This window comes from Lactuca virosa, chromosome 6 (genome assembly GCF_052849685.1).
Source record: "Lactuca virosa cultivar CGN04683 chromosome 6, Lactuca_virosa_CGN04683_v6, whole genome shotgun sequence".
NCBI classification, from domain to species: domain Eukaryota; kingdom Viridiplantae; phylum Streptophyta; class Magnoliopsida; order Asterales; family Asteraceae; genus Lactuca; species Lactuca virosa.
This window is the reverse complement of record NC_136431.1, coordinates 152,327,067-152,399,155: the sequence shown is the minus strand read 5'-3', so window position 1 is coordinate 152,399,155 and position 72,089 is coordinate 152,327,067. Positions and strand designations below refer to the sequence as shown.

Below are 72,089 nucleotides of genomic sequence, written 5' to 3'. Positions count from 1 at the left end.
TAAATGAACATTGGCCCATTCTCTCTCTCTCTCTCTATATATATATATATATATATATATATATACATATATATATATATATATATATATATATATGTATATATATATATATATATATATATATATATATATATATATATATATATATAAGAGTCCATATTTAATTACTCTCTTTTGATCACCAAATTAATTCTTGATCAATACTAATTAAATAATATGATTTCATATTAATATATTATAACTTATAATATATTAATAAATCATAAATATACTATTCTCAATAGACTATCCATACAAATTGTTCCGGTGAAGTGCAACCCAAATGGACCATGCTACTCTCGGGTCGAGTACATACCAATAATAGTTATGGGCTTAGACATCTAATCCAACACCTTTTTGGTCAATGGTATGTCAGATCATGTTTTTTTTATTCGGGTGCTACCCGATTGTTCGTGTCTCTTGCGCTCAACTAGAAGTTTCGGGATGCGCCGGGGACTTTGGATTCCCCGCTCGAGGTAAAGATTGCGAATGACCGCACTGTGAGTGTTGCGAGGGTGTATCAGGACTGTGTCCTGAATGTGTTGGGAGAGAGATTTCGTGTTGATTTAGTTCCGATGCAATTGCGAGGGTTGAAGGTGATTGTCGGGATGGATTGGTTGGGGGCCAATGGGGCCATAATCGACTGCGAGTGCCAGTTAGTGAGGGTTCAAACCCCAAGTGAGAGGGATAGGAGATTTCTACAGCAGGGATGCACGGGATTTCTGGCTTATATTTTAGATACGAGGGTTGAGACCACGACAGATGTGGGCAATGTGCCGGTTGTACCGGAGTTTCGGGATGTCTTTCTCGATGAGTTACCAGGAGTGCCTCCAGAGAGGCAAGTCGAGTTTCGCATTGATTTAGTGTCGGGTGCCGCTCCGATAGCGAAGGCACCGTGTGACATCCCCATTTTCACGGCCAGAAAAGACCGATTTTGTTTATGCTTTGTTTGAAAACCAGAGTAGCATTTTAAATACAAGTGTTGCAGAATTTGTTCCCAGAAAACACGATAAATATGTTATCAAAGCATTTCCGAAGAAATGTATTTTTTTTTAACTTTGGGATGTCATCATCAATACAGAAACATAAGCATAAACAGAACTTACTTTCGTTTACACTAGTGATCTACATCTCTATAATCTCTCGGTGTAGTGTAGCTTTATATCGACACCTGTGATACAATTAAACTGAGTGGGTCAGGTTGGGAAACCTGGTGAGTACATAGGGTTTTCAACCCACAATAATATAGTTATTATGTTTAAACATCAAACAATCAACCCAATTACCCATCTCCATTATCTTCTTTACTCTTAAGGATCTACCCTAAGAAACAGCTACTCTTTATTCATTCATTCCTAAGGATTGTCCTGAGGGATAGGCGCGAAGTCCATCGTCGCCAGGGTTTATATATCAGGCGCTAAATCCATAGTTGTCAGGGTTCATCCAACGGGTGGTAAGTCCATAGCTGCCAGGGTTTATCTCATTTATCGACAATATTATTTTCGGGAGTCCACCCGCAATACATGTCAATGGGTTTTTAGAGTACATCGGGTGAACACATCGTTCACAACACCTATAGGTTGCGAGCCTGCTAGTGTTCCACTGGACTGTCTAGAATAGTCCGTGGTTGTCATCTATACTCTACTAGATGACGGGGCCATCACTTGGGTCATCGCTTCTCACTATCTTTTACCACTCATATATCATCGCTCATCATTCATCTCATTTTTCATCTGTAACATCCATAAAATTCCAGCCAATTTTAAAACTTTTTAAATCATTTAAAACCATTCAGTTATTACAATTTTCTTTCAAAATAGTTTAAACATCAGAGTTCCCAGAAATCATAATCATCAATCACGGAAGTGTACGGTCACGCCTTCTCCTTCCCGCGGTAATCCGCTGAACCTGAAACAATAAACTGAAACTATAAGCTCGAAGGCTTAGTGTGTAATCCCCAAAATACCCATACATACAACAATACACATACAATACTAATAACATATTATGGGTCCAATCATCCCTCGGGATGGAATACCCTAGGCCCTCAACCATCAGGTTGGAATGCCACATACTGATACACTTCACGTATCACTTGTACAAATAACCGCATATACTGGGTCCACAGCTTTACAGACTGGTTTACCATTGGGCCCACAGTGTGAGTCTGGATCGCCTTCCGGGCCCACAGCTCACATCTGGATTGCCACCAAGCCCACAGTACGAGTCTCCCCCAGCCCGTATCTGGAATGCTCCCGGGTTTGTTGGTTACCGCACGGAGCAGTATCACCTCAACCCACCCCACATAATATGTACACATATAACATAACTAATGCGCATACAAATAATCACATAACAACACAGGTAGTCCTACAGATCTACCTAACTGGCATAGCAACTAGCATGCAGACAGTCAGACCAACTATAGGTCACTAAGCATAACCACATCCGATCTACCAGGATACCGATCTAACAGATCATACTAGCATATAACCATCCTATCTACCAGGATACCGAGATAACAGATCACACTATCATATAACCATCCTATCTACCAGGATATCGAGCTAACAGATCATACAGTAATAATTCCAATAACAAATCAAAGGGTCGGCCTTGGTGCCTTAGACCCTTGAGTACAGTGAGGATAACTCACCTCGCAACTGACGCGCTGAAATGATAAGCTCCACTCTCGGATCACTGTCACAAACTCCACCACCTATATTCATCATAGGACCATACTCAAAATTTCCAAATTCCCACAATGCTCCCAGAAGTCAAATAGTCTACCCTTGGTCAAAGTCCAAGTCAAAGGTCAAGGTCAACAGTCCATGTTGACTTCAACTCGTCGAGTGCAACCAGCCACTCGTCGAGTTCCTTGCATAACTCGTCAACTCGCCTAGTCACATGGGTGACTCGTCGAGTTCCTAATGTTTGCGGCCATAAACTCCTTGGCCAACCCGTCGAGTTTCCCCTACAACTCGTCGAGTTCAAGCGTGCCAAAAGGTCGGGAAAACCCTAGCTTACTCGCCGAGTCACACTACTGACTCGCCGAGCCCACGATAATCTTCATCAGACTCGCCGAGTTGACCATGCAACTCGCCGATTCCCTTCAGTCCAAATCCATACAGATGCTTATTAAGCCGTCTTAAGGTTCCATATTGCAGATCCAACTTCCCAAGGCATGTTTATCATGTAAAGTTGCAAACTTTACGTGCATGCAAGGCTCTAAGGTCTTATAATGACAAAACCAAGCTTGAAATGGAGTTTTACACTTGAGGAAAGGTTCACACTTGCTAAAGCTGAAAGCTTTATGGACTTAGAGGCCAAAGAGAGTTCAGATCTGAAGTTACAAACTCAGATCTTAGCTCATAACCAAGAATAGCTTCTTATAATGCTAGAAAAGCCCTAATCTTTAATCAATTGAGATCTAGAAGGAAAAGAGATCAAGGCAACGACTTGATACCTTCCAAGAGATGCCAACTGAGGTAGATATTAGATCCCCACACGTTCTTTGCTCCTAGCCACTTGCTCTCCAAGTTCTTCTTACAAAGATCCACATCCCAAAGCTTGAAACACACAAGAATGAAGCACACACACATATTAGGGTCTGCTGAACTCTCAAGAGGCTGTAAGGGGGCTGAAGGAGGCTTATGATCCTTTAAATAGGGTGCAAAACCCCGAAATTTAGGGTTTCATCCTCCAGCTCCTACTCGTCGAGTCCCTACTTGGACTCGACGAGTAGGTCACTTAAACACATGGACCAACCCGCTGCTACTCGACGAGTCAGGGCAATCACTCGTCGAGTAGACCTTAAAATCATGAAAATTAAAACCATAAATTAATACTTTGAGAATCGGGACGTTACAATTCTCCCCCACTTGAACTAGACTTCGTCCTCGAAGTCTGCTACGGTGAACAACCCTGGATAGTGTTCCCGCATTTCCGCCTCCGACTCCCACATCCACTCGGACCCTCTTCGGTGCTCCCACTGTACCTTTAACAAAGGTATCTCTTTGTTCCGCAGAACCTTCACCTTCCTCTCTAGAATGGCCACGGGCCTCTCAACATAATTCAGCCGCTCATCGACCTGAATGTCATCCAATGATACTACTGCCTCCTCATCCAGAATGCACTTCCACGATTACGAAACGTGAAAGGCGATGTGAATCCAACCGACCATTTTCAAAAGGTCTATCCTACTTGCCACTGTGCCAACCTGGCAAAATCCTGATGATCCAAAGTATCGAAAACCCAACTTTCCCTCTTCCTGAAGCGAATCCCTTTGTGCTGACAGGATAATGCATCCTTCAGTTCCTAAAATATCATACAAAAATCAATACACTAATAAACACGAACACTCATGTCTGGCCCAATCAGCCTCGGGCTGGAATACCAGGCATGCCTACGACGGGTCCAGACATCCCTAGGATGGAATACCCTCGTATCCCCACTTCATGATCTATCAAGTAAGGAACAACCAGGTAGGATCATATCGGAGGTAGGGTTTGTTTGGTATACGAAGTATATTGTTTGGAAATCCCACTTTAAACACCTCACTAAAATCACAGCCTAGACATCATCCCCGTAAGTAGATCAATCAGTATAACGACTTTGAATCACTGATAAATCTTATTTATAGGTTCATAATAATGATATTATATTTAAATAGAAGCTATATTTAAAGTAGGGTAGGCGTATCTCACTTACAGCGGGTTTTGCTAAAAACCGGGTTCCGCTGGAGCAGAGCTTCTGAGCCGAAAAGCTCTTTTTCTCGGAGCCTTCAGGCGCTCCAGATTTTTCCTCTAGCAACTTTAGGATACTAGGGATTTAGAGGGGTTTTGGGAGTCTAGAGAGAAGTTAGATAGAGAAAGAAAGGATTATGGTGTGAAGAAAATATAAATGATTCACCCTTTATTTATAGGGGTTTTATCGTAGAGTAGGCCCTAAGTTTCGTCCGTATCTTCCGTGTACAAGCTCCGTTTTCTACGTTTTTTATATCCACACGTTGGTATTTACGAGTACTACAACTTTCATTTAGACCCCGTCGGCTAATTTTCATTCTATCTCCGATTTGCAAAACTGTATTGAATTGATCGCGCTCGAAGAGTAGGGGCTAAGTTTCGTCCATATCTTTAACATACGAGCTCTATTATCGGCGTTCTTTATATCCATGCATTGGTATTTACGAGTACTAAAACTTTCATTTAGATTCCGTCGGCTAATTCTCATTCTATCTCAGATTTATAAAACTATATCGAATTCGCCGCGCTCCAAGAGTAGGGACTAAGTTTCGTCCATATCTTTCGCATACGAGCTCCGTTTTTTACTGTCTTTTTATTTTTGAACTCCTGTTAACGATATATTCATTTCTTGTTTAGATTATTTTGGCTAAAAACGACCGATCTAAAATTCGAATTCCGGACTGTGCACTACTATGCCAAATCTTAGAAAAATCATAACTTCCTCATACGAAGTCAGATTTGGGCGTTCTTTTTATGTATGTTCTCGGTTTAACGTATAATAAAAATTTCATTTAGATATATAAGGCTAAAAAGTAGTTTATCAAAAATTCACTTTTTACGTTACGCGGTGCCGTGCTGGTTTAGCCTTAAAATTTCGACATGTCATAACTTCTTCGTTATAACTCGGATTTCGGCGTTCTTTATATGTATAAAACCCTTGTGACATATACTATAACTTGGTTGAGATTATTTATTACAAATAATATTCCATCAAAAACTCATTTTTGACGCTCATTGTCTCTAAATTGACTAACCCGAATCTGCGGGCGTTACACACCGTACCGGCTAGCACCGCCCTAGATGCAGGAGCTATCTGCACAGCTCCAGGATCTGTTAGACCGAGGGTTCATCCGTCCAAGCAGCTCCCTGTGGGGAGTTCCGATCTTGTTTGCGAAAAAGAAGGATGGATCGCACAGGATGTGCATTGATTATCGAGAGTTGAACAAACTAACAGTGAAGAACCGTTACCCATTACCGAGGATCGATGATTTGTTCGATCAGTTGTAGGGTGCGTCTTGGTTTTCCAAGATTGATCTTTGGTCGGGATACCATCAGATAAGGATTCGGGATGAGGATATACCGAAGACAGCTTTCCGGACTCGGTATGGACATTACGAGTTTGTGGTGATGCCATTTGGGCTCACCAATGCCCCATCAACATTCATGGATCTCATGAACAGGGTGTGTAGACCGATGTTGGATCGTTCGATGATCGTTTTTATTGATGATATTCTGGTCTATTCTAAGACCAAGGAGCAGCACGAGCAACATCTGAGGGAAGTATTAGAGACCCTGAGGGTGGAGAGGCTGTATGCCAAGTTCTCCAAGTGTGATTTTTGGCTACTAAGGTGGAGGAAAAGATGCGGTGGGAAGTACTGAAGAATGCTTCCAAGATCTATAGTTTCTTGGGTCTAGCGGGCTATTATCGGAGATTCATCCAGGATTTCTCCAAGATTTTTGTGCCCTTGACCCGCTTGACCAAGAAGAATGTGACATTTTGATGGGGTGCGGATCAACAGATGGCTTTTTAGACCCTGAGACGGAGGTTATGTGAGGCTCCGATCCTAGTATTACCCGAGGGGTTAGATGATTTGGTGGTGTATTGTGACACATCAATTTCAGGGTTAGGTGCGGTGCTGATGCAGAGGGGGCATGTGATAGCTTACGCCTCGAGGCAGTTGAAGCCTTATGAGGCGAATTACCCCACTCACGACCTGTAATTGGGGGCAGTGGTGTTTGCCATCAAGATTTGGAGGCACTACTTGTATGGAGTGAGGTGTACCATCTATACTGATCACAAGAGTTTGAAGTATTTGATGGATCAACAGAACCTCAACATACGACAGAGGAGGTGGTTAGACGTGTTGAAGGACTATGATTGTGAGATCCTATACCATCCCGGGAAGGCCAATGTGGTGGCCGACGCTTTGAGCCGCAAGGCGGAAGGTTCCCCGATTGGGAACGTTTGTTTTAGAATGACTGTGATCTCTCCATTGTTGGATATGATCAAGGAGGCTCAGGTCAAGGGGGGTGAAGAAGGAGAATTGGAAGATAGAGTGGATTCGGGGGCAGTATCCTTTGTTTGTTAAGGATAGTCGTGGCCTTTTGACACAGTGTGGCCGGGTATAGGTACCGGTGACTGGGGGAGTGAGGCAGAAGATATTGGAGGAGGCGCACAAGTCCAGGTTCTCTATACATCCAGGGGCTACAAAAATGTATAGAGATTTGAGACTGAGTTATTGCTGGCCCTGCATGAAGCGGGAGATCGCCTAGTTTGTAGAGCGGTGCTTGACCTGCAGGAAGGTCAAGGCCGAGCATCAGCGGCCTCATGGCAAGGTTCAGCCGCTACCCATTCCCATGTGGAAGTGGGAAGAGATCACTATGGACTTCATTACGAAGTTACCGAGGACGGAGAGGGGTGTGGACGCCATATGGGTGATCGTAGACAGACTGACGAAGAGTGCCCACTTTATTCCGATCTCTGAGAGTATATCCGCCGAGAAGTTTGCGGATATTTATGTACGAGAGGTGGTGGCTAGACACGGGGTGCCAGTGTCGGTAGTCTCTGACAGGGATGTTCGGTTTACATCTAGGTTCTGGAAGAAGTTCCACGGGGAACTGGGCACTCAGCTGCATTTTAGCATGACGTATCACCCCCAGACGGATGGCCAGAGCGAGAGGACGATCCATATACTTGAGGATATGCTGCGAGCATGTGTGTTGGATTTTGGAGGGAGTTGGGATACGTGCCTTCCACTGGCAGAGTTTTCATACAATAACAGTTACCATGCCAGTATCTACCGACCTCCATTCGAGATGTTGTATGGTAGGAGATGCAGGATTTCGGTTTGTTGGGACGAGGTTGGACACCGAGTCATGGGGAGCACTGAGGTAGTGCTCAAGACTACCGGACTGATTCAACAGGTGCGTGACCGGCTGCGGGTCGCACAGAGTCGTTAGAAAAGTTATACCGACAGGCGGCGATCGGATCTTGAGTTCTAGGTGGGGGACTTTGTGCTACTAAAGGTGTCGCCATGGAAAGGAGTCATCAGGTTTCGGAAGAGGGGCAAGCTAGGGCCCTGATATATTGGACCGTTCAGGATCATGACCCGGGTGGGCAAGGTGGCTTATCGCTTGGATCTGCCGGATGAGCTCAACCAGATTCACAACACCTTCCATGTATCACAGCTTAGGAAGTGTGTCACGGACGAGGCCGCAGTCGTCTCTCTGGACGACATCCAGGTAGATGAGAGCCTAAATTACATTGAGAGGCCTGTGGCGATTCTAGATAGGAAGACCAAGGTTCTTCGGAACAAGGAAGTTAAGCTGGTAAAGGTGCAATGGCAGTACCGAAGGGGCTCCGAATGGACTTGGGAGTCGGAGGATGAAATGCGAGACCACTACCCGGATTCATTTGGGTCGGCAGACTTCCAGGACGAAGTCTAGTTCAAGTGGGGGGAGATTTGTAACACCTGTTCCAGGTATTACTTAATTTATTTAAGTTTTAAGGTTTTGGTGCACAGACTCGGTGAGTTGGGAGTCAAACTCGTCGAGTAAAGAGATTTTGGGGGACGCGGACCGGGACCTACTCGACGAGTCAGAAGGCCAGACTCGGCGAGTAGGATCTGTAAAGAGAAACCCTAATTTTTTAGGGTTTGCACCCTATTTTAAGGAACATAAACCGCCCCATGTGGCCTCCTTTATCACCCTACTAGGCAGAGAAAACCCTAATTCGACCTTACACCTTCTTTAGAGAGAGTAAGAGCCTTGTGAGTGATTTTTGGGGGATTTGTGAAGGAATCTAGAGCTTGAAGAGGAATGGGCAAGGGGAGGAGCAGTAGATCCAACATCTACATCATATTGTCCAGCATCCCAAGGTATAAAGTCGTGAACTTGATCTCTAGTTGCTTAGATCTCTTTGCTTGGAAGTAAATGTCCATTCTTGGTGCAAAATGGAGTCAAACTTGGATCTGGACTTATCACAAGGATAGGGTTCCAGATCTGGACCTCTTTAGGTCCCAAATGCCATAAAGTTCCTTCCTTTATTTAGTTTAGTCACTTCCCATGCGCAAAAACGTTGTAAGAAGCCTAGTTTTGAAGTTATAGCCTTGAAGGACCTTGCATGCACGTAAAGTTTGCAACTTTACGTGGTATCTGCACTAGGAGAGCTTGGATATGGAGTTTGGGACCTTAGATTCCACCGAAAAGGGCTGAACTCGAAGAAGACTGAAGAAACTCGCCGAGTCCCTTAGCTTACTCGACGAGTCAAGTAGGGTTTGCCTGTTTTCGGGTATCCCAAGTTATTTCGATTCCTTGGGTTTTCGATTCCATGAGTTTTCGGTTTCATGGGTTTTCGGAGGGAATCGGCGAGTTACATAGGTAACTCGGCGAGTGGATGAATTACGCAGATTACTCGACGAGTTGCTGGATGCACTCGACGAGTTGAGGTCAACATGGACTGTTGACCTTGACCGGTAACCTTGACTTTGACCAGGGTTGACTAGGGTTGACTTTAAGGGCAATTATGGGATTATGACAAGTTAGTCACATAATGATTATAGGCAGCTGAGTGGGAGTAGCACGTGGGACATATCTGATTCTAACTTGTCAGTTCAACATCCGAGTGGTGAGTCTTCTCACCATACCAATGGGTCTAAGGCACCAAGGCCAACCCATTCTATGATATGTGGTATACATGTTGTGTAGAGATATGTGGTATGATTGCTAGATATTCTTGGTATTATGCTAGTTATATGTGTGATGCTTGCAGGGAAGACCATGGGGGGAGCCCATGGCGCTTGGATGTAAGACCATGTGGGGGAGCCCATGGATTTTCAAGTAAAGACCATGGGAGGAGCCCATGGCACTTGGATGTAAGACCATGTGGAGGAGCCGATGGCTTTCCAGCTAAAGACCATGGGGGGAGCCCATGGCACTTAGGTGTAAGACCATGTGGGGGAGCCCATGACATCCTGGAGTAAGACCTTGGGAGGAGCCCATGACATCCTTATATGTTTGTATGCATGGCTTATGTGGTAGAGATAACTTTTATAGCTAATCTGATATATGTTATGTGGATTATGTGTGGGGTATGCTTTGGGGGACTCACTAAGCGTTAGCTTACAATTTGTGGATTTGTTTCAGGTACATCTGAGCCCAAGGGCAAGGGCAAGGCGCGATGACACGACGTGCACTCTCTCATACACTTTTATGGGACCTTCTGATGTTTTGAAATAAAATTGTAAATGATATTAGTTTTGAAAACAATTGTATCTGGATTTCACGGTTTATGGGAGTGTGTTTTGATTAATTAAAAATGAAAAATTTCTTTTGAAAATTGGGTTGTTACAAATTGTCACAACTAGCATTTTAGCTAGGAAATTCTATTCTCGTGTAATCATTCAACTATTGTAAAACATATACTCTAAGCAAATATCACTCAGTTCTCATTTAAATTCACCTTTCATGTTCAACAAAGAGTCTGAAAACCCTAAGAATCCCGGTTTAAGTCTATATTTGACTAGGATTTCCTTTTTAGGCCTAATGGACCAATAAGTATTCAATTCAACTATTTTGGGCTTGGAAACCCTATTTGGATTCTAAATGGACCCAATTCACAAATCTATAACATTTTGGACCATTTGGGCCTAGAATGATTCCTTCTAACCCTAATGAGCCTTATTGGGCCATAGTTAATCCAATTAACCTTAGTGAGCCATAAACCCATTCTTTTATTCTATTTGGGCCGTAAGTGTTTATAGGGGTCCAATGGGCTGAAAATTTTATGATTAGGTTCCAAAAATTCTAACTAAAGTTTATTGGGCTCAAACTATTCCATTCCTACCTTTTTGGCCCAAACCCTCGGCCCAACACCATTTAACAAAAAAAATGAAAAATGAAATTGAGGGGGGGTTAACTTTGGAGGTGTCACCTCCATATTGTTCACCATGTAACAATGCATGGTCTCCCATGTTTCCATGCAAAGTCACCTCATCCTTCTCTCCCCTCTCTTCTTGATATCTCGGCCGAGAGCTAAGCACACACACACACACACACACACACACTCTTCCAAACACTTTCCAAGCAATCTCCAAACACTCTCAAAGAATCTTCTCCTTTCTCCAAGATCTCGAAAATTGGCTAGAGTTCTAAGGATCTTCATCAAGTCATTCCAATCTTTGGTAAGTTATTGTTAAACACAAGTATCTTCTTTCATCTTAACATGAAAAACTCCTTACATAGTTTTATTCCATGATCACACCTTGGAAGCTTCATAAGCTCGAGATCCACTTCAAGGTGTTGCTAGGACCAAAATCCTTTCCATTCTTTCTTCAAAAACCGAAACATCTGATTTTTGGGGGAGAATACAAGTAAAATCTGTAAATCTATGTGTTATATTCATGTCTTGTGTGAATTCTTAGTTTATTTTGTAAAAATGTGTTAGATCTAAACAAATATCGACATTCTAAGTGACATGGAGTAAAGATCCATGAACTAAGACACTATATACATCATACTATCAAGCCAAAAGTGATTACATGTTTAAGAAATAAAAGTTAAAACAAAAACCTTGTCAAGGGTCAAAATTGTCAAGAAAACAAAAGATAAGGGCAAAAAGTGACATTTATGTTTCTATAGGGACCAAACAGGTCCTACGTGTATAAAAAGCGATTTTTATGTTAAACATACTTTCCAAAGGGCCAAAAATGTAAATTTGAGCTTAATGAGACAAACATTTGGGCCTCATGGTTTTGGGCCCAAATTTGCGAAAAAATGAAGTTTTGGGATTAAAAATGTTATTTGGCCAAAGTTTGAGTCAAAATGTAAATAAACCAAATTTAGGGGTGAAAATAACAATTATTCCTAAATTGGACCAAAAATGTAACTTTTATCAAAATTGGGCCGAAAGTGTAATTTTTTACAAACAAGGGACTGAAAATGCCATTTTCTGTAAAACTGGGCCTTAAATGTCAAAATATATATTTTTGGACTAAAACCGTGAATTTCTAGACATTGGGACAAGATTACAAATTTTTACAAATTATGGACTAAAGTGTCATTTTTACAAAACTTTGGGCCTTAACTGAAAATTTGAGGCTTACTGGCAAAGAACGTGGTTTTTACAAAAAGAGGACTTTTTATATTCAATTAGGTAAACCTCGAACTAAAACAATCAACGAAATAATAACAATAGGTGAAATACATCGATAACAATTTTATTGGGCCTAATATTCACGTTGCATGGCCAATGGGCCTTAAGGGCCCATTCAAGTGTATATCGAGCCCAATAATTTCCACGACATATTTATTGGGCCATGCGACCCAATTACATGATTTGGGTCTAAATTATGTGTCACATGTTTGTGGGGCCTTTGTGGTCCATTTTACATGTCTACTGGGCCCAAATTACCCACTTACATGTTATTGAGCCTTTGTGATCCATTTACATGCTAATTGGGCTTGGACTGAAATTTACATGATTAGTAGATCGTAACTATACCTTCACATAACTATTGAACTTTGTATACGTATAAATGTACCTTTGGATGGATAACGCACAACATACACGTAAACATTAAACATAGTACGAAAGGTTGAGAATCTAGTGAGATGTGTCGGTTGGCACCTTTGAGTGTACAATCGTAGCTTGTAGTTATAATCATATTCTCCTGGAGGGAGAGCGAGAGTTTGTGTATAGATCTATACGGGGTGACCCCCCACGACTTAGCTGTTCGCTACAGCTAGACTAGGCCAGTCTAGGGCGACAAAACCTTGAGCAATACCGGCATTTGGAAAAAATGCCAAGACAGGCAACCTAGTCATTATCATGTATGGTTATAACGGCTCATAAAGAGATTCCAATACCAATTTAACATTTCGGAGATTAACCCTTCGATCGTGTCAATACAAAACAACTTATTAAACGATACAAGAACCTCAACATTATAACAAATCAGAAAATATCGGATTTTCTGGGGAAATATTAATATTCAATTATCACTTACTTACAATACAAAGAAATCTAAACTACTTTTATATATGTTACTACTGTGAAATTCACACATGCATTTATACTTGATTTTCACATCATTTTCAAACATTTTACAGAAAATATCGGATTTTCTGGGTTTTTACGAAAGATACAAAGACTTTTACTCAAACATACTTATGAACTCACCAACATTATATATGTTGACCATTTTCAAAATAACTTGTATTCTCAGGTAATCATTAAGCTGGAAGATTTTTAAGTATGTATGAATTATTTTGTGTAACATCACTCATCGTACTTTTAGTAATTTGAACTTATGTATTTATAACAATGTACTTGATGTGAACAATGTTGGTTGTAATATGAAATGTTGGTGATAAATGTGTTATGTTTCATGTGTATTCATTGTGATGATAATTCAATTGTTAGTCACACGAGCCCCCGGACGTTTCCGCCGTCTAGTTCGGGGGTGTAACACAAATCATTCGTTTTTTTCCACAAACAAAAACATGGCTCAAGACACATATGCTAATTGTAGCAACTCTTCGTCCTCCATCATCTACTCTGAAAATGACGATTTCCTTCGTAAGTTTGATTTCCATGCTATGTCTGACCGCCAACAAGTAGATGCAGTTTATATATTTAACTTTCATTTATGAAATATACATTATGTCAAATAGTTTTTGGATTATTTTTACCCTCATATTTCATTTTCCTTTTTTTATTATATAATTTAAACTTACATTAATATTTTTCAGAAAAAAACATTGATTGTTGTCGATATGATTAAGCATGTGTAAACTGATGTGGAATGATACTATTAGGCTTGTACTAAATGTCAAAAGAAAGCCATAAAAGTCGTTTTAATGCATGATGACCAAAAGCAAGATAAAGAAATTTTTTATTGTTACATTTCAAATTGCATAAACAAAGACATATTTGTTGTTCCAGGGTTTTCAATAATTCCTTTATACATATTATTATAATATTTTGTTAAATTTTCTACTTTTATATTACTTAATTTGTTTATATCAATAGTTTTATTTTCAAAATCATCACTAGAGTACAAAACTTTATCGGTGTGGTGTCACTTATGTTATTTGATCGTGACACAAAGAAACTTCTGGAAAAAACCCTACAAGAGTTGCTTCAAAAGTATAATGAGGTTATCGATATTAACTTCATTTACATAAATTATTTTTTACTTTTTGTCTATTTTTTTATATCCGTTCATTTTTTTATTTTTAGGAGGGTAATATGGAGATTTATCCATCTGTTGTGAATGTACTTTTGGATAAAAAGTTGGCATTCGAAATTCAAATTTCACATGATAATTTAAAGAACAAAGTTGATTGTTATGCAATCTCAAAGGACAATTATGGTGCATAGTATGAATCTTTTTAAACTCTGCCCACATGTTTGCATTCAATAAGTAGAAACAAACTTTGCTTCTCAAAACTCAAAATCCTATTGTATACTTCAATCATACCTCACCCACTATAGTCCCCACCTCTACCCATTTCTGCATTTGATTAACAAATAATTCATAATCACATTTCCAAATGTGCCCTTAACTATTTTCTTCCCTGTAAAATGTAAAAGTGAACAATTACATATGAAAATTAAATGATATAATTACACAAAGAGATAAAAGTACATTATCATAGGTTACATCTTGGCCGATGAAGGTTAAATGCAAGATATAACAACATACTTCCATTTTGTTTGTAAAATATAGCATCAAAATTTTATTTATAATTCTTATTTAAAAAAAAGTTATGTTTTTTTCTTATTAAATCATTATATTTTCAAACGATACATAAAACTTTTTCTTAATTGAAGAGCTGAAACTTTGAATGTCCAGGGTCGCCTTCTTCATCTTTGAATTGGCCATTTAGTCATCCTCACTGTTATTGATATTTTTCAACCACAAATCCAATCTTTGTTCTACGGCCTAAAACTTAGGTTGATGGTTTTGTTCTGTTATCTGAGCCATCAAAACCAGGTTTTGTTTAACATTGTCATACTGTAAAGACACAGTAAAAACAAACACTTTACAAAGTTTACAATGATTTAGAAACTTTCACCTTTTATATCAAAGTCACTATCATTACTATATTGATTTTGATAGATACAGTTGGTATATGTTAACAGATTCTACATTTGTACAAATTTTTTGACAACTACTTTGTTCTCATTATTGATCTTTTACCCGTGGTTTACATAGGTTGTAAGTTGTAACCTAAATAATCAGACATTTTATTATACTTTTTAGACATTTCAATATAATCAATAATACGAAGTCTTTTTATGTTACTTTTACCTTATTTTTTTATTGGGAAATTTCCATCTATGTCCTTACAAATTTTAAATATTACTTCGATATCCTTGCAAACTTAAAAATTACATATATATCCTTATGAAACTATAAAACTCACATTTATATCCAAACTCATAATTTAATTTGGATTTTATCAATTTAATATTAAAAAATGTATCTAAACTTCAAAAATTCCATAAGACTTTACCAAACTACCCTTTTCAATATTAAATCATAAATTTAATATTAGGTATTTCTACGTATCGTTGGGCGATGGTTTTTTTGTTTCTTTTTGTGTTCTATAGTTTGCCATGGACAAATAAATTATGATTTAATATATTGGATGTTTTCTTGCTTATACAAATAAATTTGTGCATTATCGACGTACAAGTTTGCTTAATTTATGTTTGTAAGTTGGAATATACATGGTTCATTTTTTAGCTTGTGTAATCGTAAGTCAACAACAAGTATGTCTTTAGAAAAATTGTTTACTTTAATAAAGAATTGAGGCCATATACAATGCCACGTTAGTGATTTGTGAGTTTGACATGTGCAAGGGACTTTGTATTATTAAGAATCATCAATTCAATTTGGCTGTTGCGGGTTTGAGGAACCTATACTTCCGGCAACAGTTTGGGTGCAAGGAGACGAAGGGGAAGAGGGTGTGGGTATTGGCTAATCTTTAATTTGGGAAGGGCATTTTGGTAAATTTGTATGAAATTTTGAATTTTAGATAAGTTTTTTAATATTAACTTATATAATCTAAATTAAATTATAAGTTTGGATATAAATGTGAGTTTTATAGATTGAAAATGATATATGTGTAATTGTATTATTTGTAAGGATATAGAAGTAATATTTAAAGTTTGTAAGTTCTCTAATTTTTATTGTATCTATTTTTTTATAATTTTATATGTAGTTTTTTTATACGCTTGATTCATTTTACGTTTCCATCCGGCCTACCAAATGGCAAATGCTATCGACTCAGCTACCATCAGAATTCAGAACCCACTGCCAATTTTCGAGACCCTCAGAGAGCAAACGTATGCATTCCATCGAAGTAGTAGCTTGGTTGCTTCGAATGGAGATGCCCATATATGGAAAGCACTACATTCTTCTTCTACAACTGCATTATTTCTTTCAGGTAAATAGCATTTCAACTAAGCATATTTAATCCCTATTTTCGTTTCACTACTATTCTAACTATGTTTTTGCCGTCAATTGATTCGTTTCAAGTTCCAGTCTCGCAAACAATATCATAGAACTTGTCATATCGTTTTTTTCTTAGTCTTAATTTTGTTTCTTTCTTCATGGGTTTATTAGCACCGAAACGATTTATATATTCGCTTCAAGCTAAATTTTCTATTTTGAATCGAAAACACAAATACCAAAGCCTGCAGCAACTAATCTGTCGATTCTAACTAGGGTTTTGAACTCTAATTTTGAGCCATTTGTTGTGGAAGCAATGATACTGACTGCAAACAGCTTTTGGGTTCCACTTCCACCTCTTTTAGCTCTTAATGCTGGTTGTAAATCCAGATCACAAGTTCTTGTAAGGAGTATATCTGGTGAGGATCCTGTAGTATTATCGGATTCTTTTAGAGTTGATAAATTAGCTTCTGTTGGTGAGAGGACTAGGCTAAGTTATGAAGTTGTAGGAAAGAAAAGAAAGGAAGATGTTTCTGAAAAATTAGAAGTTTTGTGGGATGATGGGTTTGGGTCTCAGAGTGGTAAAGATTTCTTTAAATTGGCCACTGATATTATTAAACCAGATGGAGGACCACCACGGTGGTTTTGCCCTATCTCATGTGGTACACCATTGAAGGATTCACCTGTTCTTTTGTATTTACCTGGTAATTATTCAAATTTTCAAGAGTCTTCAATTCAATCAACACAGATAACATTTTGTTTGTAATTCTTGTGTAAGTGGTAATCTTGTAGTATGATGATGAATCCAATGATCTTATAGACTATAGTAATGTCTGGTTCATGTTCATATGCATTCTTTGATTGGTTTTGTAAAGCTGTTAATAACCCTTTGTGATATTTTGTAATTTGAGCTTCAATTTATTTTTAATGTTTGGTTGTGTTAATTCATTCAGGATTGGATGGAACTGGATTGGGGCTCATTTTGCACGAGAAAGCTCTTGGGAAGTGAGTCACAACTCATATTGTAATTATTTTTTTATTAATAATAGTGTAAACTCTGTGTTTTTGAAGAATATGAAATCATTGTCATTCTTGTAACCATGAATCTTTGCTTGATTGCAGAGTTTTTGAAGTTCGAGCTTTGCATATTCCTGTTCAAGATAGAACACCACTTGAAGGTATTTAATTTCACTTGCATATCTATGCTGACATTCACTTATTTTCTTGCTTTATTTTTCATGTTCATTATGAACAAAATGAAAAATTGGAGTACATTCCATCATTCCCAAAGGTTTTCTATAAAGTTATATGCCTGCTTTAGAATCTCTCTCCACCCTCAGAGCATTCACTTTCTGCATTTGTATACTTGTAAATCTATCTAATTTGCAATTATTACAAAAATATTTAGAGAGATTATGATATATTTTCAATTGGTACCATTTCCTTAAGTCCAAGGCTCCAAGCAATTTGTATAGTCACACATTATTAGAACCTAATTCTATTCACACATTATTAGAACCTAATTATTTATAGAGATTATAGACACACACACACACACATGTGTAGAAACTGATTTAATTCATGAATTTTGTTGTATGAAGATTTGATTAAATTTGTTGAAGAAAGCGTGAGGCTGGAGCATGCTTCATCTCCAAAGAAGCCAATTTATCTGGTTGGAGATTCCTTTGGTGGATGTTTAGCTCTTGCAGTTGCTGCTCATAATCCTACAATTGACTTAGTAATTATACTTGTGAATCCAGGTCAGTATTTCTATTTTATTTTATTTTTTTATCCAATCACCCATATTTCTTCTATCTGTTTCAGCAACTTGTTTCGAGAAATCACGACTTCCAACTTTTCTTTTTCTACTCGAGGCTCTTCCTAATCTATTTTATGGTGCCTTGAGTTCAATTTTCTTATCTACAATACGTGTATGTGACCTCTTTCTTTGAGCTTATACTCAACTTATGTTCATCTGATAAGAGTATGTTTATTTGTTAGCAGGGTTTAGTTGATATATTACCAAAAGATGCTCTTATTTGGCGATTGAAACTACTTAAATCAGCTGCTGCATATGCTAATTCTCATCTTCCTTCCATTACTGCTGAAGTTTTGGTTTTGGCCAGGTTACTTAAATCATATTATTCATATTCCAGCATCATTGTTACTCTTATAAAAAAAATAGTTATTATTATCATCTCTTTTATTAGTGTCCTAATAATATCAATTACTATTGGTAATGTTACTATGATTTGGTCCTTAATTTTGAAAAAGCTTCAAAATATAATGCTCTCAGAGGAAGAAATAAAAGTAGGATGCTATAATAAACAATCAATGGAAGTACGTTGCTATGTCTTGCATTTAACTCATTCGGAAAGAGGCTTGTTGTGTTTACAATATATAAACATGCATGTAGTTTTTGTTCTACTGTACGTTTCCAAAAAAGTGAAACAAAAGAAAGTGATTTGTAATTGAAGCATTGAAAAAGTTGTTGAAATAAGTCGATCCTCATGGATACAATTTATTAATTTGGTGGAATAACTTTTCAGTTATAAGGATAAGCTACTCCCTAGTGAAGATGAGGCACTAAGGCTTACAGAATTGTTAAAAAATTGCAGCTTACACTTCTTAAAAGGCAAAGGTCACATGATCCTATTGGTAATGCCAACTCTTATACTTTTGGTTCTTTTATATTGATCAATGTATAATCTATTTCTTTTTCTTGTCATCCTCATTAAATGCCCTTTTATGCACAAAAACTTGAGATTCTTATCAACACATGACTACTTTTTGATTTACACACCTTTGTCTACATTAATATATTCATACATCGACTCAACACATCTTTGCTTACAACAAAATATTTGTCCATTCCTCATCCATAGTATTAGGTGATTTATTTATATTTTTAGTGCAGGAAAATGATAGGAATTTGTTGACAATTATAAAAGGTTCTTCAAAATACAGACACACCTCATACCATGATGAGGTCAAGGACCATCTCCCTCCCAGTATGTCAGAGTATAAAAAGGAATCCAAAGGCCATTGGTAATTATCTCAACATATGCATATTTCATTTTATTCATTTCTTTTTTCTTTTTCTTTTAAAACTTTTTATTTCATCTTGACAAAGTTGCTTTGTAGTCTAACTAGGTCCTATCATTTTCTTAAAAGTTGTCTGAATCTGAATGATATTTAAAAAAAACATATGAGAAAATGATTGGACATTATATCTACTTTCATTTATTTTTTTTATCATAACATCATACTTTCATTGCTTTGTATTAAAGCATTCTACTTTCAGTTTTTTCTTATTAAGACATTGTATTTATTGGACATACATTATCGTTTAAAAAATCTACCCTTTTATAGCTCTGATACTTCAATGACATTGCTTTAGTTGCATAAACTACAAAGTTGTAAAATTGTAATAAGAAGAAATGAAAGTAGGATGCTTCAATAGCCTTATATTAACTCATCTCTTTCTAGTTTCTACATTAACTAAAAAAGAAACACTCATATATATATATATATATATATATATATATATATATATATATATATATACAAGTAAAAAAAAAAACGAAAAATCATCTAATCTCACTTCTAACTAAATACAGGTTGTATCACCTTGCTACAAGTCCAGTGATGCTTTCAACAATGGAGGATGAAAAAATAGTAAGAGGATTAAACGGGATTCCAAAAGAGGGCCCCGTATTATTTGTTGGGAATCATATGCTCATGGGGCTCGATCTTTTCATACTTCTTTTACAATTTTTGAAAGAAAAAAAAATAATTCTTCGTGGATTAGGGCATCCAGAAGGTCTTAAACTCGACATTCAATCCGGGATTCCATATATTTCAATTATTTTACGAGTGTTTGGAATGTTGCCTGTGACTCCAATCAATTTTTTTAAATTATTTTCTACAAAATCATACGTGCTTCTTTACCCTGGTGGCGCACGTGAAGCCCTCCACCGTAAGGTCTGCCACCTCACCACTTCATCTGCGTATATTTTCAAGGGCTAAATGCAATAAATAGCAATCTACTTTCTATAAGGTTTTGTTGTAATATTGTGTGTTGATGTTTTTATTGTTTCTCAGGGTGAAGTTCATAAGTTATTTTGGCCTGAACAACAAGAGTTTGTAAGAATGGCTGCAAAGTTTGGGGCCACTATTGTACCCTTCGGATGCGTAGGGGAAGATGATGTGTCACAAGTAAGAAATAACTTTTTTTTTTAGATAATCGTAATTATGTTTTTTATAAAGGTTGGGCCAATAGGTTTTAAAAAGTACAATTCGTTGATAAGATTTTGTTTTTTGAAAGTAGATTGTCGATATGTAATCTGTATCTCCATGGATATGATTTTATTTTGATGGTTTAAAACATGCAAGATGATCTTGGATTACAATGACTGGAAGAAAAATGCTGCAGTCAGTGACTATTTAGAAGAAAATAATGAGAAATTACTTCTTTTGAGGTAAACACAAACTTTTTTCTTTATGTTTTACTTTCATGTAATAAAATCAAGTAACCATTTAACATGTGTTTAATAATATAATAACGTGTTCCATATGGATAAAAGAGTGAGAAGGAGTTTAAGTGAGAAGTTTGGTCATCTTGGTATGATGGAATGAAATACACTTATAATATGTATATATATATATATATATATATATATATATATATATATATATATATATATATTAATGAAATTTGAGATTTGTTTTGTTTTATGGTAAATAGGCAAGATAAGGAAGGGGAGGTTGCTAACCAACAACTTCATTTACCATTGGTTATACCCAAGATTCCGGGGCGATTTTACTATTTTTTCGGGAAGCCTATAAAAACAAAGGGGCTTGAGAAGATATTGAATGACAAAGAGAACGCAAATGCATTGTACTTGCAAATAAAGAATGAGGTTGAAAAGAAAATTGCGTATTTGATTAAGAAGCGAGAGGAGGATCCTTATCGAGGATTTGTGAAGAGGGTTGTGTATCAAGCAAAAATCCAAACTCCTTTCGATCAAGTTCCGACATTTGAACCTTAGATGATACATAACTTGGATAATGTATTTTATAATTGGCTAAATGCATGAAATAGCAATGTACTTTCATGTATTTGTGTATTATAGTATTCAGTTTTCATTTATATATGTTATAGTGTGGTACTTTTTTTTTCTAGTTAAAGGCATTTGTATTTTATAATCTCTCATTTGTACTTAAAGACAAGATTGAAATCACCAAAAAAACATATAAGTCTCATTATACCTATTCATAAACGCCAAAAGAAAGCTCCATAGCTTTTTTTTTTTTTTTTGGTCTTCCTCCCAAGGAGCGTAAACATTAACTATAAAACATTGAAATTTAGAAAACACCCATTCCCCTTGGACAATAACCACATTATTAGTGCAAATAATCTTGTTTTTAATAAAAACAGTGGGATCCCACATTGATAAAATCCCCCTGAACTATGAGCTGAACTAGTAGCAAAATCAAAAGAAAAATTTCCCAAACACTTCAAAGAACAAATAGATCAACATCCTTCATTTTGGTTTCTTAAATAGTAATAATCAACCATAATTCTTTTTACCATCGAAGTAGATTGCTTTTGATTAATAATACAAAACATTTTTATTTTAATAATTTTTTTTTTACGTTTATGTTTTTTCTAACTAGCCTCGTACTTTATAATTAATCTTTAAAAGCTCTATATACTTTTTTTTTTTGTCTAATTATCATTTTTAATTTTAGTCTACAATATTAAATATTAAATACATAATAGTCATATGTTATCGTTTTTCATTTTGATTTTATTTTTATAGCTATACATGTTCGTCCTTTTGTGACATTTATTTCATTGAAATATATTTATTTTATGTAATGTTAGTGTTATGTATTTTTTTTTTAGAATTTTTTTTTAATATTACACATGCTTCAAAAAAACAAATTAGATGAAGAGTCTTTATAAAATATTTTATAAAGATGAAGAAAAAAACTTTTAAAATTGGTTAATGATCCGAGAGAGTGTAAATTAATAGGCTTTTATTCGAAAAAATAATAATTAGTGGAAAGATATATAACAAAATAAAAGCTACCTATAAAAAGCATCTACATCATGCATAACTTTTTTGTTTTGTCATATCAATTTTACTATTGTATTTATCAAACAAAAAGTAAAACTTAAACACAATTCAATCATTAATCATTTTGAAAAGTTTTTTTTTTCCTGTATTCAGGCCGGGTGGACGATATGGACGACCGTCCATGTCCCAACTTTTAAAGGGTCGGGTGGACGATATGGACGACCGTCCATGTCCCAACTTTTAAAGGGGTCACTTTTTTTTTATGGAAATTGTTATATTTAGAAGATAGTACAAATAATTTTCTTTCAATTATTGAGTTATTATAAAAAAAACTTGATGACATTTGTGTATTTTAAAGGCTTATATTTTTCTCTCGCTCTAGACCCAAAATATATTTGGAACGACTGTGTCTGTATTTAACTAATCTTTCATCATTTATATTGAATGCATTATAAAACTCTCATTTAAATCTGTCATTTTTTACATAAATATCAAATTTTAAATGCAATATTACATGTCAAAAAATTTTAATTAAAATAATATATTTATTATAAAAATACGAAAGACGATAAATTCTTATGTCCACACTTATAAAAAAAAATACCAAAAGTATTATATTATATTTAAGAATTTAATATTTAATATCAAACATTAAAATGAAATATTTATTAAAAGAAATTAATTAGTTAATAAATAACAAATATTTAAAGTCCAACTATAATTAGGGAGTAAAATGAAATATCATTGATTAAAGAAGGTTTTAAAGCAACTCTAATGACTCACCTCTCAGACCTCTCAGTGTGCACACTACCGCACACTACAATATATATGAGGTGGCACCATAGTGTGCGACAAACACCGCACCGACCCCCAAAGGAAAACCACGATATTCATACCACACGAGAAGGTTTCACCGCACGGGAAAAACATGCATATCCCTCAAATGTATACTTTGTATATAAAAATATGTGATATTGTGGGTGTGGTATGATACCCTCTAGTTTTGTGGGGTGAGTGAAAAATAAAATGGTGATGACGCGAAAGTGCAAAAATGTGGTATGTGTGGTATGACACGACCAGCCTCAAAAACTTTTTATTTTTGCCGCATCATTTTTCCACTAACTTTTATTTGACAAAAAAACTTTTTTTTATAAAATTAACTAATTTATCATTTATCTATCTTAAACATTTTATTAAGCTCACTCATATAAATTATCACTTTAAACATGTCATATTTTTTACAGAATAAAACATTACTTGATATTATTATTATTAGAATGAATGAAAATATTACAATAACAAATATACATTTAATCCAAAGAAAAATAAAATAAAATAAAACTCAAAAAATAACTTTGTCGGGTAACTTTTTCGGAAATTATAAAGGATGATAAAATTTTCACATATGTAGTTAAAAAATAAAAGAGCTAAATGACTATCTTACCACAATGTTTTATAATATTTGATATTTTTTCTTAATTTTAAAAGTCATGACAACTATTTTTAAATTTGATAACATTTTCATAAAATATATTAATTATTTTTTTATTAATTTAATTAATTAACTAAATATAAAAGAAATCTAATATCTAAATATTATGAGGGTATAAAATTAAAATTTACTAAATATAGGGATCAAATGTGGCAAAATTAAAAAAAAAACTAGAAGGTTAGAGAAAAATAAATGTTTGTAGTAACCTCTCAATCAATCTTATCTCCTGTAGTAAAAAGTTTTATAATTTTCTTTTTCAAAAGTAAAAAACCTTAAAAAAATCTACCATTAAAGATGTTTTTAGTTATATTATAGAAAACTAAAAAAAACCTTTTGGTTAATATCGGGGTTTGAGAATTATAAGAATGACTAAATAAATGTTACATGAAGATGAAGAAATGATATGAGAGAAAGAGATTTCATTGATTCTTGCTTTGGTTATTACATAATGATCAGAAAGATCAAGAATAAATAAATGACTAACTCAGCTAACATTCTCTCTCTCTAACAGACTAACTACAATTAGTTAACTGCTAACTGAAATGAAAACAACTTGATAATTAACACGTGGAGTTATTTATGACTAACACCCCCCCCCCCTCAAGCTAGAGGTGGAGAAGACAAACCCAGCTTGCATACAACTTCTTGATGTCGTGGACCAGATAAGACTTTAGTGAACACATCTGCTAATTGATCATGTGTAGAAACATGAGAAAGAGAAATAAGACCTTCTTGCAGCTTTTCTCTTATAAAATGACAATCTAAATCAATGTGTTTAGTCCTTTCATGAAAAACTAGGTTGTTAGCAATGTATATGGCTGCTTGATTATCACATTTCAAAGGAATTGGAATAAGATCTTCAACTTCTAATTCAACAAGTAATTTGTTCAACCAGGCTAACTCTGAACATACACGTCTCATAGACCTGTATTCTGCCTCGGCTGATGACAAAGACACAGTGGTTTGTTTCTTTGATTTCCAGGAAAGAGGTGATCCACCAAGAATGATGTAAAAACCACTTATAGATCTTCTTGTTATTGGACATGCAGCCCAGTCTGAATCACAGAAGGCTTCAAGTTTGAAACTTGGTTTATTGTTCTATAAAATTCCTTGCATATTTGTTCCTTTAAGATATTTCAAGACATGTTTTGCAGCATCAAAATGCGCTTGAGAAGGCTGCTGATTGAATTGACTTAAATGCTGAACAGCGAAAGACAAATCAGGTCTGGTATGTAATAAGAAATTCAGCTTGCCAACTAGTTGTCTGTAAACAGTGGGATCAGATAGAGGATTCTCCATAATTGGTAACAATTTCAAATGCAATGGCAATGGAGTAGTTGTAGGAGAAGTATCCAACATAGAATAAGAATGAAGTAATTCCATTATGAATTTATGTTGATGAACGATCATTCCTTGTTCTGTTTCATTAAACTCCAGGCCAAGGAAAAAATGAATATATCCCAAATCTTTGATTTTGAATTGATCATCAAGAAAAATCTTTAAGTCCTGAATTTTTGTGGGATTGTTTCCAGTAACCAAAATATCATCGACATAAACAGCTACTATGATAATGGTATTGGATTTCTTTTTTATAAAGAGTGAATGATCATTTAAAGAATGAGAATAACCTCTTGATTTGAGTGCTATTGAAAGCTTGGAATACCATTGCCTAGAAGCTTGTTTGAGACCATAGAGAGATTTCTTTAACTTGCATACAAGAGAAGAAGAAGGAACATTTAAACCAGGTTTTATTTTCATATAAACTTCTTCATGCAAATCGCCATGCAAAAATGCATTATTTACATCAAATTGATGTATTTTCCATCCTCTTTTGACTGCAATAGAAACAATGGCTCTTACTGTATTGAATTTTACAACAGGGAAAAAAGTTTCATGATAATCTATCCCTTGTTTTTGTGTAAAACCCTTTGCTACAAGTCTAGCTTTGTGCCTTTCAATAGTGCCATCAGATCTGTATTTCACCTTATATACCCATCGGCACGAAATAGGTTTCTTTCCTTTGGGCAATTTGACTATATCCCATGTGTTATTAGCAAGTAATGCATCAAACTCTTTCTGCATTGCAGCTTCCCAAGCAGGATGACCTTTTGCTTAATTATAAAACGCTGGTTCAATTTCATGAGTAGTTGCTTGAAAAACTAGTGAATTGTTTGTTGTTGAAGCAATACATGGTTGACTAGAAAGATTGTTAATCCACAAATTGGTGATAGTATGAGAACAAGAAAAATCATTGGTAACAATATCTCTACAAACGAAATCTTGAAACTTGGATGGTGGATGCACTATCCTTGAAGATCTTCTTAGAGGTTGTTTTGGGATAGTAGTAGAAGATGGAATTTGTTGAGAGTTTGATTCAGAAACATGAGTGTTTGAAGAGATAGGATTTTGACTTGATTGACAAATAGAATGATCATCTGAAATAGATTGAGGAATATAGGATGAATCATCTGAATTTGTAGAATTTTGTACCAGGGGTAATAAAGGAAATTTGTCTTCAAAAAATTTTACATCTCTAGAAATGAAAATTTGTTTGGTAACCATGTTTAACAGCTTGTAACCCTTTTGATTGTACGTATATCCAATGAAAACACATGGGTATGATCTTGGCATAAATTTATCTCTTTGTACATGTGACAACCCGAAACTTTTCCCGTTATCCTTACCAAGTTTCCGTTAATAAAATTTGGGTTTTTCATTTAATTCCGTCAAATTTCTTAATTTGGGAAGGACCTTAAGTTTTAAATAAATAATATGTATTTTATACGATTCGGAATAAACCGGGAATCACGCGAAAAACTTGAAACTTCCTCGAAAATCATCGAGTTCACGGTCAGGGCGAGTTTACGACCGTAAACTCGTGTAGACCGTAAACCCGTTTACCGTCAGGACCCTTGAGTTTACGGTCAGGGTGACCGTAAACTCCCTCCTATATATATATTTCATGATCATTTTTGATCATTTCTTCCATTTCAAGCCTAGAATCTCGAAAACTCTCTCAAGTATCATAGGATCTTCTTGCAAATCCCGTAAAATGTAAGCGTTTCCTTCCCTTTTTGAGTTAATACATCTCTTCTTCTTGATTCATTCTTGAATTCATCCACAAATCTCATCTTTTGAGTCTAGATCTTCAAGATCCTCAAGAACACTTAAGTGTTTTTGGGCCGAAAACACCCCCATTTACCTCCAAATCGTAAGTACCATCCTCCTTTACATCTATCTAGTTACAATCCTTCATTTTGGACTTAAGATCATCACTCTATGCATTAACAAAAGAGTTTACGGTCCTATGAATCTTCATAGACCGTAAACCCTTATAAAGGGTGTTCTTATAGCCTTTACCCTTCCTAAGGCTAAGCATGGTCCCTAGAATCCGATGCCTTTGAATGAAGCCCTTGAAAACCATCATTTGTGCAAGATTGATGAGTTTACGGTTGTATCTCCTTAGACCGTACACCCTTCAATGACCGTAAACTCATGGGCCGTAAACCCATGGACCGTAAACCTTATGACCGTAAGGTCATTAGACCGTAAATCTTATGACCGTAAGGTCATTAGACCGTTAACCCATGGAACCGTAAACCCATGAACCGTAAACCCATGGACCGTAAACCTTATGACCGTAAGGTCATTAGACCGTGAACACTTGGACCGTGAACTCCAATGGTCATACCTCTTTGACCGTAAAATCTATAGGGTGGCCATATACCTTAGTTATGCAATCATATGTGATTGTATCCCAAAAATCTTAGAGTTTCCTAGACAATAAGGGTGTTACCCTTCTTATTTAGTCGTCTATACACTAAATTCATACAGATACATGTCTATTGTGTCTATTAGGATCGTTGTGTGCTCAAGGTTACACGTGACACTCTACACTCCTCTTCCAACCACACGTCAGAACCACTCACTACAGGTGAGTTCATACCCCTACGCTTTTCTGAGTTTTTATGTTTTCAGGGGGAGAATACAAGCAAAAGTAAAAGGAAACTTGTGCTCAAAATATATTATTTTGTTTAAGATAATTATATTTCTAGTATGCTTTTAACATGGAAAACAGTTTTTACCAAACGATTAAGAAATCAACTCGTAGAAACAGTTTTCAAAACTAGGGTAACGAACTTGTGAATCATGTCGTAAAATGTATCATTTTATAAAGGATACCTGCAAATCATAAAAAGGATTTTCCATATTATTACTTGTAAATTTGTTAGTCTAGTTGGAGACACGTCCTTGGTAACACTCACCACCGAAACAGAGTGTAGGACTAGCACTTATGACCAGAATCTCTTGTAGGGAGAGCGTGACTGTTGTGTATAGATCTATATGGGACTGACTATCCTGCACCTCGCTGCTAGCTATAGTGGGACCGGCAGGTCTACGGGTGACAAAGTCATAAAGGATATTTGTCACACCCTCGGCCGCCGGCGGAAACGACGAGGTGCGCGACGTAAATCAGTAATCACAGTTATTAAACATACATTGAACAGTACAAATATAATTTTCTATTATAACCGAAATAGAAATTACATTGATAATGGCTATCACTAAATCGTGACACACGCCTAACAATCTGGCGTTTACAAATGTATAATACAATTAATGAAGAATCTTCTAAGCGAATACGTCTGATCTGTTAAATAACCTGAGAATACATGCATTTAAAATACGTCAACGAAATTGTTGGTGAGTTCTACAGGTTTTGACACAGAGTACTTTTATAACCCAAAAGTGTTTGGTAAAATTTGACTGGCTGACCACCTTTTATAAATATTTACTTTTCTATTAAAAAGTATAAAATAATTGAGTTATAAAAATGTGTTATGACTCATTCATAAATACCATTTGTTCAAATCCAAATGTACAAGAGTTGAAAAATACATATAAGTAATTCAGACTTATATCAAATTGCATTTTTATATAAATATTTTGAATATCAAATTATATAAAAATAGGAAATGGTACCCTTTGTGAGAACATAGAATAACCAACTTTACTCTTGAAAACTTATACAAGAATTTGTATCATTTATATGAAAAACTCATAAGTCTTGAATTTATGAACTTTGTAAAATCGTGTTGTGACAATAATTAAGTATTATCTGACTTAATTTGAAAACCGACACTTAACTGGTGGGGCAAACTCCTCCCACATAAATATTGCGTTTTCTTATACAAAAAAATGGTTTATATAAATAACTTATCTTATATAAGTTAATAAATCTTGTCGAGTCGTGTCATGATATTAATTAAGTGTTATATAACTTAATTTTTGGTATTGACACTTATCGCTTTGAGTCACATGCTATCCCACTAAATACAGTTTCTTTCAACTAGAATGAGTGAACATAAACCCCGTATAAATCCAATATCGATTCTATACGGTAACGAAGCAAAACTGGGATTTTATAATGAAATCATAACCGAACTCGTGACACTATACTTTATTAATGCACCGACACCATAATAAGGCGTGCGTGCTAAAGTCATTCACCCCGTTGTAACACGTGGTAATGTTTCGATAATGCTAACGTCAGCGCCAAAATTCATCTCGTCAGATGTAGTTGTAGCTAGCAACTCCAGGCGGGCGGTCGTACCATATAAGATCAATAATATGACACTTACACCCGACGTTAGTCGTTCCCTCGAGGATTAACAGTTATATATTGGAGAGTTTCTACTAAGTATTGAGATCTTAGCTTTCGCGAAACCCGGAATAGTTTATAATGGATACTCAAACGTATCGGATATGGTATTCGGAATAGGTATGATAAACCTATATGGAATAAGTATGATGAACCTATATGGAGTAGGTATGATAAACCTGTATGGAATAGGTATGATAAACCTATCTGGAATAGGTATGATAAACATATATGAAGTAGGTATGATAAACTTGTATGGAATAGGTATAATGAACCTATATAATCCATTCTAAATTCACTGGGTATGTAACATTATTCACCGTTTAGGAAAACGATAACTGAAATTCTTATAACGTCAAGAATTTATCATACTGGATACAGTTCGATGTTGTATTAGCATAATAGCTAATTTTTGAATTTATCCAGCTTGGATCGACCGTAAATCTACATTCCCCATATTTTATATAAATTATGCGAGAATGTTTTTAATACATTTAATTTGGGATAAAGGTAAAGTCTTTAAATACAATACTCGACAAGTATTTATTTCGTAAATAACGACTCTTAAGTTCTGAAGTCGATCATGTTATTTATTGTGATAAGCATAAATAACTTAGTATAATGAAGTTATGTTGTTATAATTAATATAAAAATATATTAATAATTTCTCAATTCATCTTTACATATCCTTATATATATTAAAAGTTAAATCTTATAATTTTAACCAATAATTATATAATCTCATGAATTTAATCTTCCATCAATTATGGCAATATACTTTCATTTTATACATGGATAATAATTTTGATCATTATTATATCGTTCCATGCTTCCATGAGATACTTTATCTTATACATGTAAAGTCATCATTTTTGTGACTCATAATATCCACTTGTATAATTATAGCAATATACTTTCAATCTTGTGATTTTTCTTAATAATTATATTTATATTTCACATAAAGTATAATTATATCAACTTATAACAATCTACTTTAACTTAATAGATTTGCTAGTGATTTATCACATCTTTAGATTGCTATTTCATAAACGTTTGACCAATAACAAAGTAAGATGTTATTTTATATATAAAACTTAAAAATCATCAAACTTTAATAGACACGCATATATTCTCCCCCAAATATTAAAACCGTAAAAGAGGGGCCGTAGAAACTCACTTTCGTAGCGTGATCTCGATCCCGATTCATTTTGGTGAAGCTTTTCGTGAATAACCGCGAGGTCACCTTTCTTGGACTTTAAAACATTTCCGGGTTTGTTTGGTAATGTTTTAAACTAAAGGGGCTCGTTTTCAAATATTTTATATTTGAAGGAAAAGGCTGTTTTGCAATTTATTTTACACAAGGGACTAATTTGTAATGAATTATATCCAAAAGGGCTGTTTTTAAAATGTTTAAATCATTTGGGACCTGCTTTGAAAAGATTTATGTCAAGGGCTGATTTCCTGATTTAAAGTTATAATTGAAGGGACTGTTTCTGTCAATCTGATACAAGGTTTGGGGTACAAGGGATTTGACGCCTCATCTTCTCCATTCGTTCATCCGACCAAGCAAAAGGAACGGGAAAGCCAACAAATCGGAGCTGTGGATAACGTAATCGGCGAGGAGGGCATTGGGGTCGATCTCCGGCGATCTCCAATTTCGATTAGGTCGCCTTCATCGTCTTTGTGTCCGATCGAAGAAGAAAAAGGGAATGAAAGCAAAAGAGTGGTTCGGTGGTGGCTGTTGTCAACAGCAGTGGTGGCGAGGGAGTTGCTCCGGCGACTTCCTCATCGTTTCTTTATCTCTGGTCCGTTCGACAGCCACACACGAAGAAGGAAGAAGCAACAGTAGGGGTTTGTTTTGAGTTGTTTGATCGACAGGAAGAACGAGGGAGGAAGGGTGTGGGTTTCTCCGGCGACGAATCGTAGCAGCGATCAGTCTCCGGCGAGTCCTCGTGCTCCTTTCTCGTCGCCGACCGCAGAACTCAACGGAAAAACAGCAGCAACCGTCGATGGTGGAGTGGTGTTTGGTGATTAGCTTGCTTCCGATCGGAAATCATTAACTGGGGTGTTTAGGTGGTGCTAGACGACGGTGGAAGACAGAGAAGGAGGAGGAGGGCGCCATGGCCGGCAGCTTCACAGGTTCCTTCCTTTTTTTTTTTTTTGACTATTATTCAATGGAGCTTGATCAACAGGTTTAGATGGGTGATTGGGTTTTGATTATTTGACAGGGAAAGAAAGAGAATTCAATGGGTGTTTGGGACCTGTTTTTCTCATCAAAACAAAAGGAATTAAGCTGGAATGAAAGGGGGCAACAACCTCCCGTTTTGGTTTCTAAGAGAAGAAATGGGGACAGATAGATTGAAATGAGTGGGGAGGAAGATTGGGTGAAGCTTTGGATGATTGATTGCCTCCTCAGAAGTTATAACTCCACAGATTTTTCCATGATCTAATTGTACCCATGTGATCAATTTTGGGAGATTTGAAGGTACAAGGCAAAAATCATTTAGATATTTTACATGTATAGTATAAGTGTGATTTATTACTTGTGTATTTGTTTGTATAAGGTAGAATACGTGAAATGGCTGATTAGTCTAATGTAATTGCTTGATTTTTTTTTATTGACTTTAGTTTGCACTTCAATTCCTATAAGATTGTATGTATGTGTGTTTGCGTGTGTGGGTTGAAGATATTTGGAAGCAATTTCATACACACACAATACATATACATTTATGTATTGTGAGTTTAATACTTATATATGTATATATGTATTGTGAGTTTAATACTTATATATGTATATGATACATATTGAGGAATCGAGACAACTTGCCAAAATTGCAAGATAAGCCAAGACTAAATTGCAAGATAAGCCAAGACTTGGTCTATTAATATCGTATATGACATTTATATGACATTTATATACAAATATGTTTATATATAGTGATTACATAATTTTCTATTAGTCGTATGAAATTCGGATTTATAAATATAATATATTTAATATACATATTAAATATAAAATTACACACAATCGGTTATTAATACCTAGCGGTTCGCGGGGGTTTGACCACCAAACTCTGAACAATTTTTACCAATTGTTACAATATTGGCCCCAGTACGTGCCGTATCAAGTTAATGTATGGTTATAAAACTCACAATGTAGATAACAGAGATTTACTTTTGTAATAATGAATCAAGTGAACTAACCTCAAAGTAATAACCGATTTAATTACTGGAGGGTATTAATAATAATATCTTCAGGACTTAGTTCATCACGGTTTTCTTTTATTTAGTTTTTAAAGCTAATGTACCTCTCTGGGTGTAACCAAAGTTTTTAAAAGAAAACTGCTTTTATTAATACGAGTATGGTAGATACTTGCATATCTCAGTTTAAAACGAATAATCAACCATCAACCTTTAGGGAAAATATAGGATTTTCCCGGGATAAACCGGCTATTCAAAACGGATTTGTTTATCATGTAATCAACGAATATTCATATTCATTCCATGACACCTTGGATTGTACGTATCTTGGTACGAATCTGGAAGTCATGGAAGTAATGAGTTTTCAAACGTGCTTTTATTAAGAAAATATAGGATTTTCTTGAGGAACACTTTTCAAAAGGATCAAAGAACATTTTCCACCAAAAACTAAACGCTTATGAACTCGCCAGCTTTATGCTGACATTCTTTCAAAACTGATTGTATTCTCAAGGAATTAGTAGACAGGTACTTCCAGGAATTTGGAGAAGTCGGAGCGTTAGAGTCACGTCTTTCCATTTTACTTTTGATATGAACAAAATTATGTATTAAACAATGTAAACCTTTTTCATATATGTATTCAATGTTTGGTGGTGTTTACTATGCTTGCTATGATACAATTGTTGTGATACTACACATGACGTCAACCACCCCCGAACGTTTCCACCGTTCCGGTTTGGGGGTGTGACAGATTGGTATCAGAGCCCTTGTTTATAGCGAACTAAGTATACCGAACCATACATGGTATACAACTATAAATACTAAGGGGCCTAAGTGCTCTAAACTAAAAGTATACTTTCAAAAATATAAGTATTTTATTAAAAAGTATACGAACATACATACATAACAGAACCAGAATTCGTGTCATAGGTAGAACAAAACAAAAGTATTTGGATGTTGGACATCGCGGTTAAACCTGGGCAGTTATGTAATCATGTCTAGGGTCAATATAGCCTGATCAACTATATTCAGTCGAGATATGACCAACATGTGCTTGGGAGTGACTGTGGTGTTGCAACAAGCCTAAAACTTACCTAGATACCAGAAGAGTTCTAGAACCGAACATAAGGATTGAAATACTATAGAAGTATTTTAGGATGCAATAACGACCGAACCGGAAACTTACCCAGGAGAATCAATCATGTAACTATAATACATTGGAAGTATTATAGATTTGATGCCTATTAACTATCCCTTTACCATCACCTCGCGTAGATAGCATGGCTGGATTCCACCTCCCTGGCGACCCGTACTTTCCCAACCAAGGAGATGGCGGATGGATCGAGCCAGAGCCAGAATGAAACCATGAAATTCCTTTGGACGATGATTTTGCCGAACCATTTCCTGAAGAGACTGACTCGGAACCCGAAGTTGAGAACCTACCTCAAGTGACCCCAATACCAAATCCTAACCCTCAAGTTGGATTCCAAGGTCCAACGCCTATGTGGGTCGGGGGTTTGAATAGGTGGAGCCACGAGCAAGACCAACCCCTCCCATACAACGGAAACCGCAACTTCTACAATCTGAACGAAGGAGGACCCGCAGACAGGGCTCTTCCAATCCTGATACGACGTGTGGCTCGCAATGTGGAGCTAGGTATGGCAACCCTTCAGCCAACTGTGGAGCCCGAAGCAGATTCGGACACCAGCACAGATCGCATTCGTCGCCTCGAGATTGCTCATGCAAGAGCTGCAAGGCACAATGAAGCTTAACAATGAGAATTAGCTACGACCCAAGCCGAAGTCACAGAGCTCCGAGCACGCCAGTCAGGGTACGAGAGATGCCTGCTTGGTGTGGAACGCCAGCTGGCCGAATTAAGGTTTCACTTGAGGAGTACCCGTCGCCGATAAAGGAATACTCTACTCGTTCTTCCTTTTTTGGTCTAAGGAATAACTTTCATGTTTATGTTCTGAGTAGCCCTTTTCCGTAGACATCTTTTCTATATTCTATTATGTGAGGATAATTTAGGCCTATTTTTAGGCCTAGGATTCCGAAATATGTAATCTCAGTTTCAAACGTGATGGCTACAATCATTTTTCGATTAAAGATTATCATTGTCAAAGTATATCTTAGATCGGTATCACGCAAATTAAGCAAATTTATCAAAGTCCTGCTGCTGTTTGTCTTAAAAGCATGTATTATAGGAGGTACTCTTACCTGAGACGATCATCCCTTTTTTTCCCCATCGATTTCATATTAGTCTTCATGAAAAACTTCGATGTCATAATCGGCATGAGATGGTTGAGCCCCAAATCGTGCTGATGTCCTTTGCTCCGAGAAAGCGATTCGTAGCAATCTTCCCTCTAACGAAGTCCTCACTGGTTACAGTGGTAAAAATTTGTTCGAACCTTCGTAGCATTTCATGCGTCAAAACCCAGAAGTATCTGCGAAACAGATGCTATGCATTCCCGGCTCATTTGTCAACGTGACGCAAAAAGTTACAGACCTCGAGAGCATCTCCAAAGTCTGCAACTTTCCTGATGTCTTTCCCAGAGACATTCTAGGAATTTCTCCCGAGCGTCAAGTTGAATCTTGTGTCGACTTGATCCCCGGAACTACCCTTATAGCTAAACCTCCATATCGTCTAGAGTCGACGAAAATGTGAGAGTTATCCAGCCAGCGCAATGAGCTGAACAACGAGGAGTTCGTAAGTTTATTGTATGTGAACTTTATTGTGTTCAAATCTTTTCTATCCTTGCCAGGACCACATCATGGGGATGTGGGTCGAATCATTGAGGGTCAGATAGCAAAACGGGCAGTCTCGATGCATAGATAAACATTTAGGATATATCCAGAGGCAACCATTGTTGCTCACAAACTTCTTTTCTTGACATATAACAGATCATGCCTTCGAAGAAACGTAGCCAACCCACCGGTAAGACACCAATCCTCCAGATGGACTCAGCTACGTTCCAAGCCACTGTCACAGCAGCCGTAGCAGCCGCCCTAGCCGTTCTTAACGCTAACAACACAAATGTGGGCGGAAGGGTTAATGGCAATCCAAATCTTGGCGTTAACCAATCTCAACAAAAAGTGTACTAGAAAGGTCACACCTGATCTCCAACCTAACATCCTGAAACGAAAGTTCCAAGGAAGTTGCTCAACCCAAGGACCCACTGAAAGGCAACGAACTGGGGCATTTAACACCCCAACCAACCCTGCTGTTCCAACACCAACCACACCCTACTTTGGAAATCTCCCGTACTGCAGCAAATGCAACTACCACCATCACGGAGTCTGCTGAGAGCTGCATTGCACTAGATGCAACAGGAAGGGGCACACCTCCCGCAGTTGTAGAACCCTAGTCAAGTTCATCACTCCGACTACAAAAGTTGAGACAAGTCCAACCTGTTACCTCTGTGGTAGTGTAGGACACTTCAAAAGAAATTGTCCAAAGGCTAAGGATGGCCAGGAAGCTCGCTTTGCAAAGACCCCGACTCAACACATCACTTCCACTACCGACGCTAGCATGGTTCGAGTGTGTTGTACATGTGGCGAAATGGGACATTTCAAAAGAGACTGCCCAACAGAGAAGAACAATGAGGAAACAGGAGGAGTCTGACCCCAGAGGATGAGGAAACATCGAAGAACCCTGCTATGTTTTGGTACGTTTTCGAAAACCCCAATAATTGCTCATAATCGTGATTACTTCCTCGTCCAAATTGAATCACGACATTCTTATAAGATTTAAAGCCCTAATGAGTAATTATGATAGCTTAGTGAATATGTTAGGTTCAGTTGTAGTATTACCTGGCTTGTATACACCGAACGATCATAAAGAGATCTAGTAAGAACCATTTCATAAGAGTTCATAGTTTCAAAACTTCAGGACCCTCGTGTTAGTAGTACCCACCAATTTCGAATCAAACACAGAAAACACCAGAGACATTCATCTAGGGATACCAATGTGCTAACAAAACGATCCTCCTAGATTAACATAACGCACGATTCTACGACATCATCCTGTTTAGTCCGACTAAGTCTACGATATGCCAAACCCTTTGGCCTTAAATCGTTCAATCACAAAACTCTCATCGCTCGTATCGACGAGCTAGATGTGAACTTCGAAAATTCATCTCTTTTCGAAACCCGAAAGTATTCAAGCGAAGAGTATCATCCACAAAGAAATGGACAAAGTAAAAGAACAATCCGGACAATTGTAAATACGTCGTGGGACACTCATCTACCCTTAGTGGAACTTTCTTGCAACAACGACGACCTTTCCAGCATCAAGGCTGCGCCGTTCGAAGCCCTCTATGGCCGTAAGTACAGACCCCTTTGTGCTGTGCTGAGGTGGGCGAGACACAACTAGACAAGAGTCAAGTCCCCGACAGCACCCTCACAAGTCCTGAAACCATCCGAGAGACGAATGAAAAGGATCGTCCAAAAGGGGTACGCCGATAAGAGACGAAAACCATTGGAGTTCCAGATTGGAGGACGTGTTCTTTGCAGGTCTCACCCTGGAAAGGCCTGATGCGTTTCTGAAAGCGTAGAAAGCTAAATCCAAGATACGCTGGACCATCTGAGATCCTTGCTAGGATCGGTCCCGTAGCGTACAAACTCCAGTTACCTTGAACGCTTAGCAACGTTCATCCCGTCTTCCTCGTGTCGAACCGAAGGAAGTGTCTGTCCGATTAGACACCTGTGATTTCCCCTTGACAACCTCGAGTTAGACGAGAGTCTACACTTTGTGTGAGAATCATCTGAACTCACGGATCGAGAAATCAAACAAACGAAACAAAGTCGCATCCCGATAGTGAAGGTTCGCTGGAATGCCAAGCGGGGACCTGAATTCACTTGGGAGCGCGAAGATCAGATGAAACAGAAGTATCCACATCTCTTTCCTAATTCATGATTTGTATTCTATGTTCAAATTTCGGGACGAAATTCCCTCTAACGGGGGGATGATGTGACAACCCGAAACTTTTCCCGTTATCCTTACCCAGTTTCCGTTAATAAAATTTGGGTTTTTTATTTAATTCCGTCAAATTTATTAATTTGGGAAGGACCTTAAGTTTTAAATAAATAATATGTATTTTATACGATTCGGAATAAACCAGGAATCACGCAAAAAACTTGAAACTTCCTCGAAAATCACCGAGTTCACGGTCAGGGCGAGTTTACGACCGTAAACTCATGTAGACCGTAAACCCTTTTACGGTCAGGACCCTTAAGTTTATGGTCAGGGTGACCGTAAACTCCCTCCTATATATATTTCATGATCATTTTTGATCGTTTCTTCCATTTCAAGCCCAGAATCTCGAAAACTCTCTCAAGTATCATAGGATCTTCTTGCAAATCCCCTAAAATGTAAGTGTTTCCTTCCCTTTTTGAGTTAATACATCTCTTCTTCTTGATTCACTCTTGAATTCATCCACAAATCTCATCTTTTGAGTCTAGATCTTCAAGATCCTCAAGAACACTTAAGTGTTTTTGGGCCGAAAACACCCCCATTTGCCTCCAAATCGTAAGTACGATCCTCCTTTACATCTATCTAGTTACAATCCTTCATTTTGGACTTAAGATCATCACTCTTTGCATGAACAAAAGAGTTTAAGGTCCTATGAATCTTCATAGACCGTAAACCCTTATAAAGGGTGTTCTTATAGCCTTTACCCTTCCTAAGGCTAAGCATGGTCCCTAGAATCCGATGCCTTTGAATGAAGTCCTTGAAAACCATCATTTGTGCAAGATTGATGAGTTTACGGTTGTATCTCCTTAGACCGTACACCCTTCAATGACCGTAAACTCATGGGCCGTAAACCCATGGACCGTAAACCTTATGACCGTAAGGTCATTAGACCGTAAATCTTATGACCGTAAGGTCATTAGACCGTTAACCCATGGAACCGTAAACCCATGAACCGTAAACCCATGGACCGTAAACCTTATGACCGTAAGGTCATTAGACCGTGAACACTTGGACCGTGAACTCCAATGGTCATACCTCTTTGACCGTAAAATCTATAGGGTGGCCATATACCCTAGTTATGCAATCATATGTGATTGTATCCCAAAAATCTTAGAGTTTCCTAGACAATAAGGGTGTTACCCTTCTTATTTAGTCGTCTATACACTAAATTCATACACATACATGTCTATTGTGTCTATTAGGATCGTTGTGTGCTCAAGGTTACACGTGACACTCTACACTCCTCTTCCAACCACACGTCAGAACCACTCACTACAGGTGAGTTCATACCCCTACGCTTTTCTGAGTTTTTATGTTTTCAGGGGGAGAATACAAGCAAAAGTACAAGGAAACTTGTGCTCAAAATATATTATTTTGTTTAAGATAATTATATTTCTAGTATGTTTTTAACATGGAAAACAGTTTTTACCAAACGATTAAGAAATCAACTCGTAGAAACAGTTTTCAAAACTAGGGTAACGAACTTGTGAATCATGTCGTAAAATGTATCATTTTATAAAGGATACCTGCAAATCATAAAAAGGATTTTCCATATTATTACTTGTAAATTTGTTAGTCTAGTTGGAGACACGTCCTTGGTAACACTCACCACCGAAACAGAGTGTAGGACTAGCACTTATGACCATAATCTCTTGTAGGGAGAGCGTGACTGTTGTGTATAGATCTATATGGGACTGACTATCCTGCACCTCGCTGCTAGCTATAGTGGGACCGGCAGGTCTACGGGTGACAAAGTCATAAAGGATATTTGTCACACCCTCGGTCGCCGGCGGAAACGACGAGGTGCGCGACGTAAATCAGTAATCACAGTTATTAAACATACATTGAACAGTACAAATATAATTTTCTATTATAACCGAAATAGAAATTACATTGATAAGAGAGATCAAGTTTCTTTTGAAATAAAACTTCATAAGGAGTTTCTTTTGAAATAAGAGAGATCAAGTTTCTTTTGAAATAAAACTTCATAAGGAGTTTTATGCTGTAAAACTTTAGTTGGAGTTCTGTTTATCAAATGAATTGCAGTTTTAGCACATTCTCCCCAATATGCAGAACCAATACCTGATTGAAAATAGAGTGCCCTTGCAACTTCCAATATGTGTCTGTGTTTTCTTTCTACTAAACCATTTTGTTGTGGATTGTGAGGAACAGAAGTCTGATGGATAATCCCATGTTGATGAAAAAGTTGTAGTCCCTCTGTGTTTGAACCCAATTCATATGCATTGTCACTTCTAATAACCTTGATAACTTTCCCAAATTGAGTTTTAATGAGATTTACAAAGTCTTTGATCAAAACAAATGCGTGACTCTTGAATTTCAGCAAATGAATCCAAGTATATCTACTACAATCATCAACAATGGTCAAAAAATATTTATGACCATCAAAAGTAGAGTGTTTATATGGTCCCCATATGACGATATGAACCAGATCAAAGGGATTAATGGACACAGAACTACTTTTTGGAAAAGGAAGTTTTGTTTGTTTAGCTGGAGAACAAGTAAGACAAGAATCAAGAGAATGATCATTGACATGAGATGAAACTAACAATAATTGTTTGAGTTTATTGATTGGTACATGACCAATTCTGTTATGCCACAATTTGACACTAGACAATGAAATAGAATCTGAATTACAGAATTTGAACACTGAAAAACTCAAACTAAAAGACAGATTATCTTGAATGTCTTGATGATCAAAAACATAGAGATCATTGACCCTTTTTCCAAAGATTCCTAGAGCAAGATCATTCTTGGAAGGGTCGTGCATCAAACATTGATCATCAGTGAATATGATGAATGTATTCAACTGTTTCATGAGTTTTGGGACAGAAACGAGATTATATTTGAAGCAGGGAACATACAAGACTTTATGTAAAACAACTGAATTATGAAGTTTTACTTCACCATAGTAAGAGACAAGAGTATTATGACCATTAGGCAGACCAATGGTGTGTGGCTGATGAAGTTTATGCAAAGAAGAAAAGAAAGATTGATTAGAACACATGTGGTCGGTAGCACCAGAATCAACAATCCAAGAAGTGTGAGTTTTTAAAAGTGAGGAAGATCGGTAAACATTAGCAACAAAATGCTCAAAAGAGAAGGTATTACCTTCTGGATTCAGGGAATCATCATAAATGTTTGAAGTAACTTGATTGACGTGACTGGACTGAGAATGAATATTATTGTTGTTCAGCAAAGTGAGAAGTTGTTGATATTGTTCTGGAGACAATGAAGGAGAAGGAGATGCGGTAGCATTGTGAACAGTACTCTTGAAGTCTTCCTTCTTGTTCTTTGTGAATTTGAAATTGCTGGGAAATCCATTTAAACGATAGCATTGAGATTTTGTATGTCCAGTCTTCTTACAATGATTACAAATCAAGGATTTCTTATTGTTGTGTTCAGTTGAAGCAAGCATAGCAATAGATTCAGAATTCACCATCGAAGAGGAATGAATTTCTCTTTGTCGTTCTTCTTGTAATAATAAAGAATAAGCAGTAGATATCGATGGAAGAGGCTTCATCATTAAAATTTGACCACGAGTTACTTTGTAAGAGTCATTAAGTCCCATCAAAAGCTGAATCAATTGTTGTTCCTCAAGAAATTTGTGAATGATTGCAGCAGATCCGCATGTACAGTTTGGTATGGATTGTGCAATGCGTAATTCATCCTATATTTTTGATAATTTGGTGAAATACGTTGAGAAATCATCTGTACCTTGAGCAATTGAATAAATCTGCTGTTGGATTTGATAAATCATCGCTCCATCAGGTTGAGAATAGCGTTGATTGAGTTCGTCCCAAATTTCTTTAGCAGTAGGAAGAAAAAGAACACTATCTGCAATATTCTTGTGTAAAGAATTCAATAGCCAGCTTGTAACCATCGAATTGATACGATACCATGTAGCATAAGTTTCTGAATTGGAAGGAGGTTGATCAATAGAACCATCGACAAAGCCAATATTGTTTTTAGCTGAAAGAGCAATGGTTACCGAACGTTTCCAGGCTGAAAATCCCATGCCATTAAAGACATTTGAGACTAGCACAGAGCTTGGATTATCAGATGAAGTAAGAAAAAATGGACTAGAATGATCTATTGAACTGTTTGAATTTCCAATTTGAGATTGCGATTGTGACAACCCGAAATTTCTATTCTGTACAACCATTCACTTCAATAGAAGTCAGAACTGTTTCTGCTAACTTTTGAGCTGTGTAGAGTCAGTTTGAGTGTTTTAAAGCTTAGTACTTCAGGAGATAACTGGAGAGAGGATGCTCTAGGGTTTATTGTGCATCAGTAAGGTCTCAAAACTCCAAGAGTTTGGAGTTTACGGCCTAAACATGGAGTTTACGACCGTAAACTCCAAAGAGTATAAATATGACACTTAGTCATTTTACTCATTTTTTTCACACTTTCAAAAGCTAGAACATCAAATCCTCTCAAGTATCATCCGATTTTCCTTCTTGATCTTCAACTTTGTAAGTGTTTCTTGCCCTAATTAGTTGATATCTTACTTAATCTAGTGATCTTACATGATTTCATCCGTGAAATCATTCCATATGTGTAGATCTTCAAGTGTTCTTAGTTTCACCAAGAACACCAAGAACACACACTAGTGTTCTTGGACTTTTAACACCCTTTCAAGCTCCTTTATTGTAAGTACTCTTACCCTAGTGTGTTATAAGGCTTGTTACACTTCTTAATCAACTAGAAAACACAAGATCAAAGGTGTTTACGATCCAAACATGTTCTTGGACCGTAAACCCTAATGAAAGGGCCATTGTGTGCCCTAGTCCCTTACCAAGCCTTGGATACTAGTCTAGATCACATCCTTGAAGTGTATAGGACCTTAAACATCGAAAACATCAAGGACCATTAGAGTTTACGGCCGTAAACTCATGGAGAAGTGGTCCATGGGCCGTAAACTCTACCAAGGGGTGAAATGTTGCCCCAATCACTTGTTGGATTAATGTCTAAGTCCATAACTATATTTGGTATGTACTTGACCCGACCCGGCATGGTCCATTTGGGTTGCACTTCACCGGCACAATTTATATGGATAGTCTTTTGAGAATAGTATATTTATGATTTATATTAATATATTATAAGTTCTAATATATTAATATGGAATCATATTATTTAATTAGTATTGATCAAGAATTAATTTAGAATTAATTAAGTGATCAAAAAGAACTAATTAAATATGGACTCTTATATATATATGGAATGGGCCAAGTTCATTTAGGTTGGGCTAAGCTTTCATGGATGGTCCATGGAGCTTTTAACCCATGGATCCTATGTAAATGAAAGGTCATGGGTATTAGGGTTTACATGGATGTAACCCTAATCCTCCATAATATATAAAGGGGTCCTTGGCTCACAAAATTGGCACAAGTGTGTGAAAATAAGAGTGGGCCGATTTTAGTGTGCATACATATGCTCTCAAGTTCTTCCAAGGTGTTTTGGTGATTTGTGATTCCATTTGAGGCTTCCACACTATTGGGGCTAAGCTCTTAAAGCTTGAAGACATCAAGCTACATCAAAAGGTATGTCATCTAACTAGAACTTTATAGTATAGGTGCTTCATAATATGCTAGTTAGGATGAAACCTTGGAATATTTAATATTTGTATGTATAATAGAGAAAACATAGATCCAAGGTTTATAGGGTTGCATGTACACCATAGGAGTATTAGAATGCTCAAAACCCAACATCACTTCCTAAGGCTTAGACTTGAAGTTAGGATGCTTCGTTATGACCTTTAAGACTTCAAAACACAAAATGGTAGAAGTACCATGAGTTTACGGCCGTAAACTCATGGGTTTACGACCGTAAACTCCAAGGGAGTTGGTCCCAAAACCGTAAACTCATAAAGAGTTTACCCTTGGACCCTAAACTCAAAAGCCAAGCCCTACAACCCTTAGATGCAATCCTAAGTACTTATAGCACTTAAATCAAGTGTTTTTCATGTCCTAGGATGTCTTAACTTGGTTAATTAGTTGTTAAATGACTAATTGGATACATATATGTGTTATTATATGTTAACTAGGATCCTTGTGTGTGTTCAAGTCTTCACTTGACACTTAGAATCCTATACCATCCGTTCATCCAAACCACTCACTATAGGTGAGTTCATACCCCTTAATCAACCTTTTAAATGATTTTAAATGCTTTTATGGGGGGGGGGGAATACAAGTTGAACTATTATAGTTATTATATCAATCACATGTGATTAATAACTACCAAACAAGTGGATTTCTTACTTTTCAAACTGTGTTATCAAACAAACTACTTCAAACTGTTTTACAAATTCTTTTACATGTCAAATACTTTGATTAAACTCTTTTAAACTTATATTATGTTAAATGTGTATCTATATAGATATAGTTATATAAGTAGGATTGAAAGGACTTAGGACTGATAGCTCACCTTACCTCCTGTTCCTCGTTTGGTTGTGGACTTAGGGTATCAGTTGTTTGTCCGAAGGTCGTTTGAATCCTAGTTATATATTATGTATATGTATATAAATATAAAAGTTCCTTCTTTCTATTCAATACCTTTGGGTAGCAAAGGTATACAAACATGTTCATACATACAAACCATATTACTAGTAAACTATAATAGGTGTAGTTTAGGAAGATACTAATACTATTACTAGAACAGTGAACCATACAATGAGTCAGTTCATACATGAGTCAATACCATACAGAGAGAACATAACATACAGATAGAGAATACTATGTTGAGAAACAAACAATACCATACAGAGAGAGCATACATACATACTAGACAGAGAGAGAACATACAATACAGTTAGTACATACAATACATTCACAAGTGCACTAATACAGTTATGTGAGCCACGTAACGGGGCATGACATCGCCTGTCATGGCTCGTTTTGTATCCATAATCTCCTTAAATGGAGAGTGTTGAGTTTGTGTATAGATCTATACTGGATTGACTATCCTATACCTTGCTGCTCGCTACAGTGGGACTTGCAAGTCTACGGGTGCCAAACGTCATTTCTTCCGACGTCTAACATCGTCGTGTTTATAGTCGGTAGTATGGTACAGGCCGATCACATGGTACTTTAAATAACAATTGGTTTAAGGTAGTTAGTACAGCAGTAGTTACTTAATACAACACTACAGTACTATTTCATTTTCCCATTTGCATTCACTTTGTGATCTTCACACAATAAACAGTAATGTAAAAACTATATTTTTGGTTAATGATAGTCAGATTTGGGAAAATACATACTCTTACAAGAGACACACACAAACACTTGATGCCTTGGTAGAAGACTACTTTTAGTAGGAAACATAGGGTTTTCTAGGAGAGTTCAAACAATTACAAACTTTTACAAACTTATACATCATATACTTACAAACACTTTCATACAAGCAATGACTCTAAAATACTTATGATCTCACCAGCTTTAAAGCTGATAAATTTTTTCAAAATAACTTCTATTCTCAGGTCACCAGTAGACAGGTACCGGTGCCAGGTTTTGAGAAGATGGAGCTCGTTCAAGACTCATCTTTTATTTTGATTCATATTTTTGGTGTCTATTAAACTTGACAGAACACACTTGTATTAAATTATATTATTAATGCAATGGATGATGTTGTTGCTTGTTTACTACTATGTATTGTTGTGATACTGTACATGACGTCCTCCACCCCCGAACGATTCCGCCGTTCCGGTTTTGGGGTGTGACAGCGATTGCGAACTAGACATGACGAAAGCGAAGATGAACAATCAAAATCAAAATAAAAAATGGATCAAAACGATCGCTGATACCATGTTACATGAAGATGAAGAAATGATATGAGAAAAAGAGATTTCATTGATTCTTGCTTTCGTTATTGCATAATGATCAGAAAGATCAAGAATAAATAGACGACTAACTCAGCTAACATTCTCTCTCTCTAACAGACTAACTACAATTAGCTAACTGCTAACTGAAATGAAAACAACTTGATAATTAACACGTGGAGTTATTTATGACTAACAATAAACAACCCAATCTACTAAAAAAACACCCTCTCCTATAAAAATACATTTAGTCAAAACTTATTATTATATTAAAAAAACACTTTTTAAGATTTTTTTAAATATTTTTATTTTACCTTTTAAAATTATTTAAATATAAAATTCTTTAAAAGGAGTCAACATAATTGGTTCTTATGGTAGAAAAGAAATCATCAATATTTACGTGTATTTTGCAAAACGACTAATTTTTTTTTTTATTATTTTTTGTCTAGAAGCTTGTTAATATTTTAATGTCTTCGTTTACGTATTTATTTGAATTATAAATTTTACTTGTCATAGTTAAAAGAACATGGTGCACCTCAATGAAATGATTTATTAAAAAACAATATATTTTTTAAACTGTTACTTAAAAGCTATTAATAACAAACATAATATTTAAAAATTGTTATCCAAAGTTATTTTCTTTTGCAAATTAATTTAACGCATTCATAAATATGTTCACCAGGCCCGGCCCTGATATTTCGGAGGCATTGTGCAAAAACTAAAATGAGGCCTCACAAAAATTTCTTGTAAATATTATTAACTACATTTGCTACCACTAATTCAAAACATAAAGTTGCTAAAAAACATCTCATAAATTCACTACCACAAAATAATGTCTTCATCACTCATTAGTAATCAAATAAAACTGTAAAACTGTTATAAACAACTTTTCAACAAAAAAAAAAAAAACAACGCATTACTATTTTCTAAACATTGACCTTCTAGCATTTTTAGAAGAAAATTCATCTATGAGACTTTCATAATCAAGAAACTCGTTCTCAATCGAAATCAATGCCAAAGCGTTTAATCTCTCTTGAGACATGGTCGAGCGCAAATAAGATTTTAAAAGCTTTAGTTTTGAAAAACTTTTTTCCGCTGATGCAACTGTAATAGGAACAGTCAACAATATTTTGTATGCTAGATAAGAAACTGGATAAGTGTTCATCATTTTTAGGAAATTTAGTATTTCGTTAGCTGTATTGTGTTCAACCGGTAAATGTTTTTGTAACAACTCCAGTTTGTTGAATAAATCATCAACATTAATGTCTGAGATATGACCATTTTGCAGCCTCTTTTCCAGATTTTTGCAACATGACTTTAACTCGCTAGTATTCATTGACTTCAACTTTTCTGTTGTGAATAAGAAACCAAAAATGTCTTCATATTGTTTGTATTGTTCAAACCTTCGCTCCAATGAACCAATAGCTTGATCAACTATGTACACAAAATATTGAATCATAAATGACTCTTGAGGTGAAAGTTCATGTACCGGCTCTGATGACCCAATGTCATTCTCATCAAAATGTCCTTTTTTTAACAACTTTTCTTTTATTATTTTTCTCAACAAACACTGGATAAATTTCCAAATCAGAAGCTATAGCTCTCGCACAATCCAAAGCCTTCCCAAACCCATTCTCTCGATAGTCTTTAAAAAACTCAATAAGTGCTCTCACATTACTCATTGCCTCATCAATACACATAGTCTCAGATTGAAGTTGTTTGCTCAGGTTATTTACTTTAGCCAATATATGATACTATATAACCATACCTGTTATAAAGTCAAATCTGCCAAGTTCATACTCTGCTAGACAAGTAGCTTCACTTATGATCTTTATGTCTGTCTCTTCTTCAACAAGTTGATGCATAACTTTTACTATTTCAGGAGCTTGAGTAACTATGGCTTTCACACTTTCAATCCTACTTTCCCACCTTGTAGTTGACAATGATTTTAAAGTGAGACTTTGTTTCGGTAATTAAAACGCATCGGATGCCAAATGTTAAAACGCATCTAAAATTGGAACCAAAAGTTACCGGGCTAATTTTATGTATTGATAAAACATAAAAATAGATTTTACAAAAATATCAATACTATAACTATAAATTATCCTAAAAATCGGAGGCCCCCTAAAATCGGAGGCCTGGTGCGACCGCACCGCCGGCACCACCCAGGGCCGCCACTGATGTTCACGTATGACAAAATATATATCAAATACATTGATAGTAAAAAGATATTTTAATAATAAAAACTAAAATATCTGATAGCAATAAAAAAAGATGATAAAAAAGAAAAGAAGGTTTTTAATGTTTATCTTAATTTAATAGATGTAATTAATAATTGATCTGAAATTACGGAAAACAAAACTAGTTATAAAGTATTTATTGTTAAAAAGAAGTTTGATTTTTAATAAAGGTGTTTTTTGAGTGTTTATTTAGTAGCATCCTTGAATTATTCGATTAGGAAAATGCATCGTCTCAAATGATTAAAAAACTAGTTATGATATCGATTCAAAATACTCAACATTCTATTTAAGATGATTTAAGGTCAATGATTAAAGATGCTCTAAAAGCATGTCTCATGGTAGCTTCTTAAAAAACTTTTTTACTATTTCAATAAGCTTTTCGTAAGTTTTACCATCGGAGGGGATGGTTTTTTTTAGTTTTTTACTCCAACCACTTATGTAGTGATTTTATTTTATTTTGCAAAAAAACTCTTTTATCATGTAAACAGAAATTTGAGGAAAATATTATTTATTTTTCAGAAGATAAAAGACACTGAAGATAAAAGACATTAAAATGTCTTTTCAACGACCTTTTTTAGAAGTAAGAAAAAAATAACTATTGCTTTTGAAAAACATCTTTTAAGTTCTAACACAAAAATGTTTTTTTTTACCACTTGTCACCACCTTCACCGCCGCAACCACCACCAACACAATCACCTCCGCCGCCACCACTGCCATCATCGGTTAATGAGTGTATGTACTACCGGTTTGTTTGTTTAGTAATGATAATACGGTTTAGTATCATTTATACAACCTATTGACTTTAAAAAAGAAACAATTTATTTTAATTTATTTTTTATAGACTGCAAACTTTTGGTACATATCTTCTTTTGAAGATGTGAAAAAAAACTACAAATATTTTACATTTTCAATACAAACAATACCTTAATAAACTCCTACCTCTTAATTTTCCAAAATTTTTTTTGGAGTTCGTTCATATTGGTTTGTACATTTAATAACCTTTCGTTATATGCCCTAAGGTTTATTTAGATATTAATTTTTTTTTCCAGAAAAGTTAGTCTCTTTAATTAAATAAACAAAATAAAAATGAATATATTTTATAAAAGGTTATATCATTTAAAAGCAATTATCAAAAATTTCAAAATTTTAAAATACAAATGTTATAAAACATTACAACTAGATACTATTTTATCAATTTTTAACTCGTATAACCATATATATGGAAATTTATCATATTTTATATTTTTCAAAAAGAAAACCCGATGTAGTTATTATAAGGAGACTTTATAACATGTTTATACAAAAAAAAAAGTTAAGTTAATTTAAAGAAAACACTTTTAAAAATGTAAACTATTGGGGATGCCTAAGAATGAGAATTAACAAAACAAAAGGAACTCCAATCCATTTCATAAACAAAACAAACAAATTCCTTTTCATTTTAATGAAATGCACCATTCCTCTTCCTAGATCCAATCATATAAAAAAAACAAACTAACATAATTCACTTCGGTGTAAGTTACTTAACACATTTTCTAGATAATTAAAAGTAGGAATAAGAAACAAAAACCGAAAAACCAACAAAAATTTGATAAAACTAAAACCAAACCCAAACCAGGTTTAGATTTTTCAAAACCAAAAAGTTTGGCTCAGGTTTGGTTTGCACATTAAAAACCAACTCACTAAAACTGAACACACCCAATGATTTTAAAACCCGAATAGAAACCAACGGGTTTATTTCCAAAACCCATCAACTGGTTTTAACTTTTACTCTTTCTTAGTTTCATTAAACTAGTTGGTTGATTTTAGTGTTTTGTTTGGTATTAAATTTGATTGAATTTGTTTCATTTTATTTAGAATCATTAGAAAATTGGTTAAAATCCAAAACCCATCAACCCAAAAAACAAAACCATAAGCCAAACCCATCTAAAAACCGAACTTCTCAGTTTGGGTTCTCTATTTTACCCCAAAACCGACTAAATCATCCCATGCTCAGTCCAAACTAAAAGTGTTTAGCTCATTAAAAAATTTGTCAAGTTAGGATAAAACTTGTTCCATAGCATATATGTTAATAAAAAAACAAAATCAATTTTCAAACCTTGTATAAAATGTCAACTTGATTTTGTTGTCTTTTATTTTAGAACAACAAACCATCCTAAGGTTGAAACCTGGGTGGGGTCAACTCCTTTTTGGAGTGAGGTCATCTTTTAGCTTTTGCAAATCAAAATATAGTTAAGAGAGGTTTCAAACTTAATAAACGCAAAGTTTCTACTACTTAAATGGCAAATACTCAGTTCAAACGAAACTAGACATGATTATAGTTTAAATTTTGAGAATGTCATGATGCTAAGTAAAAGGGTGTTTAAAAAGACAAAATCACTCCTCTAGCTGAGCAATTATACCAGTAAACACCTTGTACCCTTGACACATGTCCGAAAGAAGGCAATACTCATTTTTCGCATGGTAAGTAGACATCAATCCTGAAAAAAACAAAATCATGATTATTACCACATTTCATTGATCAATAACACTACAAACTCTCAACATATTTATGAATTCCAAAATAGTCCCTAGAACAACATCCCAAAACCAATAGGAAATCCTTTTTTTTTTTTTTAGAAGTTTGGTAAAATAAACAGAAACATATCACATACCATAGCCTGCAGTTTGAACATCAAAACCTTCATCCTGTTTATGATAAAAGAGATTTGTATTTTGTAAAGTGAGAAGTAAGAGATATTTATAAATAAAAAGTGGAAATTGTACTTACTTGTAATTCTCGTATAAGTGGCAAAGTTCCAGTTATGGAATACGGTTTCACATGGCCAACAGCATCTTTAGTAGCTTCACATAACACATGGAACCCACGAGACTCAAGGTTACATGCAACTCCTGATGATGCCTCATCAAACGAAATCTCAATTCTGGAATTAACACAAATTTTGTTTTTTTTTTTAAAAAAGATTGGAGTGTTTTCTGTAATTTTGAGAAATTGATGCTATACTTGGGAAATAAAAGGAGAAAAATACATCAGGGCAAATTTGTAAAATGTTAGGACTTAATGGAAAATGCCTCATTAAGTTGTTCTTTCTGCATTAAGTAAAAAATATACATATATGTATAGATGTACGAATTTTATCTTTTTTTCCCCATATTTGAGAAAAAGAAAGCACTTTTGGGAAAAAGGAGAAAAGAGGACGAGGGCAAATTTGTAAAAAAGATATGATTTTGTGGGATATGCCTCATTTCCCTCACTGATCTATTAAGTCAAAAAGGCACACCCATTTATAGTTTTTTCAGCTCTTTTCTCACAATAAGCATTGTATGGATAAATAATGTTAAAAAAATATTTAAGAAAATGAAGGAATAAGAATGGACAAAGGCAAGGGCAAATATGGAAATTGAAAGACATACCTCCCTCTAAGGTTTTCATCTGGCAAGACGTATTTTGACACGGGCCCCCTTGTAGCAATCTTCTCTATATTTTTATTTAAATCTTCTACATATTCCTTTAGCTTCTTAATTACATCTGGCACACTGAAATTGTATCACAATGTTAAACTAGAAGAAAATATAAAGTAGAAAAGAGACGATAAATAACAAAAAATAAATCAAAAGACGAATAAACTTACTTGTAAAAAGGGGTCAACCTCACATCTCCTGAAATCGTGCAATCAGCAGGAATTTGATTGATCCCACCTCCAGGGTCTGTAATAAATAGCAACATACTTTCATATGATTGTTTATTATATTTATTTATAGCATCATACTTTTATTTTGTCATATTACAATATTGTAGTTTGAAAATGTTATTGAAATGCAAAAGGGGTTTTGTTAGAACTTACATGTCCATTGAGTAGGTTTCATGGTTGAAGGTGTTGCGAATCCATAAACTTGTTCTTTAGAATGTGGAGGGAAATCTTTGTAAAATCTTGTTTGGATCTCTTTGAGTGCCTCCATTGCTAGCTCAAAAGGATTTATAGCCTACCAAGTAATTGAGCAAATGAAATTAATCATAGATCACATAAAAAAAAATGAAATCTGTCAAAGGGATTGGAATTTGAAAGAAATGGAATATGTCAAAGTAACGGAATACAATTTATTTATAGAACACACTCATTCATTCAATAATAAACATTGAATAACTTAAAATTTTTGTTTGTAATCAAATATTTCTTATTTAATAGAAATACATGCATTTTTCGATCAATTGAAATATTATATAATGGAAGTAGTTTGGCCTTTTAAGTAACAAACATGGGAATGAATGGAATTGAATTCCTTCCTTGAAAGATGAACTCCATGAATGATGGAATCTAAAGGATTCCGATGGAATTCAATTCCGTACATTTGGCAACCAAGCAAACACGCCATGGAATGGAATCTGGAATTCCATCCATTAGTCAACCAAACATGCCATGAACCATATGCCCTTTAAGTATCTTTATTTATGTTGATCAAATAAATTTATAGCAATAACCAAAAGCAACTTCTTTTATTCAAGACACCTTGTGTGCTAGACCACTATGAAAAAGCTTCCCTGTAACATGAAGCTTCCATGGTATCATACCACCCGTACCAATGCAAGGTTGCTTATCAGCTGTGTCAATCCAAAACCTTCAACAAAAAAAACCATCTGATTTAGATTTTATCATTATTTACATCTTTTTTTATTGAAGCATTCCATAAATTCAAAATCTTCTTACATAAAACATTTTAGAAACTATATCATTGTTCTTTAAAGTTACGTTTGATGAGGATGAGAAGGACATTCTTGTGGTTTTTATACAGCTGCTGTGTCATGGCATGTCCTGTGTAACAAACGGGGCCTACATGATTTGGAAAGAAATAATAAAAAAGGGGACTTACAGAGGTCCATTTTTTAGCTTATCAAGAAGTCCATCTTTAACAAGTGCATCAACACCAACTCCTGGAATGGAAGAGTTCTCTTCACTGGCTATGAAAACAGCAACCACACTGGATTTAAGTTTTGGCTTTGTCTGCCCGAGCTTCTTCATGAGCTCGGTTACAAGAGCAACATGTCCCAAGCAATCCGTTGTCCCACGCCCTCGAAGCTTGTCTCCATCAATGCTCATTGAAAATGGATCAAAATCCTGTACAATTTCAGAAAATTTTGATTATTTGAACCCTAGTTGATACAGGTTTCACACAAAACCATAAAAAATGATGTTAACATATGCTGATTCCATTAAAATTGAAACATAGTTAACATTGATATGAGATTTTATAAGGAGATAATACAAACCCATTCAAAAGGATTAGCAGTGACGACATCCATGTGCATTCCAACAAAAGAAAGGATCTTTCCGGGTTCAGTTCCAGGGTACTCCACTATGAGATTCCCTCTATTGGGTTTATACGTGACATGGTTGAGGATGAGTGGGCCGCCACCGGTGGCGGTGCTGTGCGGGAGGAGGGCTTCACGAACATGGCGGACGATTCTATCCTCCTCCGGGATGAGGTCCGGCGGATTGTTCTGAACATATTTAGATTCCCCTATGAGTTTGGTGAGAAGGGTGACGAAAGAATCCTTGTTTAGGTCTCCGAGCGTTTCTTTTACGGCTGAAGCCACCATCATCGAGGAGAGGGGAGAGTGTGATCGTAGCAAACCGGGAGAACCAGAAACTTTACAATTCTATATCTAAAGATTTGGAAACTATTTAGGGGTGTTTGTGTATAAGCTTATGCTTGTGAACTTAACTTACGAGCTTATTAGCTTATAAAAAAAATATTTGGATTAGCCTATGACTTATAAGCTAATAAGCTCTTTTTAAAATAGTGTTTGTGTTAGTTTATTTTTTGTAAAATGACCAAAATCAACATGCTTAGGAATGTAATTGAATTCTATTGTAATTGAATTATGAAGGAATTGAATTCTGCAGGAATTGAATTCTGTTGTGCGTTTGGCTGCCAAATTTTGAGTTGTAATTGAAATTCATTCTCATGTTTTTTCCCGTTTGGATTGATGATTTGTTGAAGGAATTGGAATGAAATTCTGTCAAATGACAATAATACCCTTTATTTGTTTTTTTAAAATTGCTTTATAATTTACATAAAAAAAACTTTTAAATAAACCAACAATCAAATTTAATACCGATTATAAACATATATAACATAACAATCAAATATAACTTCCATTCTAGAGCGTTTTTCATACATATTCCAAAATGATAAACCAAAATAAATACATGTTAGATAAGTTTGGAACATCGATGATATCCATGATATCACAATTTACAAAAAATGAGCAAAGTATCTCAAAATGATACACCGAAATACTATGTGGTACATATCATTCTTCCAACATGAGCTTCACAAAAGTTTCACGTTCTTCGCCTTCCAAGTTCCAAAAAGTCAACACTGCTTCCGGCTCGCGCATTATCTTTCGACATGCTTTAAACTTATCCTTTTGATCCATTGATGGAATCTTCAAAATTTCAGAAGTCACCATAGAAGTTTTCTTTTGTAACTCCACTTCAGCATTTAAAGATTGAGACATGGTGGCCGATGCTTCCCAAAGATCTTTGCCAAGTAACGCGGCGGCTTTAGATATTCCCTCAATGAAAAGATCAAATTTACGTTTCCTTTTCTTAGTACTAGCACTTGAAGTTTCCTCACTTTGCCCATTTGTTGTAGGTGAAATTTCCTCACTTTGCTCATTGGAATCATCTTCCATTTGCAATAATTCTTCTTCCACATTTTCATTATGTGTCATATCCTCACAATCTTCGGCTCTATTCCCTTGAGCCCTATCTTTTCCAAAAATGATGCAAAAGTCATCATAATGAGGAAGCGATTTATTTCTCCATTTTTCAGCTCCTTTATGCACCTATCACATGCAACAACAAATTATTATTTTGAACAAGAATAATAATAGATCAAAGATATATATTAAACATACCTTTACATAAGAATCCCAAACCTCAGGTGATTCAACTGTTCCACATCGATTAACACTATCATAACCAAACCCACTTGTGTTATTACCGGTGATCATGTCATAAACAACATGCCACTCTTTCTTCATAGTTCTGATTCGTGACTTAATATGAGGTTTCGCCAGAATACCCGCATTCGGGAGTGAATCTTTCAATGCTTGTCCCAAATGTTGTAAATAACCAGATTTAAAACCATTATCGGCTTTAAACCCACCCGCATTTACCATATTTAACATCGCCTCCACAAGCTTAGCATCTTCATGTGTTGTCCACGTCCTATAATTTCGAATTTTTTCAGCCATACCTACAAATAAACTACAATTATAATATACAAAAAACCAAAAAAAACACCAACTTACTAAAACAAGTATCATGAGACTTTTGTCCCATACACAAAAAAAAACCCATCATCACAGTCAACTAAATACAATACAAATAGCAGATTAATAAGGTTCAAATAAACTACAATATAATAGTAATAACGTACAAATAAACGACAAATAAAATACAAATAATAGAGTAATAAGGTGCAAATAAACTACAAATAACATTAGTTTGTTGTATTCCAAGAATCAAACATTGTTTGTGCTAAATTATCTCTAAACGTAGTCCATTCGTCTGAAGTCCCGATGGTTGTGACATTATCATCATTTCCACCCCCATTGTCGCCGGTTCCCTCATTTGGTGAAGCATTGTCTTCAAAAGGATCAATTGCCATTTCTTGCCTTATATAATTATGAAGAAGACAGCATGCCATTATGATTCTATTATTTATTGCAACCGGATAATACGAGTTATCTCTTAAAACTCCCCATCTTGCCTTTAAAATACCGAAACATCTTTCTATAACATTTCGTGCAGAAGAATGCCTCATATTATATAATTCTTTTGGAGTGGTTGGTTGATGTCCGTCACGCCAATCATTCAAGTGATACCTTTGACCTCTATAAGGGGCAAGGAAACCTTCTCCGTTTGTATATCCAGCATCTACTAAGTAATAGCCTAAACATACATTATAGTTAATATAACATGGATGTGTAATTGATAGTTAATTTATTATTGATAAGTACCTGTCCTTCGAATTTTTAATCCATTTGGTCTTAGCAAGGCATTTCTAAGCACTCTACTATCCGCAGCTGATCCTTCCCATCCCGGTAACACATAGATAAATTGCATGTCTTGTGAACAAACCCCCAACACATTTGTAGCTATATCATTTTTTCTTGTTCTATACCTAGGTTTATCTTCAAGTGGCACTAAACACTTTATATGTGTTCCATCTAAACCCCCTAGACAGTTCTTAAACCACTTCCATCTTTGATCCGTAGAGTCTTCAGTAATAGGTTCGGGTCTCTTAAGCAAATAAGGATGCAATCTTATCACCGCATGACATACTCGAATGACAAGTCTACTAATTGTTTCTCCCGAACGATGAAAACGACAAGTAAGGACTCGATTCTTAACATTATGTGCAATCATGTGAAGGAATATGGCAACTTGTTCATCAACATTCATATATCTAGTTGCTTTTAACCCACCTAATGTTTCTAGCATGCAACACAATCTTGCAAAACATCTCATATTCATCCTAAGTTGTGATAAACACATGGTGTCACTCTCATAAGCATACCTATGCAATATGGTGTATCGATCGGTATGTGATGATATACCCTGGATACATAGTCTACTGCTTTTGTATTTGGCTATCAAATTGCATAAGGTAATAAAAAACCATACAACCGATACCATAACTTGGTTCCAATATGCCACAACAACTTTCCTTCTCCCTAACCTACGTCTACATGTTAAACTAAGTCGAGACATAACCTGTAACAAATTCAAGTAAAACCATAAAAAAAACAGGTTCATTAACCGGAATTCAAAACCCATCTCGTAATCAGATAAAAAACAAAAACTAAAAAGGTCGACAATTTCCCATGGACTTTTTCCAAGAGTTGGCGTCGCCGACTTTTTTCCAAGAGGCGTCAATTTTCCCGCCAACAGAGAAGATGACGAAGAAATAGAAAGCATGAAGAAGAAATTAGAATGGAACATTGTGATGGAGATTGGAACGATTTGAAGGAACCGATTTGAAGGAACCGATTTGAAAGAACCGATTGGAAGGATCTAATTACCGAATCAGATTGAATGAAGATGGCGAAGAAATTAATAGAAAACATGATGAAGAAATCAGATTAACATACCCGTATGATGAATGAAGATGACGAAGATGGCAAGGATCAGTTCGTTCGCTGGAGTTCGGTCGTTGGATTGGAGGTCGTGTCCTTCACGAAAGGAAGGAAAGAAAGCGAGCAATAAACTGGAATTAGGGCTGCGTTCTTTTTTTTGATGAAATGAAAGGGGTATTTTTGTCTCAATAAAATATGGAACACGCCTTGTATTTGAAATCTTCTCTCATAGCCAAGGAATCTGATTACACTAGAGAAGGGCATGTTTTTTTCATTTAGCAATTCAATTCCTTATAAAAACCTAGCCAAACACACTTTGTAATTGGAATTCAAATCCAATTACAAAGGAATACAGCCAAATATGTCACAACAAACACGCCCCTAGTGTTTCGGAAAAGAAGAATAAGGGTAAATACGTAAATACACATAAATAAGCTCATGCCTTGAAAAAAAAAGTTGAATTGAAATGAATTATGAAAATTGGTTTATTTTTAGGTAAAATAAGCTCATAAGCTTAAGCTAATAAGCTAATCCAAACACTAACTTTTTCATAAGCCCAAATATAAGCTCATAAATTAAAAAGCCTGAAAAATAAGTTAAAACAAACACCCTCTTAGTAGTAGTAAAAAGGGTTTAGGGACGAAAAGAGGTAATGGAGGCCGTCTAGGGTTTGGTCCATATGACATAAGAGTGCTTAAATAGCGGTTCATGGTCCAAAAATTAGGGTTTTGACTTAAGTCACGTACGCCCCGCGTACGTGGTGCAAGACCGCGTCCATGCCATCCTAGTATGCTAAGTGTATGCATATGTACGCTCATCGTACGTAGGGACCTCCTTTGATAAAATAAATTCATTCCAAGGGTTAAAGGGTAATTACCTACATTTCGAATGTTACAGACGTTGTAGTTTTGAAAAATTTATCAGATCAGCACAATCAATAACAAAGAGAGTAAAATCGAGTGAAAGCTAAATGGAAACTTTACTAAATACTATAGACATATAAATACTAAAAAATAATAGGGAAAATAAAAGAAAACCGGATTATAAAAATTGCCATAAGCAAGTCAAACACCAAATAATGGACTTGTCAACTTAAAGATTTTAGTTTTCCAAAGAATCTGTAACATCCGATTTTGAGGTATGTATTATTTTAAACTTAAAGTTTATTTTTTGATGAGTCACCACGACGTGGGAAGGATGGCCACGGCGTGGCGAAGCAATTTCCAGTCGCGAATCTTTTGACTCGTCACGATGTGGCAAGGAAGGCCATGTCATGGTGCCGATGACGTCTTAAACCCTAAATTCTCGGGTTTGCACCCTATTTAAAGGAATAATGTGACATCCCTATTTTCACGGCCAGAAAAGACCGATTTTGTTTATGCTTTATAAAAATCAGAGTACCCTTTTTAATAAAAACATTGCGGAATTTGTTCCCAGAAAAACATGATAAATACGTTATCAAAGCATTTCCGAAGAAATGTATTTTATTCATTTTAAAACATTGGGATGTCATCGTCAATACAGAAACATAAGCATAAACAGAACTTACATTCATTATCACTAGTGATCTACACCTCTTTAATCTCTCAATGTAATGTAACTTCGTATCGGCACCTGTGATTCAAATAAGCTTGAGTGGGTCAGGTTGGGAAACCTGGTGAGTACATAGGGTTTTCAACCCACAATAATATAATTATTATGTTTAAACATCAAACAATCAACCCAATTACTCATCCCCATTATCTTCTTTACTCTTAAGGATCTACCCTAAGAATTAGCTATTCCTCGTTCATTCATTCCTAAGGATCATCCTAAGGAGTCGACACGAAATCCATCGTTGCTAGGGTTTACTCAACAGGCACTAAGTCGCATAGTCGCCAGGGTTTAGGCACCAAGTCTGCATGGTCGCCAGGGTTTACACAACATACACTAAGTCGCATAGTCGCCAGGGTTTAGGCACTAAGTCTGCATAGTCGCCAGGGTTTACACAACAGACACTAAGTCGCATAGTCGCCAGAGTTTAGGCACCAAGTCTGTATGATCGCCAAGATTCGGGCACTAAGTCTGCATAGTCGCCCGAGTTTAGAGTACACCGGATGAACACATTGTTCACAACACCTACAAGTTACGAGCCTACTAGTGTTCCACTGGACTGTCTAGAATAGTCCGTGGTTGTCATCCATACTCTGCTAGATGACGGGGCCACGCTTGGGTAAAAGGCTTCTCTCATTGTTCACCTCTCACCCTTATCTCATGGTCTATATCACCTCTTATCTCAACATTCAATTCATATTTTATCTACCCATGTTTTACCCAACATATTTTGTAGATATAAAATACATATACAGTTTAAATCATTTAAAACATGTATAAAATCTTTCATTCAGCATAGACAGCAAGTATTCAGACAATATGCACACATAGCACGTAATTTATATTAAAATACTTCATATCTATGTGTAAGATGAAAGTAACTATGCACTCACTTGTTAAAGTGATGATTCCAAACTCGGACAACGCTTCGCTTTTAACGATTCTATTTTCCTTCGACGAAACCTAGCATTATTATCGCTAAATTTTAGTCTAATATTTACCGTGACTAATTATTAGTCTTATTATTATTATTATTATTATTATTATTATTATTAATATATAAACGTTTAAACAATATTTTCCAACCACTATGTACAGACAGGGGCCAGACATAAAACACCGGAGGGCAGGACCATTTTGGCATATAGCATTTCTGAAATCCAACAACCCTATGCGGCCCTTTAAACCAGATTCCCCGTACCGCGAGTAGTTAAAAAGATATTATAACGACACTTATATAAGTCATAATAATAGCCCAAATATTTATTATAAGTTCATAATAACAATACTAATTTTAAATATAAGCTATATTAAAATAGGGTAAGCATAACTTACTTACAAGGGGGTTTTAGCTAGGAGTCGGGCTCCGCAGGGGCAAAACTTCGTCGCTGAATCTTTCTAGGAAAGATTCGTGCGGCGCTTTAGCGCTCACCTTACTATACTAAAACTACAGAAATAGAAGTCGAATCACGAGGGACCGAAATGCTCGGGGGATAAGAAGAGAAAGACTCTTGAATCAAGAGAATGGTGCAACAAATATGAGAGCTAGACGCTCTTATTTATAGTAATTGAATTTACAAAAACTACGCTCCATAATTACTTAATGACCTTATAGTTATATAAACGACTAAACACCGCTTCATAATACTATTTTAAATAGATTTAACGATATTTGTACTAAACTAATGTCGAAAGTACTCAACACTAGTCTTATAATGACCGCATCGTCGATACCTTTCTAATGATATATATATATATATATATATATATATATATATATATATATATATATATATATATATATATATATATATATATATATATATAGGTATATATGATTTATACTTTATTTTTATACGTAAATATGCTATTATAATTTATAACTCGTTCATACGAACTACATTTTTGACGTTCTTTATATCCACAAGTATGAGGAGACGTACTCTACAACTTTCATTTAGACTCCGTCGGCTAATTTTGACTTTATTTTTAAAGTTATATTTTTAACAGGCCGGGACAGGAAAAGTCCGTTAAAAATTCATAACTTCTTCATCAGACGTCCGTTTCGTCTGTCTTTTACCGTTGCGCTACTATTAATGAGATCTTCAATTCTCATTTAGGTTGTGTTGGCCAAAAATCAATCGATCTAAAATTCGAATTTCGGGTTGTGCACTGCTATGCCAAATCTTAGAAAAATCATAACTTCCTCATACGAAGTCAGATTTTGACGTTCTTTTATTGTATGTTCTCGGTTTAACATATAATACAACTTTTGTTTAGATCACTAAGGCTAAAAAGTCTTTTATCGTAAATTCACTATTTACGTCTCCCGGTGCCGTGCCGGTTTTGCCGTAAAACTTCGACGGACCATAACTTCTTCGTTATAACTCGGATTTCAGCGTTCTTTATATGTACGGAACCCTTGTAACATATACTATGACTTGGTTAAGATTATTCATTCTAAATAATCTTCTATTAAAAAGTCATTTTTGACGCTTATCGTCTCTAAATTGACTAACCCCGAATCTACGGGCGTTACAAATAAGGAGATTAGGGTTTTCTCACCCTCAGCCTCCATCACCCTCTTTTATCTAGAAGAAAACCCTAAATCTTTTCCTCCATTGTTAAAGCTTTTTTGAGTGTTTTGAGAGGTCTTGAAGGAAGAAGCAAGAAAGAGTAAGCCAAGGATCAGCAAGAGAGCCCCTATCTCCCTTCCTAGCTCGGTTCTGGACCTTTCTAAGCGTTCAAGGTTCCACCTTTTTGATTATAGAGTGCTAGATCTTGCATTTTTGTCCCACTTTCTTCTTGATCTTGTTGGTTAGGATGGTGAAACTTCATAAAGGTTGCAACTTTATGATTCTCTGCATCATTTGAAGTAGTTTATGGTTTGGATATGAAGTTTGGTGGTTTTTTTGAGCCATGCATAAGATCTTGGTCATAAAACCTTATTTTTTTTAACTAAGTTGAGTCCAAGACTTGCATTGTCCATGCAAGTATAAAAACATCAAACTTTAGGATGGTTTTAGTGTTATAAGCTCTTCTGGAGCAGATGTGCTTGTGACTTAAGGGATTTAGTGCTTCTTGATTAAGTCATTGCCATTCTTAGCCTTCTTGGATCTAAGACTTGAGATCTAGACCTCTTTGTGGGTCTCAAGGGATAAAGGTGGAAACTTTATCCATTTGGGCATTAGAAATGATCAGATCTGGACTTTGGAACCTTTGGTATTGGAGGATTCAACTTAACTTATTAAGTCATTGTGGATCCAATTCCCAAGGCGTGACGTAGGTTGCCACGGCGTGGAGACTGAGGAAAAGCACATATGTTTTGTCGTTTGAGGGCCACGACGTGATGAGTCAACTTTGACTGTTGAATTTGACTTTTGACTTGTGTTGACTTTTGGTAAAACCCCTAGTCTTGGAAGAAAAACTAAGGGTGTACTTTATATAGCTGTGTAGGTGGTTGGTAGAATCTATGTTCGCATCAGTAGTAGTAGTTGCAGTTGATCATCGTTTCATAGGTGAGTCTCTTCACTATCCTCGTGGGCCGAAGGCACCAATGCTGACCCACTGTATTATGTTTGTAGGATGATAATAGTCTTTGTGACATATATTGTTATGCTTGTATGTGCTTGTTGTCTTCGTGACTCTTGCTGACATGATTATATGGTTAGTTGTAGGGGTGAAATAGACCCAATACCGATTAAAAGAGACTGAATGGGGGTGAAATAGACCTAATACAGGTTGATAGAGACCGAAGGGGGTGAAATAGACCAAGTTTAGTTTGAAATGTTATGTATGCATGGTATGGGGTATTTTGGGGGAACTCACTAAGCTTTGTGCTTACAGTTTTATGTTTATGGTTTCAGGTACTTCCAGTTCAAAAGGGAAGTGCCCGACATGATTTAACTGCATCCACCCGCATTCCACATTTTATGACATGATTTGTATTGTGATAACTATTTTATACATTATCACGTTTTGATGGGTTTTAAAATGAATGAATGATGTTTCTGTTGGCTTTTAAAATGAACATTTTTACTTAGAGATTTTTGGGACGTTACAAGTTGGTATCAGAGCCTTGGTTTGAAGGATTCGGGCACACTCTCGGGTGCGTCTGAACTCAAACCGAGGAATTGGTAATCTTTTTGAAAGAAAATGGATTTTCTAAATAGATTTTTATAAGAAAAGGGCATGATGCGTGCAATCAGCCGAGCTCAAGTAAGTATTTCCCAAAACATCCATACATGTTTTAGTATATGTATATGTATATAGCATTCTAGATTAGGACTAAGGATCTGCTCGTAATTGCATGGTAGGATGCTAGGAGAGATGCCTTGTATTCTGGTTTTATGAGCCTTTAGAACTGCATGCTAGTATAGATTTCAGATGAATAGATAAGATGGCCTGATTAGGTAGTACGTAGGTTTAGAACCCAATGCTCGAATGCTGCCTGCTTTGTGCTTCTAGGGAATTCATTGGTGTCAGATTATTACTATGCAAATGCGTTAAATTACATGTTATGGGGAATAGATAATTTTTTAAGGTTAGATTCAACCATATTGTGCAGCTCTTGTTTGAGTCTAACCGTTGTAGGGTGGGATCTAACATTCAAAAATTATCTGATGTCGATAACATGTAACTATATTCCTGAGGTAGTTAGAAGGTGTTGGAGGGGTTCTCTTCTGCAGCTGATGGTAGAGGGTGATGGAAAGCAGAATCCTAGGATATGTCTTAGTGCTTAGGGCACTCTATAGTATGAGTAAAGTAATTAATAGTAAGGAAGTTACTTGGAGGATTTGAGACAGTCCTTAAGGAAGGTATAGATAGGTGTGGAAGGTAGTATTGGGCCCATACTATTGAAAACACAGGATCGATACCTGAGACAAGGAAGGCCTTGATGATTTCGAGAAACTTCGGGGGTGTGAACCTCTTCGTGCGTGTACTGATTGTTTGTGTATTGTGTTTCAGCATGGTGATGACACATGGTGAAGCAGGAGGTTCAGGATCTAGATCAGGTTCGAGCACGGGTACCGAACCAATTGATGAGGGGCTACATGAGTTCATCGCATCTGAGATTACGAGAGGCATCCTTGATGCGACCCCAGTGATGTTTGGGTCAATCAAGGAGGGTATCATCGAGTTGATGGAGGACCGTCTTCGGACCTTTAGATCCGAGCTAGCTACTGGTCAGTATGGAGCCCACACTATCTCCTTCAAGGATTTCAGGGGATGTGGGGCACCAGAGTTCTTTGGGGTGAAGAACCCCAATGCCGTTCGACGATGGATAACAGACATGGAGTGTGCTCAGATGCTTAGCTTCTGCCCCGAGGGGTCGAAGGTGAGGTTCGTTACAGGTTGTCTGGGGGAGAGAGCCCGAGACTAGTGGGAGGAGGTTAATTATGCTCTGGGATCACCAACCATTCAAGCCATGACCTGGTCGGATTTTGTGACCCGGTTCCGAGCAGAGTTTGCATCGGCTATTAAGGTGCAACAACCGGCGAGGGAGTTCCAGGATATGCGCCTGACGATTGAGACTGTGGCGGAGATCACCAACAAGTTTCGAGAGAGAGCTTTGTTGGTACCCCGGTATGCTACATACGAGGAGATGAAGAAGAATCGGTACCACGACATGCTGAGAGTAGATGTCAGGGAGTTTGTTAGCTATTCAGCCTGTATGAAATTGGAGGACATGATATCCAGGCCCGGGAATGGGAAATCGATCTGGAGCACATCGGGAAGAGGAAGGAATAGCAGGTACAGACGACTGGGGGTTCAACAAAAACCCAAGATTTTTGATTCTAGATCGAGGGGCCAGCAGGGCCGGGGCCGTTGTGGTAAGTGTGACATGATGCATGATGGGGTTTGTAGGAGGGTGGTTCGGGCTGCTATAGGTACGGCAAAACATGACATTTCGGCAGGGATTGCACCACCACCATCACCACCACCCATGCTTCAGGTCTGATTTGCTTTCATTGCAATCAGAGAGGCCAGAAGAAGGATGGCTGCCCGAGTTTCACAGCATGAGTGGTTGCAGCACCCGCTCCGACGACTTTGAGGATCACAAATGACCGTGAGGGCAATGCAACGACCCCTATAGTGAAGGGCAAGGCTTTTTAGCTGACGTTAGAGGAGGCGCGTGTGACACCTGATGTGGTTACGTGGTTACAGGTATGCTTATGTTTTATTTTGTAATATTTAGGGACATTCTTAGTGAATGGATTGCCTGCTCTGGTTCTTTTTGATTCGGGCGCTACCCGATCATTTGTATCTCTTGCGCTCAACAAGAAATTTGGTGATTCTCCTGGGGAGCTTGATTATCCGTTGGAGGTGGAGATAGCCGATGATCATTCAATGAGTGTATTGAGGGTTCATCAGGTTGTACTCTTGAGTTATTCCGAGAGAGGTACCCGATTGATTTGATTCCTACTCCTTTGCGCAGGAGTAAGGTCATTGTGGGGATGGACTGGTTGAGCCCTAATGGGGCGATGATTGATTGCAGGCACCAGTTAGTACGGATTCAAACCCCAAGTGGGGGAGAACTAGTTATTCAGGGCGAGGGTGCTCCACGCGAACCGAATCTCTATTCAACTGCGAGAGCTAGGAGATACCTTCAGTAGGGTTGTTTGGGCTTTTTGTCTTATGTATTGGACACCAGAATGGAGAGAAAGAGGACGATTGAGGATGTATTGGTAGTTTGAGAGTATTCAGATGTATTCCCGGATGACTTGTTGGAAAATATTTGTATGTGATTGTCACTTGAAATAAGTTGAGTCTATGTCTATATCTCTCTAACAAACATTATCAGAATGTTTCAGTTTGGAAAGATTCTGAAGATTCAACAAGTGTTTGAAGAATAAGATGTTGGAGCACATGAAGTTGACATGGAGCACTGGCTGTTGACATGGAGCACTTGTTGTTGACATGGAGCACTTGCTTAACATGGAGCACATACTGAACATGGAGCACTTGAAGAAAGCAATTTGGACCATCATGATCTCAAATGGAACATCTAGATCATATGTGGAGCATCAAGACGTTGATGGCTCAACAAGATTGCACATGAAACATCATGTATAATGATGGTACGTCCAAATACTCAATGGCACATGTAGTTTGTCCATGGTCCATCATGAACACGTAGTTGTACATCTTCAAGTTCAAGACACATTCCAACATTCAAGAAACAACTCAAATTGATCAATGACACTTCTGGAAGTTGATGACATCTTAGAAGACAATGGAACAACATGATGTTCATGTTGCTCATCACACTTTCGATGTTGATCAAGAAGGATCAAGAAATATGAAGACTCAAAGCTTGGATGGAACCCTAACGGAATACTAACAGAATTGGAATATTCCATCCATTCTCCGTTAAGTAGGGCAAAGGTGTCAACTGATGACTAAGTCATGATGACTAAGTCATGATGACATGTGAACACCTGATTGGTCAAGCCATGTCATGGGATTTTCAAAGAATATAAAATAGGCCCCTTGGGCTCCATTATAAAGTTGCTCATTCTGCACATTTTTCTGTTTAGACTAGTTTTCAGAGAGCCACTTGAGAGTTTTAGTGTGTTTTACATTCAAACACTTGTAACTGAATTCTGATGAATATGAGACACATTTGAATCATTGATCTTAAGCATAAAAAATGTTTTGTCATTAACTTGGTTGATTCACAAATCTGTACTTTCCGCATTACTTGTCAATTGACGATTCTGAAACTCTGTTTCAGTATTTTCAGCACTTGGACTCTTCAAGTCTAGGTTTACTGATTTTAATAATTTCTTCAGTTGGTATCAGAGGTCGTGTGATCGACTTTGAGACTTAGAAATTTTTTCACAAAAATATTTTTTCAAGTTTCAAACTAGTATCACTTGTTCTCAATGGCAAGTGTGAATCAAAACCAAAATGTTCTCTATTCAGTTTCAGTTGCAAACAGTCTTGGAACAGGAAATCGTGCACCTATCCTTGTATAAAGTGAATACTCTTCATGGGAAGATCGTATAAAGTACTACTTGGAAGTTCATGACTCTGACATCTGGACCTTCATTTCTAATGGGAAACATACTCCAAAATTTATGACAGATACCAAAGTTCCTGTAGCTGATGTTTCTCTTGAAACCTCTAAAGTCATTTCTGGATCTGTTTCTCCTGCTGCTCAACTCCGTGAAAGAAAAATCAAGAAATTTGAGGCTAAGGCAATGCAAGAAATCTTATCTGGAATTTCTCATGACATCTATGAGCAACTTCCTGATGAAGATAAGGGAACACCATTGAATGTCTGGAATTCACTCAAGAAACAGTTCGAGGGAACTAACAAGATTCTTGCAAACAGGAAGAAAGCCGCTTTGTTAGACATGGACAACTTCAAAATGTTACTTAATGAAACTCTCTTTGATGCATATTCCAGGTACAACATTGTTGTCAACAGGGTGAAGAAGCTCAAAGGTGAAAGATCGTAAGAGGATTTCAATTTGAAATTCTTGATCAATCTATCTCCTAAATGGGACACAATCCACATGTCATGCTACAAATTGAAATCAACTTTGATACTATGTCTTTGTTTGATCTGTACGCTGAACTTCAACAAACTGAGCCTAAAGTCAACAAGCTAACTCAATGAACTCCTTTTGATAATCCAGGACTTGTCATGGGAAATTCAGAAACCATGTCAAATCATTCTCAAAACTTGATTGCACATCATAATCCACTCCCAACACACTTTGCTGATCAGTTTTCCAACCAAGGATATGGAGCGTATCCTTATCAAAGTTCAAGTATGGCTCAACAGTTCAATAAGAATCCTTACATGCAAAATCAACAACCTCTTCAAATAGCAAATAGGTACATGGAAAATCACCAAGCTTTCATTGGAACCAAAATGGAATCACCTCAAGTCAATGAGGAAAATGAGTATGAAGAATGACTGACACTCTTAACCAAGTTCAATCCAAACTTCAAGAAGTTTGTGAACAAGCCAACTGGGAACTTCAGAGCACAAAGTTATCATAACTCTGGAAACTTCCAAGGAGGAAACAACAATCAATAGAGCTCCAACTCTCCAAACTTGTCACACCCCCGGACCAGACGGCGGAAACGTCTGGAGGCGGGTGGCTACATTGCGCAGTATCATAACAATTGAATATAAATGAAACAGAGCAATCCAAACATCATACATTGAGATAACAAACTTACATTGTTTACATATTGTATTTGTCCTTCGAGTTACACAAAAGAGACATAACCAGAAAAATTCCAAATTACAGCTAAATAGTCCTGCATCCGCGTCCCTTATTACCTGCTTACTAGATCCCTGAGAATACAAGTCATTTTGAAAAGCGTCAACTAAAAAGTTGGTGAGTTCATAAGCATTTTTGTATAAGATAGTTTTACACTTGTTTAGAATCGTTCTTATTGTACTTTCAGAAAATCCGATATTTTCTATGAAATCGTTTGAAGCCTTGCTTTGAAAATCATGGATATATGTGTGCATGTCGTTACTTTTGGTCATCCTTATAAGGAGTGATTTTGAAAAGTAGTGTAATTTGTAAACGCGAGCTGTGTTCGGGAATAGTTCTTTTGTGAAGTAATAGTCAACCGTTTCCAGAAAAATCCCCTATTTTCAAAAAGAGAATATAGTTGAAAATCTTGTTTTTCTTATCGAGTAAAATTGAGTGTGCGTTCTAGTTTATCGTTATCGAAATCGTATAAAATCGTTTTCTCCAGAAAATCCTATATTTTCCGCTATAAAATATTCGTAAGTTCTGTTTCCAACTGTGTATACTTGCATATGTGTGTGATAGTTTATCGTTTTCAAAATCATTTACAAACGTTTTCCATAAAGTCCTACGTTTTCTGATTTGTAAAATAGCAGTATTAAGACTCTATACTTGTTAGGTGAAAGAATCAACATGACGATTGTGGACATTCTACGCAATGAAAAAGGACAGTCAACGCAACAAATGCGGACCATCACTACCATGTGTAGGATAGTCAACACAGTGTGCCAAAATTTATTTATGAGGTTTTCCTTGCATAAATTTCTAGTTAACATAACATATTCTAGTGAGTCGTTATAACCATACTAATATGACGGAAACCTGTTTTGGCGTTTCTCAGGCGCCCTCGTTTTGATAAAGACATTTGTCACCCTAGACTGGCCGGTCTAGCTGTAGCGAACAACGAAGGTGCGGGGTGTCAACCCCGTATAGATCTATACACAAATTCTCGCTCTCCCTCCAGGAGACTCTGGCTATAACTCCTAACAAGATTTTAAACGTACACTAATATTTTTATATTTAGGTACTTTTGAGATTTGTCTGACTAGAATATTAACAACCTTTTGAGCAATCGTTTGAGATCCAATATTTGTTAGATAAATAATGAAATTCGTACTCATTGAATAGAAATATCGTTTTCGTTCCATATCGTTCATTGTGCTTGTTAGCTGGGTGCTCGTGTTCGTTCAGTTTCGTTTATTGAAAAATAAGCCATTTTGAACGTTTATCAAAATGACCCAACATTATCGGAACTGGAAAAAATGGTCTTTCCTTTCTATAAATTGTCGGCTCAGGCCCATATTAGTCAAGAGAAAAGTGTCAAGTTATAATTTGTGTAAATTTATGACTGCAGGTTATGACACACATTTTCTGTTTTATGACATATAGAACATTACTTATGTTCCTGAAGGTTTTACGACATCATTTTATGACATGCAAATATTTTTGTCATGAAAACTCTGTTTTCGTATATTTTCTTGATAAAATTATTTATATTAAATATTTATAAATAATCACAAATGGTTTGTTAATTCGGTAAAAAGTCATGAGTATGACATAATATTCCAAGATAACCCTTGTATTTATGTTTGGCAAAAAATGATCCAAAATATTATTATTTCCATAATTTAATCATTTTCAAATTATTTTGTCCACAACTTGTTTAAGCAAATCTTGAAGCTAATCCATATAGTTGATATAATAATTTGTGACTTATACTTGGTAACATACAACTTTAGTTTCTAAACATGATTTGTGGAAAAATAATCCAAACTCTTGAGACTTAACCAAAATCTCGAGTTTTTAGACTAATTGTAAGGAATTTCATACTTAAGCACATGTAAGATGGCATGCATACACAATAAGCAAATAGATCATGATTTACACAAGACTTTGATTTGTATTCTCCCCCGAAAATAATAGAAATCTTGAAAAAGTAGGGGTATGAAGCTCACCTTGAGTTAGCTTGCTGGGTGATTTGAAGAAGTGTTAAGGAGCTCCCAAGTTCCAACACTTGAAAGGTTCTTTGAACTTTAGAATATCCTAAGAATAATTTTTATGTGTAAATATAATGAAATCCCAGGAATAATGTGGAGAATTACTAGTCAAAGAAGATGAAACACTTACAAAAGAAATCTGGGAATTTTCTTTGAAGGAATGAGACTTGAAGCTTGAATGAGTTGAGAGCACTTCTTAAGAGTTTACTGAGTATGAAAATGAGAAGTGGAATATGGGGGAAAGGAGTTCACGTATTCTAAGTGGAGGGATAAGAGTGACATGACACTTGCTTGGAGGAATGGTGTACAAAGCTTAGTTATCCATGGATATTATGTGTTTAACTGGGATTTGCATGGGAACTGAAGAATTTGCATCACATCATAAAGTCAACCCTTATCTTCTTAGAATCCCTTAAAAAAAAATCTTGGGTATTATTTTATATAAATATGTTTAAAATAATCAATTTTGGCATAAATTAGGGGTTTAAGGGGTCTAAAATATGAAAAACACGAGTTTGGAGGAATTCCCGACGTCAAAATATCCTAAACTGATGAAAAAGTCTGAAATTGTCCAAAATCCGGAGCCAAAAGGTGAATTCCGGAGCTATATCTTAATTTCCGGAGTGGAGGGTTAAGTCTGCGAGGGTCCGAAGTGGGTTCAAGGGGGTTCCGGAGGTACTGGGCTAGTTCCGAAGTCAAATTCTAACTTCCAGAGTGGATTCATGAAGTCCCGGAGCAATGCTTACCTTCCGGAGTCAAGCCCTAATTCCGAAGCCGGTACTAGTCCGGAGCATTTACTTCCGAAGATGCGAGGTTTTTCAAGGCGTCAAGGCTTCCGGTCCGGAGGCGCGAAGCTGTTTGGTTCAGCTTGGAGGTCCGAACCGCCCCACATATTCCGGAATCAGAAGAAAGTTCCGAAGCAGGAGGGAAGTCCGGACTAAGGAAAATCCGAAGCAAGATTGTCCGGAGCATGCTGATATCCGAAGTGAGAACCTTCTTGGTTCCTTAGAAGGTATCCGGACCAAGAGGGTCCTTTTGGGTTTTCTCCTCCGGTTTTGGGCTGTTTTTGACTGAGGAAGGTACATAGAGCGATTTGGGAGAGATTTCACATACTTGGAGAGATTAGGGAGATATTTCATATTCTTGGAGAGATTTGGGAGAGATTTCATATTCTTAGAGAGATTTTGGAGAGATTTCACATACTTGGAGAGATTTGGGAGAGATTTCACATACTTGGAGAGATTTGGGAGAGATTTCATATACTTAGAGAGATTTGGGAGAGATTTCATATACTTGGAGAGATTTGGATTCTATCTTTTCATGGTCCATTTGGAACCATAATGTATTACTTTTAATGTGTTAGCACAAGTCTCACAATAGTTGTTGCTTACATGAGGACGAAATTTCCTAGCCAAAATGCTAGTTGTGACATCATCCCCCCGTTAGAGGGGATTTCGTCCAGAAATTCTTTCGAAAGATAGGGTCATGAATATGGGAATAGGTGAAGGTACTTTTGATTTATTTGGTCTCCGCGTTCCCAAGTGAATTCCGGCTCACGTCTAGTGTTCTCTCGAACCTTCACAATCGGGATGCGGCTTTGTTTTGTGTACTTAACTTTTCCGTTTATTGACTTTATAGGGTAGTCAATGATTAGGAGGTTCTAGTTCACTTTAGTCTTGTCTAGTGGAACGGGGAGGGTTTTGTCCGATAGACACCTCCTAGGCTCGACACATGGAATACAGCTTTATGTCACTAAGCTTGGAGGGTAGTTGGAGTTTGTAGGCTACCGGACCGATCCGTGCAAGGATCTCGAATGGTTTGATGCCTTGGGGATTTAGTTTACCTTTCTTTTCAAATCGTGTCATCCTTCTTCGAGGGAAGATCCTTAGTAATACCCTGATCCCCTACTTGGGATTTCAAGGTTTTAAGATGTTATTTGCATAGCTCTTTTGCCGGTGTTACGATGTTTGGAGTCGTGCTTGGGTTTGGACTATCCTTTCCGTGGTTTCTCGAATAATCTCGGGTCTAGTGAGTATGCTATTGGGCGTTTGTCATCTTGCC

At 36.3% G+C, this 72,089-nt stretch overlaps 4 protein-coding genes and 1 long non-coding RNA gene across 7 annotated transcripts; 2 read left to right on the top strand and 3 right to left on the bottom strand.

The window, feature by feature from the left end:
- The first annotated feature begins 16,295 nt into the window (after nt 1-16,295).
- Nucleotides 16,296-21,709, top strand: LOC145119631 (phytyl ester synthase 1, chloroplastic-like). Of its 3 annotated transcripts, none has more exons than XM_079055321.1 (12): nt 16,296-16,520; nt 17,479-17,530; nt 17,648-17,703; nt 18,127-18,285; nt 18,350-18,456; nt 18,530-18,651; nt 19,075-19,183; nt 19,443-19,573; nt 20,146-20,509; nt 20,630-20,743; nt 20,921-21,006; nt 21,273-21,709. In XM_079055321.1, exons 1-12 carry the CDS (start codon nt 16,343-16,345, stop codon nt 21,574-21,576), a joined length of 1,782 nt encoding a protein of 593 aa, XP_078911447.1. In that variant the 5' UTR covers nt 16,296-16,342; the 3' UTR covers nt 21,577-21,709. The 3 variants fall into 3 exon arrangements, with proteins under 3 accessions (XP_078911447.1, XP_078911446.1, XP_078911448.1); XM_079055320.1 differs by lacking the exon at nt 16,296-16,520 and adding an exon at nt 16,631-17,229; XM_079055322.1 differs by lacking the exon at nt 16,296-16,520 and adding an exon at nt 17,139-17,229 and having other exon boundaries at nt 17,479-17,549.
- Nucleotides 21,710-31,310: 9,601 nt separating this feature from the next.
- Nucleotides 31,311-32,414, top strand: LOC145119632 (uncharacterized). Its single transcript, XR_013713918.1, has 2 exons — nt 31,311-31,904; nt 31,994-32,414. It is a non-coding gene; the product is annotated as an uncharacterized LOC145119632 (long non-coding RNA).
- A 9,209-nt stretch (nt 32,415-41,623) lies between these two features.
- Nucleotides 41,624-41,971, bottom strand: LOC145122008 (uncharacterized). The gene has a single exon (XM_079057686.1). It carries the CDS (start codon nt 41,969-41,971, stop codon nt 41,624-41,626), a length of 348 nt encoding a protein of 115 aa, XP_078913812.1.
- A 4,717-nt stretch (nt 41,972-46,688) lies between these two features.
- On the bottom strand, nt 46,689-48,726 carry LOC145122007 (uncharacterized). The gene is made up of 2 exons (XM_079057685.1): nt 48,660-48,726; nt 46,689-47,203 (listed from the first exon to the last, which is right to left on the bottom strand). Exons 1-2 carry the CDS (start codon nt 48,724-48,726, stop codon nt 46,689-46,691), a joined length of 582 nt encoding a protein of 193 aa, XP_078913811.1.
- Nucleotides 48,727-50,256: 1,530 nt separating this feature from the next.
- Nucleotides 50,257-53,715, bottom strand: LOC145120190 (Peptidase M20/M25/M40 family protein). Its single transcript, XM_079056003.1, has 9 exons — nt 53,273-53,715; nt 52,876-53,120; nt 52,515-52,623; nt 51,852-51,990; nt 51,639-51,714; nt 51,421-51,543; nt 50,777-50,930; nt 50,661-50,694; nt 50,257-50,486 (listed from the first exon to the last, which is right to left on the bottom strand). Exons 1-9 carry the CDS (start codon nt 53,603-53,605, stop codon nt 50,383-50,385), a joined length of 1,317 nt encoding a protein of 438 aa, XP_078912129.1. The 5' UTR covers nt 53,606-53,715; the 3' UTR covers nt 50,257-50,382.
- Nucleotides 53,716-72,089: the final 18,374 nt, after the last annotated feature.

What these genes read in the sequence shown, in the direction of transcription:
- LOC145119631 (XM_079055320.1), top strand. Translation starts at nt 16,842, where the DNA reads ATGATACTGACTGCAAACAGCTTTTGGGTTCCACTTCCACCTCTTTTA. An exon ending in GAAGTTTTGGTTTTGGCCAG is followed by an intron (nt 18,652 to 19,074) that starts GTTACTTAAATC and finishes ATAACTTTTCAG; the next exon opens with TTATAAGGATAAGCTACTCC. An exon ending in GAGAAATTACTTCTTTTGAG is followed by an intron (nt 21,007 to 21,272) that starts GTAAACACAAAC and finishes TATGGTAAATAG; the next exon opens with GCAAGATAAGGAAGGGGAGG.
- LOC145122008 (XM_079057686.1), bottom strand. Translation starts at nt 41,971, where the DNA reads ATGGGATTTTCAGCCTGGAAACGTTCGGTAACCATTGCTCTTTCAGCT.
- LOC145122007 (XM_079057685.1), bottom strand. Translation starts at nt 48,726, where the DNA reads ATGGCAGTGGTGGCGGCGGAGGTGATTGTGTTGGTGGTGGTTGCGGCG. An exon ending in GGTGAAGGTGGTGACAAGTG is followed by an intron (nt 47,204 to 48,659) that starts GTAAAAAAAAAC and finishes TTGTGTACATAG; the next exon opens with TTGATCAAGCTATTGGTTCA.
- LOC145120190 (XM_079056003.1), bottom strand. Translation starts at nt 53,605, where the DNA reads ATGATGGTGGCTTCAGCCGTAAAAGAAACGCTCGGAGACCTAAACAAG. An exon ending in ATAGTGGTCTAGCACACAAG is followed by an intron (nt 51,991 to 52,514) that starts GTGTCTTGAATA and finishes ATTACTTGGTAG; the next exon opens with GCTATAAATCCTTTTGAGCT. An exon ending in TGTTCAAACTGCAGGCTATG is followed by an intron (nt 50,487 to 50,660) that starts GTATGTGATATG and finishes TGTTTTTTTCAG; the next exon opens with GATTGATGTCTACTTACCAT.